We start from the raw sequence: 63,950 nt of genomic DNA, 5'->3' as shown, positions 1-63,950 counted from the left end.
TCGCGGTGATCCTGGACATCGGTGAGCAGCGGTGATCCATGACATCGGCGATGGTGACGAGGAATCCGTCGACGAAACTTGAAAATAAAAGAGAATTAATAGCGTTTTACTTATATTAATGTTGGGACTTAGCCGATCAAGCGGTTGTCCGGCCATCATGGTTCCACGGATGAGGTAGATGAATGATAGATAGTGGAGGCGATTGGCAGAGCATCCCAGAAGAGGCAGCTATGGCGGGAATCTGAAAAGTGAAAGGGTTAAGGAGATATACGTATAAATAGACCTGATCAAGCAGCTGTCCGGACGACAGGCATCCCTGGCTGGCCGATCGAGGTCATACCTAGCGGTATCCAGAGCACAGGCGATGCTTACTAGGCAGTTGTGGCGGGATTGAAAATTAAAATTGTTTAAACAAATTGTTCACCTTGTGGTCTGTTTTCATTACGAATACCTACCTTCTCGGTACTCAAAGGTTAAACCGAGTGGCGACCGACGACTTATAGGACAAAATAGCGTACCCAGTGGCCCGATTATGTATCGTTCGATCACAACCTAACCGTATGGTATATATTGCATATATCATCTCACTTTTTGCAACCTTGTCATTAGTAGAGATTATCAGTAGAGAAACTGTACGTCTCACTTTCATTATAACCTCTGGTCTGTATTAAAAGGCCCGGGCACATAGAAAATCTTAAGCAATAAAGACGTAAGCAATAATAAGGAAATCAATTACAGTTTGGATACCGCTTAGTGATTGCGTGACTCTGATTAGAGGCTCAGTAGTTCCAATTCCTAAAAGTGGATGTATGACGCTGTAAAACACTGCGAAAAAGTGTCCCACGAAAATTGTCGGCATTGCGCCTCTTATGTTCTAATAGCGAATTCAGGCGCTTGCACTAGTGCACACTGAGTGCGCACTAAGACTTGTTTATAATTTATTCTTATATTTAAAGTCGCTTAAATACACATTTAAAAACTTTTTAGTCAATAAAACAATCTGTAATATCTATATGGATGCTGTACAAATTATTTTATAGACTAAGAAGTATTTAAGGTGATCTGTAAATATAACAATTGATTAAGCACAAGCCTTAGTGCGCACTCATTGTGTAGGTACTAGTGTAAGCGCCCGAATTCGCTATAAGATTTGGTTGCTTGCTCAGTCGGTAATAATAGTATAAGGTAATATATATAGACTATTGGACTCCAGTCTCAAACTAAAGAGAAAATGCCGTTCAAAAAGTGACATTTTGTAAGATATTAAGACCACGAGGGCGGCCTTCGGCCGCCCCCCTAAATTAGCCGCCCACGTGCGGGGCACGCGTTTGCCCTCCGCCAGGATCGGGCCTGCCTTAATTTCTTGACTGTGTTTGGCTGATATTTCCTTACTGGTTACGTTTTAACTGTTTAAGTTTTCCTATGTGCCCATCAGGCCTTAACACGGTTATGTAAAACAATCTAAAAATATTACTAATAATTTCCTTCTTATTCCCAAGCTATTGAAAGGTAAATTTTTATACACACACACACACACACACACACACACACACACACACGTACACATTTAAGCACACATAACTTATATTTTAATTAATAATTATTTCTAATAGACATAGTTAACTTTATATACATGATTATATTGGTTATGAAACAAAGACAATATGACAATATCTTTAGTTTTCAAATACTAAACTTTTAAAAGTTAGGAAGAAAGCTTGAATCAACTTTTTCAAAGATATTCCAAAGAAACATTTATTTCCTGTCATGCTTTTATTAAATCATGTTTAGCAATTATTGTTACCTGTAGTGTATCTACTTATTTGCTTCTTGTTAAAAATTCATATTTTATTTTTAGGTATCTGATGACATGGAACGAATCCGCTCTAAGAGTGGAAAGCCACTGGGGAAACTCAGCGGATATTTAAAGATTGGCCTATCAAACCTGTCCGAAATTATTGCCATTATGGGAGAGAGATTAGACGCTGCTGGTGGCACATCGTCATTAGTCCAGGCAGAAAACATCAAACTGCAGAAGGAAATTAAGACTCTCCGTGAAGGAAAGAAAACGGAAGGTAACTTTGGAGAAAAGTCGCAATCAGATCATATGGACCAAAGTGAGGGCGACAAGTATATGGAAACACGCACAAACAAATACAGGACACAATCAAAGAGGAACGGAGAGACCTCCATGGAAGTGGATCCACTGCCACAGAAGAAACCTAAGATACTGAATCAGTTATCTCTCTCAAAGAAGATGAAAATTATTAAACCCGTAATGGGAAGAGATGAGTTCAGATCGGAAAATGACAACGCTGAGAGACCCGATACTCCGATCAAGGTCAGAGAAATAAGGAAAACTTCTCAAAGTGTCGGGAATCGCGCCGGTGCATCGACATCGGACTATCCTGACTCAGAGGACGATGTACACAATAAGGAAATGGAATGGATCAATTCCGAGATGACTAAACTGGCTAAACGGAGACGACAATTACGAACGATGAAACAGCCATGCGAGCTGTCAGGGACCCCCAATAACAGAAGTACTAACACACCCAGGAACATAGGTGGGGACTCACGAAGGAGGAGAACCCCTACTTCGATGAGAGAAACCCGGCAATTTTACCGCGGCGCACAGTGGGGCGAACGCCTCATTTTTCGGTCATTTGCTTATAACTTCTACATTTTTCAATGAAATAACTTGAAATTTGACATAAATAATGTACGATTATTATACATTTAGTGTATAAAATCAAAATTATTTAATTAATAATTTTTCATAAAGCGCATAAATATTTTTTTTTATTTTTTAAATACTTTTTAGTTTTTTTTTAAGTCGGTTTTATTTAAAAATTTTTTTTTTATTTTATACTTTTTTAGTGCTTTATTAAATTAATATAAATAATGATTATCGCATATTTCCTTACTGCTCCGTACCCTGATGTTCTAGCGCGATATTTTATGTACTAAACCCTTCCTAGAGAATTGCTCTATAGAACAGTAAAAACTGCATTTAAATCCGTTCAGTAGTTTTAAAGAAAATCGTAGACATACATACATACACGCCTAATATAGAACCTCCATTTTTTGAAGTCGGTTAAAAAATAAAGTTAATTTGATATTCAATGATAGTCTTAAATCTCGGGATGTTTAATTTTTGTGAGTTTTATAATAGAAAACTGTTTTTCTTGCTCCTCACATGTATTTCTTGAACTTAACCATCAGAATCTACATCATTATCGCTGAAATATAATAGACATTTTGCATCTTTAGTTAATTCTTTCTTTTTATGTCCCATAATTTTTCACAAATTAGATATTATTGGATCTGAAGCAATTATCAAATTATTAAAAATATCTTCATTATTTTGTATTCGCAACATTTTTCGCGAATGATTTTCTCTATATTTTCTAAAATAATTATGGTTTGCTTCCTGAGCATCTTCAGATAATTGTCCTATTGGTACGATAGCATTTTTTATAATATCACTGCCATGAATCAATAATTTGTGGACTGAGACTGGCATGTAGTACCATGGGTATAATGATATAAATAATTCGGCAGTTCTAAATGCATAGGATTCGAATTCCAACACGTTAATCCTATTATCGCTAGCGATTACTTGCAACAAAACTCCAAATCGAGTTATTAAATTTTTATCTAAACCTGTAATGACAACTGATAATTCTGGATTAGCAAAAAATTTTTTGGCCGTGTTGCCATCATTAGATGTACCTTTTCCTTGTTTCACGAAGTCTATTAAGAGACCTGCTTTTGTTCTGAAGGCAGTCTGTATCTCTCTTTTTCTTTGCTCGACTTCTCGTTTATGACTCTCATTCCTCACTGACCAACATTTGATATTAATTTTATACGAAATATGTAATAAGCATTCGAAACAGCGAATCCAGAAATGTAATGAAGAAAGTCCGAACAAAAAGTATTCATCTTTTACAATTTTTTGTTTCGTTAAATTCAAATCGTTCATTTCACTTGGAGAAGCGCCACAAATATAACATTTCATCGATAATTTAGTATTTGTCATTATGTTACAGATTTTATTGTCGATCATAGTAAATAAAAGCGTATGCTGTATCGAAATATCTTCTTCGGAAACAGTTGATATCAAAGAAGATATTTTTTCCTTAATTCTCTAAGTAATAGCTTTAACTTCAGTTTCTTCTTCCTTCACGAATTTGAATTCGATCGGTCTACAGAAAATTACTAGAATCATCGTATAAGAAATGATCAAAATTCAACTTGTAACACGATTGATCGGAAGCACCATCGCATCCCCATTTAGATATCATCGTTTGCAGATGCACTTAAATGAGGACGTAGCAGTTTAAGGGGTTACACCACTGTAACTGTCCATTTTCTTTGGTATTTTTTTTTTAGAAAGGAATGAAATATATGGTCAAAAAAACTTTTAGGCTTTATTAGACATATATTAAAGTATGTAAAAAATTTTTTTATTTGTTAAAAAAATACAAAATGACGGGGCACGAGTCGCTATAGCATTACTCCGCGGCACGCAGTATAAGTCCAACAATTTTTATTCTATTCACTCCAAATTTTGACCATATCTTTAAAATAACATTCCGAAGAGAAATACGTACGGGATTTTCAATAAGTTAATTCTAACATTATTTATTAACAAATGATTGCCCCTTTTTTTGGTCAAAAATTGAACTGTTTCTTCAAATGCTCGCCAATTACACAAAAATTAATATTTTCAAAATCCCCTACGTATTTCTCTAGCTATACTCATGTAGATTAAGAGACAATTTTTTGTTTTTTTCTAGATTCAAATTTGCGTGAGTTATACTGCGTGCCGCAGAGCGCGCATGTCTCGCGAGAATGGCTGCAGCGTCGTCATTTTGTACTATTATTGAATAATGAATTTTTTTTGTACACTTAAAAACATGATTAATTACATCCTTGAATAATATTATCCTCTTATTTTTCCTTCCATCCAAAAAAAAATCGCAAAAAAAACGCTTTACTTTAGACTTCTACAGTGGTGTAACCCTTTAATGACCCGGGACACTTTAAAAAGTGAAGGGCAGTTTTCCCATGCTACCGGGCGCGTCCACAGGTTGCGGATAGTGGAACGTCCAGGGAGGTCTCTCTGGACAGTCGTGAATAACAATCAGAGACTTGTCTCTGAGCGGAATAAGCGATCGCGGACAAGGGAATCAAAAAACCCGAAACCACAATGGAAGAGAGTGATATAAATAGATATACCCCAGGAGGTAACCCAGAAATGGGGAATCCTTCCACTTCCTTGGAAGTGGCTGAGCTCCGATCGGATTCTGGGGGGGGCTCAATATTACTCGATTCGGAGCCGACGGTGGAACACTTGGCTGTCGGAACCACTCTACAAGCATCAAGTGGAAAAATGGAGATTGCTACTCCTGCGGGCGGGGCGAGTCCGAGGAGCATCTCTTCCCGGCTGGAGAAAGTACAGATCGACAGGGCGACCGATGACGAGCAATCGCTTAAGGGTGGCAGTGTTGACTGTATGGACTCCGACGTCGAGAGGGATCTTCTTGACTCAGAGGCCGACATAGCTTGCCAGGAGGAAGCAAGATCCAAAAAGAAAGAGATGACGGCAGCTCAAAAGGCTAGGAAAGCCTACAGAAATGCCCTGTCATTTCTAAAAAAAATGGATAACAAGAAGGATGAGGAACTGACCACCAGGGACAGGGACCTCATCAAACTAAACAAGAAAAAGGTCTCCAAATTTGAAGCCGAACAACAGCAACAAAAACTGGAGACAATCACCGAAGAAAGAGAGGTAGCAAGGACTAAGCCGGCAAAAAAGCTACAGAGGGCCAACGCTACGGTGGAATCTCCAAAGCCGGACAAACCCAATTTGCCACCTTCCGAAAGGAAAACGGTAAAGAGGGTACGATCGGGCGACGGAGAGGAAAGCGAAGCAAAAAGGGTCAAGCCCTCGATAAGCTTCAATTCGCCCGAGGATTGTCGGATTGCCATCATAGATCGTTCTGATCCGGATGGCAGGATGACGGCCGAAAGGTGGATGGAGGTGGAAACGAGGGTTCTGCTGGCCATAGCCGAGCTGGATGGAGATAGTTGCGGGGAGGTTGACTTCGACGGGGCCGGTTGGCAGAAGGGCGTCAAAGTTGTTGGATGCAGCAACAGAAAGTCACGCGACTTTCTAACGCAAGTCATCGGCAGCTGCGGCGAGCTCTGGCAGGGGGCCCAACTCGAGGTCATCCAGATGTCACAACTACCGCTGAGGAAAAAAATCTCACTATGGATCCCACCTCCGGTTCCGGAAGGAGACGATACCGTGGTGAAGATTTTGGGCAAACAAAATAAAGGCCTGAAGACTCAAAGCTGGAGGATTATCTCATCGGCTAAGAGTCAAAATGGCAAAGGAAAGGACTTCGTCTTCACGATTGATGACGAGTCTATGGACACTCTTAGGAAGTCAAAAGGAAGCATCAAATTCGGCTTGGGTACGCTGAAAGCGAGGCTTTCAAATGACAAGAGCAGCGCAACGGCCAGGGCTTCGGGTGGTTCAGATTAATCTGAATCACTGCGAGGCGGCCACGGAGGACTTGATGCTGTTCATGACTGAAAAGAATGTGGATGTGGCCCTGGTCCAAGAGCCCTGGCTTGCAAAGGACAGGGTTCGAGGACTAAGGACCAAGGAGTATACCCTGCTACATTCTCAGACTGCAGGTAAGAAAAGAGCGTGTATAGTGGCAAAGAGATCCCTAAAACTCACACTACTAACACAATATAGCACAAATGACCTGACCGTGGCAACCTGCGAGAGCCAGGGGAACATGAAGCTTCTTCTGGCTTCTGCATACATGCCATATGATGAGGCTGAACCACCACCAGAGGCCGTCCAAAACCTGGTATTGGGAGCCAGGAAGCAGGGCAGACAACTGGTGATAGGATGCGATGCCAATGGACATCACATCCAATGGGGAAGCAAGGATATAAATGAGAGAGGTGAGTCAATAATGGATTTTATTCTTACAAATAACCTGACTGTTTGCAATAGAGGCAATATGCCGACGTTTGTGAACAAGGTTAGGGAAGAGGTGATAGATCTGACCTTGACCACAGGCGAGGAGGGGTTGATAGTTGAGGACTGGAGGGTCTCCTTAAAACGATCCTTCTCGGATCATAGGAGAATTTTATTTAGAATAAACCGCGCGGCCCCAACTAGCAAGCCCTTTAGGAACCCCAAAAGAACGAACTGGGAAATGTTTAGCGAACTCGTGGAGGAGTACGGGAATGGGGGACCAGAGTTCCAAATGTCAAAGTACCCATCTATCGAGGGAATAGAAGCTTTAGTTAATGAACTAGAAGTTGCACTAATAAGGGCTTTCAAAAAATCCTGCCCTGTTAGCCGCTCACGCAAAGCCACCAAACCCTGGTGGAATGGCGAGCTTAGGCAACTAAGGACGGAAACAAGGAAGCTCTACAACAATGCAAAAAGGGATAAAACAAAAGAGAGCTGGGATATATATAAGACCAGCTTTAATGAGTTTAAGTATAAGATAAGAGAAGCAAAGTGGGAATCGTTTAAGAAGTTCAGCGAATCCCTTATGGATACTAGCGAGGCCGCAAGGTTCAGAAAGGTGTTATCAAAGGATCCAGCGATCCCAAGTAACATCATGAAACCGGATGGCTCGTGGACTGAGTCCAACAACGAGACCCTGGAACTTCTTATGAACACCCACTTTCCTGGGTGCGGGAACATTGATTACAATGACGTAAGAAAGGATGATTTCCACAGACGGGGGAATTTGATGACCCCTGCGGAGAGAGAAACGAGGGCGAAAATGATCGTCACAGAGGAGAGAGTATTATGGGCGGTGCATTCCTTTGACCCATACAAATCTGCGGGCCCGGATGGGATACTACCCATTATGCTACAAAAATCTCTGAACAGCATTATTGGGATGCTAAAGAGAATCTTCGTGGAATGTCTTACATTAGGCTACATACCGAGAAGATGGAGAGAGGTAAGGGTGGCGTTTATAACTAAGGCTGGTAAACCGAGTCACACTACGCCAAAAGATTTTAGGCCTATTAGTTTATCATCGTTTCTGTTGAAGACACTAGAGAGACTGATAGACATGCATATAAAAGAGACCACAAACATAGAAAATCTGTGCAAAATGCAACATGCCTATCTAAGAGGCAAATCGGTCGAAAGCGCACTACACGTAGTTGTCGGAACAATTGAAAAATCCCTCAAAGACAAGGAATACACTTTGGCTGCATTCCTGGACATAGAGGGGGCTTTCAACAACGTCAAAACTGAATCTATAAAAGAGGCTTTAGAAACATTAGGTGTAGAGCATATGGTCACGGAGTGGGTGATAAGGATGCTGGAAAGCAGAGTTATTACCTCGGAAATAGGCAACAGCTCCACTAGCAAGAAGGCAACAAGAGGCACACCGCAAGGAGGAGTGATATCACCGCTATTGTGGTTGATCGTGATAAACAAGATCCTAACAATCTTTAAAGAGAAAGGGATCAAAATGATAGCATATGCAGATGACGTAGTCATACTGATCACAGGCAAATACTTGTCTACAATCAGTGAGATTATGGAATCTGCGCTAAAAGAACTATCAAAGTGGGCAGGAGAGAATGGTCTAGGGGTAAACCCGAGCAAGACCGAGCTCATCCTATTCACAAGAAAGTATAAAATACCCAATTTTACACCACCAAAGCTGGAGGGGAGGGCACTTACACTTTCAAAGGAAATTAAATACCTCGGAATTATCCTAGACTCCAAACTCTCATGGAAAAGGAACGTGGAGGAAAGGATGAGGAAAGGAATGATTGCCTACTATGCGTGTAGGAAAATGTTTGGAAGGAAATGGGGCCTGATGCCGCAAATCATACATTGGATGTACACTGCGGTAATAAGACCGATCATTACATACGGAGCATTAGTCTGGTGGGAAGCCATGAACAAGGAGGTAAACAAAAAGAGCCTCACCAAGGTACAAAGGCTTGCAGCCCTGGGTATCACAGGAGTGAGGAATAATACAGCACAAGCTGCATTGGAGGCAATCTTGAACCTACAACCACTTGAGCTGTACGTTAAAGGCCAAGCAGCAAAAGGAGCCGTAAGGCTCAGGGAGTCAAATCTCTGGAAGCCGATCAACTACGGACATTCAAGAATACTGGAGGAGATCGGAAAACTGAACAGTAACAAAGGACTAAACCTGAATAGTCCAACGGACTACTTAGTTGCCAGGCATAACTTCGAGGGGTGTGTTAACATACGCATCCCCTCTAAGGAGGAATGGGAGGATAACTCGGTGATAAACGAACATGAGACATCAGTCTACACCGATGCCTCCATAACCAAAACGGGTGCAGGCATTGGAATCTACTCTGAGGCGCTCAACATCCAGAAGTCATACAGACTAAAGAACGGTTGCCACGCCATACAGGCAGAAATCTGTGCAATAAGGGAGGCAGCCAGGCTAATCTGGGTGAGTGGCAAACCATTAAGGGATGTCACAATCTACTCTGACAGTCAGGCTGCGCTCAGAAGTATTGCATCAAAAACAGTGAGATCAAAGGTAGTGATGAGTTGCCAAGAAGCGCTGTCCTGGCTCCGCGGCGACAGGGTCGGTCTGCGCTGGGTTCCCGGTCACAAAAATGTGTAGGGAACATAGGTGCGGACAGACTGGCAAGCTGGGGGCGGGAGGGAACGGCGCGGAGGTAATAGACTCCCCACTACCACCGATCAGTTCACTAAAAGATGCCATAGAGGAAATTATACTGGGGAAACACAGAGAGATTTGGCAAAACCGGAATGATTGCGGGATAGCCCGAAATCTCTGGCCCAAGATAGATAACAATAGGACTAGGCAACTATTGAAACACAAGAAGAACCTGGTTCGCATAGCAGCAGGAGTCGTCACAGGAAACTGTGCGGTCGGAGTGAACCTCCAGAAATGGAAAATCACAGATGACAGCAACTGCAGAGAATGCAACGAGGAAGAAGAAACAATTGAGCATCTGATGTGCTGGTGTCCAGCCCTAGAAAACCGACGCCTCCAGACAATGGGACAAGAATTTCTGGATGGACTGGAAGACGCAGCGGAGATGGGCATTGACAATATAATGAGCTTCGCACGGAACTGGAAGTGTTTCAACGCGAGGTGGTAAAGACGGGTCAAGGGTTAAAAATAGGGTATCACAATGGACCTCAGGTCTCCGAGTGAATGGTCACTAGATGACCACACCCTTTCACCTAACCTAACCTAACCTAACCCCTTAATGAATCTAAAAGCAGTATGATCCAAAAGACTTTGTAGAGACTCTTTAACACCTATTTCAGAAATTTCTATCGTTTCTCGTTGTGGAAAACAATCTTTTTTCGATAAAATTGAATTTGATAATAACTAAGTAGTGTTCTAAATCTAAATTTGGTGACGTCACGAATAATATTATATTTATAGCGTGTTAATTTTGCAAAAATATAAGTACTTAATGCAGTATCTCTATCAATCAAATCTATTCCATTTTCAATTTCTTCACAAAATTGTCTAATCTTTTTGACATGTTCGGGATGTCTCTGGATAACATTATCTATCTATATAAGTACCGGACGTCTGTCTGTCTGTCTGTCTGTCTGTCTGTCTGACCGCGAACTACTCATTCGTTAGTGGACCGAATTTTTATTAAGGATACATGAAATAGGGGTAGAATTTCCCGGGGAGTGCCATAAAGTGTATAGTTTTTCGTTACCGATTTTCTGGAAACCAATTTTTCTAATTTTTCTAATTTTTCGGGAAATAATCGACCGAATTTAAAAGAATTATATATGAAACAGAGGTAGAATTTTCCGGGGAGTGCTATAAAGTGTATAATTTTTCGTTACCGATTTTTTTGGAAACCGGTTACAAAATTTTTCCAATTTTTCGGAAATTAATTGACCGAATCTTAAAAAATTATATGAAGTAGGGGTAGAATTTCCCGGAGATTGCCATAAAATATATAATTTTTCGTTACCGATCTTTGGGGAAATCGGTATCAGAAAATTTTCCAATTTTTCGGAAATTAATTGACCGAATTTCAAACAATTGTATATGAAGTAGAGGTAGAATTTTCTGGGGAGTGCTATAAAGTGTATTATTTTTTGTTACCGATCTTTTTGGAAACCGGTTACAAAATTTTTCCAATTTCTCGGGAAATAATTGAATCTTAAAGAATTACATATGAAATAAAGGTAGAATTTCTCCGGGATTGCTATAAAGTGTACAATTTTTTGTTACCGATTTTTTTGGGAACCGGTTACACATTTTTTCCAATTTTTCGGGAATTAATTGACCAAATCTTAAAAAATTATATATGAAATAGGAGTCGTGTCAAAATTTTTTTAATTTTTGGAGGATAAGTTTAATTTTTTATTAATGGATAATTTTTCATTAATGAATTTATTTTCTTGATCTATATATATAAGTACCGGACGTCTGTCTGTCTGATATATGAAACAGAGGTAGAATTTATGAAACAGAGGTAGAATTTTTCGGGGAGTGCTAGAAAGTGTATTATTTTTCGTTACCGATCTTTTTGGAAACCGGTTACAAAATTTTTCCAATTTCTTGGGAAATAATTGAATTTTAAAGAATTACATATGAAATAAAGGTAGAATTTCCCCGGGATTGCTATAAAGTGTACAATTTTTTGTTACCAATTTTTTTGGAAACCGGTTACAAAATTTTTCCAATTTCTTGGGAAATAATTGAATTTTAAAGAATTACATATGAAATAAAGGTAGAATTTCCCCGGGATTGCTATAAAGTGTACAATTTTTTGTTACCGATTTTTTTGGGAACCGGTTACACATTTTTTCCAATTTTTAGGGAATTAATTGACCAAATCTTAAAAAAAAATTTTGAGATATCAAGCTGAATTTTTTTTTATGGATAATTTTTATAGATAATTTTTTGTTGCCGATTTTTGTGGAAACCGGTTACAAAATTTTTCAAATTTCTCGGGAGTTAATTGATCGGATTTTAAAGAATTGTATATGAAATAAAGGTAGAATTTCCTGGGGTTTGCTATAAAGTGTATAATTTTTTGTTACCGATCTTTTGGGAAAACGGTTACAAAATTTTTTCAATTTTTAATTTTAAATTTTAATTTTTAATTTTTTTTCAATATTATTCTTTATCTATATGTATTTTATGTGTATAATCTTTCGATTACGAAATTCATAAATAAAAATCGTGTAACTGCTCGATTTGCTCAAGTGACGTCATTAATCGCTCGCGGTCAATCAGTTTTAAATGAAATATGTTATATCATAGATAATGTAGGATAAGTTGCTACCTTCACATATTATATGTCATCGATCAAAGACAAATCGCAAGGAAAAAACGAAGAAAAGAAGGAAACGCAAGGAAAGAGGAGAGAAAAGAAAAAGAATATTCATAGAAGATATAAGAAAGAGAAAGAGAGAAAGAGAGAGAGAGAGGGAGAGAGAGAGAAGGAGAGAGAGAAAGAGATTGAGAGAAAGAGAGAGAGAAAGACAAAGAAAAAAGGTATGTATTTTAAATATCAAATTTATACGTTGATGTCTTTTCATCTCTCCATATGTCTTTGTTTAATTTCCTTTTTAGTTTAATATCTTATTGACTTTCTGTCTTTTTTACAGATATTTAATTTACACAAAAAAATTTTAAAACCTGTTTTCTGTTCCCGTTATAAAAATTTTTTCATGTTCCCTGTTTCTATTTTTATATTTCTTTGGATTTAAAGGTAATGAATCTACTTTTTATAATGATGATTATTTTGATTATTATCTCTCTGAATTGCAAAAATTTATTATTGTTACATTTTTTAAATTTTATGGAAAAAATAATTTTAACTGAAATTATATATTGTTACAAATCTGCTTTTCATAATAATAATTTGGTACTTATATATATAGACTAAAATTATATTGTTACAAATTTGAACTTGATTTATCCTGTTCCCGTTATAAAGATTTTTTCCTGTTTCCTGTTTCTATTTTCCCATTCCTTTGGATTTAAAGGTAAATAATAATTTTAACTGAAATTAAATTGTTACAATTCTGCTTTTTTTAATGATGATTTTATAGATCTATATATAGCCCAGTCAAATTAAAATTTTTGGATGAAAAAATTGCCGGCAAGCTGGAAATTGGTATACAGGTTCATTTTAGTGTTCTTTTAAACATACTAAAAGTCCCCATACATAGAGCGTGAGCCGGCTGCGCCATCTTGAAAAAAAGAGTACAAAAATGAGCTTTTTGCGAATAACTCGGAAATTATTAGTTTCACGGGAAAGAACATTCAGAGCGAAAATGTAGCTGATAAAATTCCTCGCAAATTGGTTTTTTGTAGAATTTCGTACGACCATTAGTTCCCAAAATAAATTTTTTTGAAGCATCGGACAAATGAGGAAAGAGCTGTTTCTTTGAGCGTTTTTTCAAAATATCTCAGTTCTGGCTGTCCGAAAGTAAAAAATGCATACAATAAAAGTGAAAGAGAATTAAATTACCTACAAAATGCATTATTTATGTTATACCGCGCGACTAATATTTCTGGAAATATTACGGTTTAAATGAAATTTTGACTTTTGGAAATTATGAGAATAAATATTTCCTCGCAATATAAGTCGGAAATGGGTAATCCTACGTAAAAAATTGTTAAAATCAAATAGAAAGGTTATTAAATTTTCATTATTTTGGTTTTTGACCAATTTGCACACGACTAATAGTATTTTTGATATCCGTAAAAGAAACGGTTTTTAGGTACACTTCTCAAAATGGCGGACTTCCGAGTTATCTTTTTTAAAAAATACACATGTTTCTTGAAGTTTATTAATTATCTTTAAAATGATTTTTTATTTGACCTTCTGTGATGAATACTTCCAGAGATATAGCCTTTTAAATATTTGTTTATGTTAAAAATTTCTTAATAATTTATAGTTTTTTTACAAAACATGACATAAAATAACTTTAGAAAAAATAATATCGACATTTTTTCAAAAGTTTATATGCATATGTATGTGATCCTGCAGTGGAACCGGTTTTGAAATAAAAGTTTTTAAAAAAATTGTCATTTCAATTATGCCTTTCTTATAGAGTTTTCGTAAAAAATGGGGTTTGCCACACTTTTTTGTAATTTTCTCAGTTTCTATGAGAGATACGTACAAAATGCTTCAGACCAAATTTGAAGCTTATAAAATTTCCTGAAAAACAGTATATTCGGCATTAATATGTGACCAACAATTATACCAACAACAGATGCTAGAATAATGTTGCTCTTTTTTCCTCAGTTTACCGTAATTTTAATGATTGAAATATTGTCGAAAAAATTTATTTGGAAATTTTTGCGATCGGCGTAAGTTTCAAATCTCATTATACATGATGTAAGCTTCCCGTTGGTCTTTGGGTCAAATTTTTAAGACGGGTAGTATTCGAGATATAGGGCGTCAAAAGTGGCCGCAACAAATTTCTGTTTCATATGCAGAGGCGAGCACACAGTGCAAGTAAGGGATGCATATTTATTGTTGATATACTAATAAATTAAACCAATAAAAACATAAAAAACTGCGTACATAACCTAAAGTAAAATTCATAAACAAATATTAATGTCAAAACGTAAATATAATAAAATACAATAATAATAATAATAATAATAATAATAATAATAATCAATAATAATAATAATAATAATAATAAATAATAATAATAAAAATAATGGGAAATTGAACTGTAACGAACATTTATAATAATATTTATGAACTTTCTCAGGTGAAGGCATAGCGAAACATGGCTCATGAATTAAAGTGTTTCATCTGCAATGAGAGAGATTCTACACAAACACTCTTCGAAGTTAAGGGAAAAGGATTGCAGACGATCCTCGAATGTAGCAAACTGCGAGAAGATGGGAAGAGTCCCTTGATAATGCAATTAACTTCTGTGCGCGTGCATCAAAAATGTCGGAAAACTTATACGAGAAGGAACAGTATCACAGCTGATTTAAAAAGAAAAGAAAGAGATGAAGCATCTACTTCTACTGATGAATCTACATGGAAGAAAATGTTGAGAAGTGAAAAAGAATTATTCGATTTTCGGAACACGTGTTTTTTTGCAAAGGTGTTATCGACAATGACTTTTATAAAACTAAAAAAAAAACGTGGCTACTTCACAATGAAGCGTACTAAGAAATTCTGGACGGGTACATGGTCAGATCAGACAATTGAACAAACACTCAACAGAGAATTTAAAATCAAAGGAGGTCCGGTCATGAGAGGTATAACGGACGAAACCCTCATGTCCTTCGTTATTACAATGCCAATTCTTCACGATATCTGTGCAAGTTTCGAGGAGTATTGTAAAGTCCAATTTACGTCTGGAGAGCAGCATGTAGAGGCCCGAGAAACAAGAATGCAACGAGATGATGAAGACGTGAAAAAACTTGGTGAATGGCTAGAAACTCACAACCCTTTTGAAATATCAAACGAAATTATGTCTTTAAGCAGCGGAGTCATCGGGGATCAAGAAATTATAAATTGCTTTCTTGCGCGAGAGAATGGAGAGTCTAGTATGGATGACTCTATAATCGACAAGAGTTTCAAGGATGTACATATGAAACGCAGTAATAGAGTGCAATCACTGGCTGCTGTAAACTCTTCAATCAAGGTCCATGACAAACGAGCAGTAATAGATCCTTTAATGATATTCCAGAGAATTATCATTGCGAAAAAGAAGGATGAGGATCTTCCTGAATTCTTGCAATATGAACTTGCTCCGTTTCCTCTATCCTTGTTTTGCGAGGCAGGAATGAGAAAAACGAATAAATCGGCGATGTATAAAATTTTTCAAAAATGTACGGAAACTGTTATTCCAGAAGTAGACACCACGTATGTTATAGATGGAGGCTTCTTATTACACCGTGTCCTTTGGAGCTGCAACAAATCATACAGAGACATTTGTTCTGCGTACGTGAATTACGTTCAAAAACATTATGGAGATCATTGCGTCATCGTCTTTGACGGCTACGACAATGCTGGCAACAGTACAAAACGATGCGAACAACACCGGCGTAGCGCGAAAAAATCATGCTCCGATATTATTTTTCAGGAACACATGGTTGCCACCGTGACCCAAGAACAATTCTTACGCAATGACAAAAATAAAATGAGGCTTATTTCCATGCTAAAAGATAAATTCGAAGATAAAGAATTTGCAGTCAGGCAGGCGGAAAGCGATGCTGACGTACTCATCGTGTCAACAGCAGTTGAAATTTCTGCGACTAGGCAATGTGCTATAGTAGGAGAGGATGTAGATCTTCTTGTTTTGACTATTGCTCTAGCACCTGTGAATAATAACATCTTCTTTTTGAAGGAAAAGGGAAAACCGAAAGACAAATATATTCTTCCCAAAAACTTCAAGAAGATGAATACTTAAAAGAAACTATTTTGCTGGCCCATGCGTTCAGCGGCTGTGACACGACTTCGGCAATATTTCAAAAGGGAAAAAACAAAATTGTTAATCTGCTGCAGCGAGTAGAAGAACTTAGACACGTTAATAATATTTTCGTCAATAGCAATTCGACTGCCCAAGAAATTCAACGAGCTGGAGAAATTCTGTTTTTATATATTTATGGAGCAAAACATCCAGAAAAAATCAATTTAAATGTTCATCGTTACAACGAGTTTAAAAGATTTGCACAAAAAAGTACATCCCGTATGCCATCATTGCCACCAACAGAGGGGGCAGCTGCCCAACACTCATTCCGAGCCTACCACCAAGTACAAACGTGGTTGGGTAATTATAAGGACCCCGAAATGTGGGGCTGGCACAAAGTAAATAACTATCTGCAGCCTCTCCAAACGTTGGAATCCCCAGCACCGGATGAAATTTTACGACTTGTCTCATGCAACTGTAAAAAACATTGCACAATGTCCTGTGGGTGCAAAAAAGCAGGTCTTAAGTGCTCCGATCTTTGCGGTAACTGCCAGGAAACAGGGTGCCTAAACATATACGAGCTGGACGAAGAAGTTGAAGAAGATATTGATACGTTCTAGATATTAATACGCATTATATATAAGTTTACAATAAATTATTATTATCAAAAGGTATTATTTAGTAATTTCCAAAAGTCAAAATTTCATTTAAATCGTAATATTTCCAGAAATATTAGTCGCGCGGTATAACATAAATAATGCATTTTGTAGATAATTTAATTCTCTTTCACTTTCATTGTATGCATTTTTTACTTTCGGACAGCCAGAACTGAGGTATTTTGAAAAAACGCTCGAAGAAACAGCTCTTTCCTCATTTGCCCGATGCTTCAAAAAAATCTATCTCGGGAACTAATGGTCGTACGAAGTTCTACAAAAAACCAAATTGCGAGGAATTTTATCAGCTACATTTTCGCTCTGATTGTTCTTTCCCGTGAAACTAATAATTTCCGAGTTATTCGCAAAAAACCCATTTTTGTACTCTTTCTTTCAAGATGGTGCAGCCGGCTCACGCTCTATGTATGGGGCTCTATGTATGGGGCTCACGCTTTTAGTATGTTTAAAAGAACACTAAAATGAACCTGTATACCAGTTTCCAGCTTGCCGGCAATTTTTTCATTCAAACGCTCAAAAATAATCTAATTTGACTGGGCTAATATATAAGTATAATCTATATTATCTGCTTTTTATTGAATTTATCTATATAGATTCTGATCTAACAATAATAAAACTTTGATCTAACAATAATAAAATTTTGCAATTCTCTCTGAATATTTTTATATATTTATAATATTTTTAAATTTTATGAGGTAGGAGTAGAATTTTACATAGAATAATATAAAATATAATTTTTCGATTACGAATATAAGGTAGGAGTAGAATTTTACATGGAATAATATAAAATATATAATTTTTCGATTACGAAATTTGTTTTATCTAAAATTTATATTGTTGCAAACCTGCTTTTTGAAATGATTATAGATAATCTTTGCAAAATTTTATGGGAAAAATAATTTTAATAATAAAATTTTACAATTCTCTCTGAATTGCAAAATTTTATTATTGTTACATTTTTTAAATTTTTCGGAAAATAATCGACCGAATTTTAAACAATTGTATATGAAACAATTTTCAGGAATTTATGATCGAATATATGATATGATTAAAGAAAATATCAAAGAAATATATAATTTTTCGATTACGGAATTTGGAGATAAAATTTGGAGATAATAAAGTGATTCATAAAGAAGAATCGTGTTATTGCTCAATTTGTTTATACATTTGATCAAATCTCAAAGAATTGTAATGCAGTAAGAGTAGAATTTTGTGGGGAGTGCTATAAAATCTCTCTAAATTGAAAAAATTTTGTTATTGTTACAAATCTGCTTTTTATACTTTAATAATTTTATTTGAAATTTATAATGTTGCAAACCTGCTTTTTGAAATGATTATAGATAATCTATATTATCTATATACATTGATAGAATTTATATGAAATCTTGCAACGTATACATCGGTAACATGTGAAAAATTTGAGAAAGAGTTAAAGTTGTTTTAGAGATTAGAAATATGAATTAACCTAAGGAGTGCAAATATATATGTAAAACATGTCATTAATAAATTGAATGCTCAATTTGCATTAATTACGCATTTGAATGAGCGCATTTTGAACACGCAATTAATGTAATTTGGAAGATAACTGTACGCGTATTACAAGTACGTTATATACGCATTGGCACTCCTTAGGAAGTTTATCCTGATGATGATAGAATTTTAAATCATATTTTTTTTAGTTTCACAAATATTTTATTTAACAAAAAAAATTGTTTTATTGTGTTTCTGTTATAAAGATTTTTTCCTGTTTCCTGTGGCTGTTTTTCCGTTCGTTTTTAATAAAAGGTAAATAAAAAGACATTAAAATAGTCATACTGCTATATTTTTAATTATAGGTATATATTTTTAATTATAGTATACAGTAAATTTTTCGAATTTAGAGAAAAAGTGAATTTTAAGAGTATAAAATGCCTAGAAAGAAAAAAGGCGAAAATTTGAGTAGAGTGAGTCGTGAAAGGAGCTGTTTAAGGCAGAGACGAAAAAATGAGAATAAGAAGGAAAGGACTGAAAGACTTAAAGCTGATGCTCAGAGACATGCCCAGCAGAGGGCAGAGGAAAATGATGAGACAAGATCTCAACGACTTGAAAATGATGCCCAGAGACATGCTCAGCAGAGGGCAGAGGAAAATGATGAGACAAGATCTCAACGACTTAAAAATGATGCCCAGAGACATGCTCAGCAAAGGGCTGACGAAAGTGATGAGGCAAAATATCAAAGAATTGAAGCTGATGCTCAGAGACATGTTTAACAAAGGGCCGACGAAAATGATGAAACAAAGTCTAAACGACTTGAAAATGATGCCAAGAGACATGCTCAGCAGAGGGCAGAGGAAAATGACGAGACAAGATCTCAACGACTTGAAACTGATGCCCAGAGACATGCTCAGCAAAGGGCTGACGAAAATGATGAGGCAAAATCTCAAAGACTTGAAGCTGATGCCCAGAGACATGCTCAGCAAAGGGCTGACGAAAATGATGAGGCAAAATCTCAAAGACTTGAAGCTGATGCTGAGAGACATGCTCAGCAGAGGGCCGACGAAAATGATGAAACAAGGTATCAACGACTTGAAAATGATGCCCAGAGACATGCTCAGCAGAGGGCAGAGGAGAATGATGAGACAAGATCTCAATGGAAGCTGATGCTCGAAGACATATTCAGAGAAGGTGCAAAGCCAAACAAATAAATCACAAAATTGCGCTAATTGCCAAAGGTCAAGAAATAAATGTGCCTGTTCACACACTGGGCCAAATGAATGTCGAATGCCAATTTTGCAAATCATTAAACTTTATATGTGAAAAGCCCAAAGATGGAAAATTGACATATTGTTGCCAAAAGGGCAAGCTTCAATTAAAACACATAAATTTTCCTGAATTTCTTAAAAAATTATTTATGGGAAATGATGCTAAATCTAAGAATTTTAGGAATAATATTCGTTCATATAACAGTGCTTTAGCTATGGCTTCCATGGGTGCCCCGGGCAATAAGAATCCCTTGGATGTAATAAACGTTACTCCTTATTGCTTAAAGATTCATGGGCAATATCATCATTTGACCACGACGGCAATGCGCCCAGGAGATGGGCAAGCTCCGCGTTATGCACAGCTTTACTTTTTGGATACGGAAGAAGCTGTTTACCATAGAATGAAAAACAAAGCCAACCAAGGATGTGATTCAGCTCTAATGAGAGATCTGTCATGCTTCATGGTTCAATGCAATGAATTTGCTAAGACTTTTAAAATGATGAGTCAAGTTGAACAAGATCTCAATCCGAAAGGCACTAAAGCCCCAAATTTGATGTTATCCTTTAGAAATAATCCTCAACACGATCAAAGAAGATACAATGCTCCACGAGCTAATGAAATAGCCGTAGTTTTTCAAAATATTGATGGTGAGCCTCCATTTGAAAGAGACATTCGAATTTATAACAAAAATTCAAATGATGTACAACAAATTTCAATTCTGGACAAAAGGTGTGACCCAATGTGTTACCCTTTGTTATATCTATACGGTAATGATGGATGGTATTCAGAATTGAAATCTCATAATCCTAAATATCCAGGATTCAAAATAACTCAAATGGATTATTATGCTCACTTGCTGGTACCAAGAGCAGAATTTAGTCAATTTCAAAAAGCAGGCAAGTTGAGATGTCAATTCATACTCGATGCATATATGAAAACAGAGGCCAATAGGCTTAATTACATTAAAATGAATCAGCCCCAATTAAGAGCTGAATTTTATTCAGGATTAATGGATCACCTTGATAATCGATTACAAAATGAAGGAATTACAGCTGGTGTACCTGTAATATTACCATCCTCATTTATGGGCAGTCCAAGGAACATGCAAGAAAGATACCAAGATGCCATGTCTTTAGTCAGAAAGTTTGGTAAACCAGACATATTTATTACAATGACTTGCAATCCTCAATGCCCTGAAATTAAAGAAAATCTTGATGGATGCCCAGTAGAGTATCGACCTGACCTGGTCGCAAAAACATTTAGCTTAGATGTCAAAGAAGTTTTGAAGGATATCGTTCAAAATAGAATTTTGGGAAATGTCATAGCTTATGCAGGCGTGATTGAGTTCCAAAAAAGAGGGCTACCACATTTACATTTACTTGCAATGTTAAGTGATGAAGATAAGCCCCGATTACAAGAAGTCATTGACATGATGGTATGGGCTGAAATTCCTGACGAGGAAAAATATCCAGAACTTAATGCAAAAGTTCTGAAGCACATGATTCATGGTCCTTGTGGTGACTTCTCTCGAAAATATCCTTGCACTGGAGATGATGGAAAATGTTCAAAAGGTTTTCCAAAAGAATTTCGAGACGAAACTAATGCTAATGTAAATGGATATCCGATGTATCAACGAAGAAATACTGGAAAAAAATACATTGTAAGAGGCAAAGAAATTGATAATAGATGGGTTTCCAAAAGGTTTTCCAAAAGAATTTCGAGACGAAACTAATGCTAATGTAAATGGATATCCGATGTATCAACGAAGAAATACTGGAAAAAAATACATTGTAAGAGGCAAAGAAATTGATAATAGATGGGTGGTGCCATATTCGCCATATTTAATCATGAAATATGATCGACACATCAATTTGGAAATATGTTCATCAGTTAAGAGCGTAAAATACTTATATAAGTACATTCATAAAGGATTTGATTGTGCTGCTATTGAAGTACAAACACGAGATGGCAAAAGGCTCATTACAGTAGATGAAGTTAACACATTTCTAGATGCAAGATATGTTAGTGCTCCAGAAGCAATGTGGAGACTAAATGGATATGATCTGTTTATGAGGTCTCACACAGTAATAAGACTTGCAGTTCATTTGCCTAATCGCCAAATGGTTTATTTCCGGGCGGGAAATAAAGAACAAGCTGTACAAAGAGAGCTCACCCGAAATACTACATTAACTGCATGGTTCAAATTAAATCAATCTGATGAAAATGCGGTACATTTTCTTTACACAGATATTCCTTCTCACTATATTTATGAAAAGAAAGAAACTAAGTGGAAGCGACGCAAAAGAGGTATTGCCAAAATAATTGCAAGGCTTTACACAGTAAGCATTAAAGATAATGAAAGATTTTATCTCCGTCTTCTTCTCCTACATGTGACTGGAGCTAAATGTTTTGAGGATCTGAGAACTTTCAACGGCATTCTTTATGAGACGTTTAAAGATGCAGCAATTGCAATGAATTTGGTAGAAGCAGATGATCTGTGGGAAAAAACAATGGAGGAAGCGACAAGTATTCATATGCCTGCACAACTTAGAGAGCTATTTTCATACATTTGCATCTTTGGAAATCCAACAAATGTACCAACGATGGAATAGATACAAAGAATCAATGATTGAGGACTTTGTACACAGCAATATTGTCAATCCTGAAAATATGGCTTTAAATCATATAGAAGAAATTTTGAAGAATAATGGAAGTAGTTGTGAAAATTTAGAATTACCAAGTCCAAATCCAGTGATTATTCACGTAACAGAGTATAACGTAGATGAGGAAAGGAGACGTGGTGATTATTTGATATCGACACTAAATGTTGAACAAAAACACGTGTATGATTTGGTCATGCGAGCAATTGATAATGAGAATGAACCACAGCGGCTATTTTGTATAGATGGGTTTGCAGGTAGTGGGAAAACCTATTTGTTTAACACATTTTGGAGTGTTATCCGAGGAAGAAACGAGGAAGTTCTACCATGTGCATCAACTGGTATTGCTGCCACACTTCTAAAAGGAGGAAGAACATATCACTCCCTGTTCAAACTTTCAATTCCAATTGATGATAGTGCTAAATCTAATATCAGAAGAAACTCGAAAGCTGCACGAGAACTGATCTCTGCTAAATTAATTATATGGGATGAGGTGAGCATGACTATAGGACATGCCTTAACAGCAGTGGATAAACTCCTCAAGGATTTGATGAAAAATTCACAACCATTTGGAGGAAAAGTTATTTTATTTGCAGGAGATTTTAGGCAAAATCTACCAATAGTGCCACATGCACATAAAACAGCAATAATTGAGTCGACTGTTAAATATAACCCGATATGGAGGAATGTAAATCAAGTTAAACTCCAGCAAAATATGAGAACTGGAGAGGAAAAAAAATTTGCAAGTTGGCTGTTGGAACTCGGAGAAGGTAAATTGTCTAATACGGATGCACATAAAACAGCAATAATTGAGTCGACTGTTAAATATAACCCGATATGGAGGAATGTAAATCAAGTTAAACTCCAGCAAAATATGAGAACTGGAGAGGAAAAAAAATTTGCAAGTTGGCTGTTGGAACTCGGAGAAGGTAAATTGTCTAATACGGATGGATTACATCCTGAGACAATTGAAATTCCTCAGGATTTTATATCAAAAGGATCTCTTATAACTGAGATTTTTGGTGATAAAATTAACATGGAACAAATCAAAGTTAACTATGATCGAGTAATCCTTTGTCCTAAGAATGAGGACACATTCAAAATTAATGACGAAATCCTTTGTCTAATGGAAGGAGAAACAAAGGAATATCTCTCAATTGACTCTATTGTGAGTGATGATCCACAGGAGCAATTAAATTTCCCGACTGAATTTTTGAACTCTTTGACACCCTCTGGAATGCCAGTTCATCGATTAAAAATAAAAATCGGTGCTACAATTATCCTATTAAGGAATTTGAATACCAAGAAAGGGCTATGCAATGGAACAAGATTTATTGTTACTGATTTGAAACCTAATCTTATTTATGCGGAGGTTCTAACTGGCCCAGCTCGAGGTCAAATTGTCTTCTTACCAAGGATAGATTTCCTTCCAAATGACTCGGAACTCCCGTTTAAGCTCAAACGAAGACAGTTTCCTATTAGAATGGCATTTGCTATGACAATCAATAAATCACAAGGACAAACTTTAGAAAAAGTTGGGATTTATCTGCCACAACCTGTATTTGCTCATGGACAACTCTATGTAGCATTCTCAAGAGCAACTAAAAGAGATAATGTCAAAATTAAGATCGATGAAAACAGCAATCAAGGACAACTTATTGAGGGAAATTCGAAATCTTTTACAAAAAATGTTGTATATCGAGAAATTTTGTAACAAAGCTGTCGAGGGTGGGGGCCGGGGGAGGTTTTTAGCCGGTGCAAGTCCGGCATAACCCTAGGGACCGGCCCTAGGGTATGCATTAGGCATTTTCCTCCTCCAACGAAAAAAAAAAAAAAAGGCCCAATATCTCAAAATTTACGGATATTAAAAAATTTACGATGAAAAATTGAAACTTTTTAAAAATAAAAAAAAATGTATTTAAATTAAAAATTAGTATTAAACTGAGAGTAAAATAAAAGTTGAATCTAAAAAAAACGAAGATGTAGATTACAGTTTAAGAAGAAAAAATAACAAATTTAATGTTTCAAATTAATGGGTGAATTTAAAGCATATATAATTAATATACAGATAGATTTATACCCGCGCGAAGCGCGGGCCGAAAAGCTAGTATATAAATAGCGCGTCATCGGATTTTAACTTTTTCCGAACAATAAAATCAATCATTTCCGGATTATTCCGTACTTCCTCAGTTCTCTCTTTTTTTATGTCGTTTGGAACATTCTACGAAACTTTTTGATCTATTAAGAGGCATACGCGTACGTGAAGAAGTAGGAATTAAATTCAGTACTTTGTTCGGAAAAGAAAATTTACAATTTAACCAACTTTCATACTTTGTAATAAATTTATTGTAATCGTAATGGCTAGCTATCCATTTCGACTTCAAATTCGTGAAAATCATAATTTTTCGTTTCAATGCTTCCAACGCTACTTTGGGTAATTTATTATTAATACATGATGTTATGTGGCTTATTAAAGTCTCATAATTTGATAAATCAAGATTATTTGCACGCATACAATTAAAAAGTTGACGATTCGTTCGGAAATTTTCCATTTTGCGAGCGTGTTAAAGTATAATCTTCTATATACTTTATATATTCTATATATTTTTCACTGTATCCTGAAAAGGACGCAAAGTGAATTGTATAAAGCAACGACAAAAATCAAAACTTTCAAAATCAAAAAGTCTTTAATCGACTACTGATCGAGAAAAACTAACAAAAAGTTCTTATCTCCGCTGTTTTTATTTCCTCCTCCTCCCCTCTCCTTCCCTCCCCCTTCCCTCTCCCCTCGAGGAGAACGAATAATTTAACGTAGAGCAATCTTATTGGCCCATGGATTTACAGAATGCGCAGTACTCCAAATACATTTATCCAATAATATTTATCATATTGCTATTATATTAATTAATGTAATTAATTGTTATAAAATATGGATGTAATTAATTGTTATAAAGTAGCAATATTTAAACAAATTATATATCCTTTTCGTCTTTCTTTTATGAGAAAATAGACATCCATATTCACTCGACATGATTGAACGTCGTCCATTGAGCTATTCATGGACGACGTTCGACTATGTCGAGTGAACTTTGAGATCAATTATCTCAAAAATGGGGACGAAAGGGGATGAATGATCATATATGGCCAAAAACTAGACACTTTGCCCTATTAAATGGCGCAGAGTAAACCTTAATCCATTCAAATCCACAAACTTTCTTCCTGTTTGAATATTGAAGTAAGAAATTTTTAATAGTCGAATATGTCGTGTATATTTATTAATATATAATAATACTCAAATGACATAAAACTAAAATAAATATGTTTTTTGAACCCTATTAAATAAGTTCTGATAGGCATTTAACTCATATTCGCAGTTATACTTTCGGCGGAGACTTTAGAAAGTAACCTATCAAATTACTAGAATTTCAGTATTCACGAAAATGTCATACTTTATCAGATCATTTTGAGGAAATAACAAAGGATAAAATCAATTATAAGCACATTTATTTATAGTTTATGATATATATTAACATAAAATCTCATCAAAATTTGAATTATACGTTTTTCATTTTTTCGTCCAATATCCGGTTTTTGATAGATTCGCCCCACTGTGCGGCGCCGCGAGAGGGCCCCCTTCCCCTGCTGGAGCGGGGGGAATACATCGTGGAGTAAGTCGCCGTAGACCACCGAGGACGGCGGCGGTCACGATTACGAGTCTGGATGACAAAATTACGTACGCAGACATATTAAAAAAAGCGCGTGATAAGATCTGTCTCGATCAGTTAGGTATCGAGAATTCTAGAATTCGGAAAAACATCAACGGAGAATGGATCATTGAGATACCTGGTGAGGATGGAACCTCCAAGGCGGATACCTTGGTCAAAAAACTGCGAGAGGTGCTGGATCCCGCTGCTATACGTGTAAACAGACCGACGACTATGGGAGAGATGAGACTATGGAACCTCGATGACTCTATTACTCCAGGAGAAATCACCAACGTGATATCCGTCATGGGTGATTGCCATGAGTCTGAAATAAAGTTAGGGACTATCCGCCGTATGACAAACGGCTTACACTCTGTGTGGGCTAAATGCCCTCTAATAGCTGCCACCAAAGTCGCGTCGTCCGGCCGACTGAAGATAGGTTGGACTGTTGCTCGCATCGAAATACTAGATGCGAGACCCATTCAATGCTACAAGTGTTGGAGGTACGGACACGTACGCAACACTTGCCAGTTTCCCGAAAATCGTGGGGGCAACTGTTTCAGATGTGGATCCAGCGATCATCAGATTAGACAATGTCAAGCAGACCCTTGCTGCGTCTTATGCAAGGACGCCGGTAGGTCGTACGAACACAGACTGGGCACCTCCAGTAGATGCTCAGAGAGGGACCCGATTGTTGGAAGTGGGACTGTAGATGGGAAACGAAACTAAAAATGACGCCCACGACAGTTATACAGATAAATCTGAACAGAAGTAGGGAGGCGCAAGGTTTTCTTGCTAAATACGCAGAAGAACTGGGAGCTGCGGTGTGCGTGGTTTCGGAGCCTGCCCGCACACCCGACTCCCAGCAATGGTTTTACAGCAGGAACGGCCTGGCTGCTGTATATGTGAATCCCCAAATAGCGGATTATCCTGCGTCTCTGGTCGCGAAGGGCCAGAATTCCGTGGTCGTTAGGTATGGGAGCGCACATATATATTCATGCTATATATCTCCGAATGTAAATCGGGCCGGATACGAAAATTTCGTCGACGAACTGACGAATTTATGCGCATGCATACATAACAATAAAACCCTTGTTTGTGGCGATTTCAATGCGCATGCCCGTTTATGGGGTTCTCCCAATACTGATTTTAAGGGCGACCTACTAGAGGAATGGTCCGCGAGCGTGGATATGCGTTTGATAAATGAAGGAAATACACCAACTTTCATAGGTCATCGGGGATCTTCGATAATCGACTTAACGTGGGTCTCACCCGAACTCCGCCACCATGTGCGTGATTGGACAGTCCGTGGGGACGTTGCGTCGTTGTCCGACCACTCATATATAACCTTCTCAATATCGGAATCTTTTGTTAGACCTTACATACGGCCGTCTCCCGCTCGATGGGACTACAAGAGGATGGACGTCGTCGACGTCGACCTCTATAAGGCCTCGATAGATTGGACGTGCGCCGTCACTCCCATGGATGAGGCACACATGGTTAACGTGTCTCCAGACGGATGGATACACAAATGCATAGTAAATGCATGCAAGGCTGCTGTCCCCCGTATTCGTACGAGTGGACACAGATCTTCCGTGTATTGGTGGAACGCGGAAATCGCTTCACTACGCGTCGCGTTAAACAGAGCCAGGCGCGTGTGGATTTGCGGCCGTCCACGCGATTCGCCTGAGACTTCTTAACGCAAACGAGCCGAGTATATTCTAGCAGGTCAAGAGTTGAAACGTGAGATACGTAAAGCCAAAAGCTCGGCTTGGCAAGAACTGATAGCCACACTTGATGAGGACCCCTGGGGACTACCTTACAGGATAGTCCTCAGCAGACTGAGAAAATCGACTCCGGGATTATCCGCCTCACTGAAACCTAGAATTCTGGACGAGCTTTTAAACAAGTTATTTCCACCGGGTAACCCACTCGTCGCTGTCGAACTCGGGGACTGCGAAGAAGATTGCATCCCGATCACCAGTGAGGAGGTTGCCGCAGCAATTGCTGCGAAAAAGAATTGCAATACGGCTCCTGGCCCTGACGGCCTTAAGGCCACAGTGTTGAAGAAGCTCCCGCCTGCAATGATCGACAGATTGGCTCAATGTTACAATATCTGTATGAAGTATGGAAATTTTCCTGCGTCCTGGAAGACCTCCGACCTTGTACTTCTCCCGAAGGGCGAGACGAACCCTAGCGAATTACCGAAGGCGCGGCCCATCTACTTTTTGATCGAGATAGGCAAAACGTTCGAACGGATCATTGCGAACCGCATGTTAAAATACATGGACAATAATCCAAACGCCAACCTATCTGACAACCAGTTTGGGTTCCGGAGAATGAGGTCGACGACAGACGCTCTCTACCTTGTAAAGTCCATCATTTCTCAGGCTCGTGCGGAGGGTAAGGTTGCGCTAGCGTTCTCATTAGATATTGAGAACGCATTTAACTCCATAATACTACCCGCGTTAAGGAGGGCACTTCGTACCTTTTCCTCGTTATCTGCGTCGCATCCTGGAGGCCTTTCTCACAGGAAGAAAGGTCAGATACATGACTTCTGACAGAACAAGGCGCACAAGACGAGTAAACAGAGGGGTTCCACAGGGATCGATCCTGGGTCCACTCCTTTGGAACCTCGGTTTCGACTCGATATTGAGAACAATGCTTTATAGAGACTGTCACGTAATTTGTTATGCGGACGACACCCTCCTGCTGGTCGTAGGTGACGACTATGACGAGGTGTGCTCCACTGCGTTGGATTGTCTCGAACGAATTTTAATAAACATCCGTGCGCTCGGCCTTAAAGTATCGTGGAGCAAGTCTGAGGCCGTCTTTTTCGGTTCCTGTCCACGCGACGCCTCTATCGTGGAGGAGGACACGAGGATCCAATTCTCCAATTGTATGAAATATTTGGGCGTATACATAGATAAACGTCTTAACTTTATTAATCATTTTTCGCACGTGGCTACAAAGGCTACGAGGGTTAGTCGAGCGCTATGTGGACTGCTTATGAACCTGCGCGGTCCGATAGAGAGTAAGAGAAGGTTATATTTTTCAATGATTACCTCTATTATCTTATATGCGGCTCCAATTTGGAGTGTGGAGTTTTCATCATTCGGCAATCAACAGAGGAAGATGCGTCGCGCTCTTCGCCTTACTGCACAACGCACTGTTATGGCGTATCGCACATTTGCGTACGAGGCAGCCACGCTCTTAGCGCGTGTCCCACCCATATACCTGTACGCGGACTATCTTAGGCGCGTCTACCTAAGATTACGAGAGATGAAGGAATTGGGGAATTTTTACCCCGATGCTCCCAAAGAGATACGCGCCGAAGAGTGGCTGGAGCTCAGACGGCAATGGGCGGTTTACATAAGGGACGGAAACCTCCCTGGGAGGAGGACTAGAGAGGCGATCTCTCCAAATTTCGAGAACTGGCTCGACCGACGCAGCGGCTTCCTGAGTTTCAGAACGACCCAAATCTTAACGGGTCACGGTTGTTTTGGATCCTTTTTATTTAGGATACAGAAGGAGGATTCACCAATATGCCGATATTGTCACCTGGCGATCGATACATCTGAACACACTCTCATGGTGTGTAATTATTGGGGACTCGAGCGTGCTGAGCTCACGGTCGTGGTTGGCCCTGATTTAACTCTACCGACATTGATTGGTAAGATGTGTGAGTCCAGAGAGGCTTGGAACGCCTTTGCTATTTTCGCCGAAAGGGTCCTCCGACGGAAAGAGGACGACGAAAGGAGGCGCCAACAGGGTCTCGTTGACCCTGATATTGTTGAGATCGCTCCGGAGAACGACTCTTAGCGTGCGGCTATCCCGTTTATTTATGGAATAGATTGGGTTAGTTCGGATACTGGGTACTGCGGTGCGTGGTCGCTGGTCCCCCTCTCGGCGTCCCGGGGCCGCTGGGCGCCGGCCGCCCGTGGGCTGCCCTCCCCCCGTGGGGTCCGGCGCGTCGACGGATGCGACGTTCTGCCGGATCCTTGCGGGGACCGGTGGCCTGTGGCGGCCGGCGTCCTGCGGCCTGGTCGGGGCGTGGGGCCCTGCGTGGTTTTGCGTTTTAGTTGCGTATAATTATTCTGGGGTCTACTGCGGGGTCCTCCGGGGGTGGATCGGCCGGGGCTGGCCGCTCGTCGCTGTTTTGGGGCTCGGGTGCCGCTGCGGGCAGCGGCGGCTACCTGGAGCTCTTTGAGGCTGTTGGCCGCGGTGGGTCGTCCCCCGGGGGATCCCCCCGTGGAGTCATGACTCCTTTTAAGCGTGTGTATCTCCGCTCATCTCTCTTCTGTCTACTATTATACTTCGTTGTACTTGCGTATCGAGACTGGAGATCGAGGTTGGTCGTCCATGCCACGAGGGAGAAGCGGATGAGAGTCCGCCACCGCTTCGAATCGATCTCCGGTTATTCGAAGAATATTGCGTGCGTAATTGGGGAGTGCGTAGCGAGGGGTAAGGGAGGGAGATGAGGTGTACGAGAGTTTTAAGGACGCGTTGACCGAAAATCGGTCACTTATTATCGTGGTGGTGGGTATATGTATAACCCTCTGCGTTGAAGGGCGTGCGGATGCACGCTCTTGCTTTGTGCTTTGTGGAACCCCTCTCCGGATAGAGGGTGTTTCCTGTTTGTCTAGCTCGTGCGCGTCCTGTGACAGTTCGTGTACGTGTTGCTTGGGGGTGAGGACTTCCCCGAGTGAAGTATCCCGTTCTGCCAATGAAGAGACCCTGTATGGTATGGCCGCGCGTCTCGAAGGCGTGTGGGGGAGGGCTTCGGCCTCACGTCACTTCCCCCGTAAGTGGCGTCGCGGTCATTATCATGGGGGTTCTCTGAGGCGGAGGCTGAATGACCGGCGCATGTGGCTGTGCGCAAGCACCACTATGCGTCCGGGAATTCGACTACAGACGTTTTTTTTTCTTTCTGTGTCTGTCGTGTGTCTGTCGTGTTCGGTTTACGTTTTTCTGTCGCCTCGAGCGTGAGGACTGTTGTGGCATGTGATGTAATACCTCTGGTCTCCCGCGTGTCATAATCGTGTCCAGCGTGCTGTGTTTAGGGGGAGAGTTTTTTTAGTGGGTGCAAGCCCCACACTCCCCGGGGGCCGAGCCCGGGGGCTAGTGCGCGAGGCATTTTTCTCTCCTCCACGGAAACAAAAAAAAAGGTATCTGATGACATAGAGTTAAATATTAATACTTTACAGTTTAAAAAAGAGGAAGAAGAAAAAGAAGTGCATGGAGGAGTAGTAAAGTATAACGAATTCTTCTGTGTAAATCGACAACTGCAGTGCAGTAATGGATGAATACTATAATAATCCGCTTTAGTTGCTTCTAAACAAGAATAATTTTCTGAAACTGATTAATCTATAAGCAAGAAAGAAATAAAATTCTTATCAGCGTCTGCAGCACTAAAAAATTAAATGTAAGTGATGACAAAAACAATTATTCGTTCTGCAGTTCTATGTATACTGCTTATATTTTATCCAATGCAAATATTACAAAGAAAACGGATACCGTAACTGTTATAAAAGGTGTAACATGTAGATGCTAAATTTTCAAAAGATATTTCTATCAAAAAGAAGTCATATATTCAACGGTGAGAAAGAGAGAGAGATTGAACGTATGAGATCTAAGGAAAGAGTCGTGGTACAATATGATATACAATGTGTGACAATAATAACGTTAATCTTCCAGATACTGAGTTGTATCTAATAGTAACAGATTATACATATACAGTATTGCAAATATATGATCCAGTGGACGTAAGCACATTAGTATCTGCTGACTATAATCTGCTGAGTATAATCAATATACATTTGCACAGTTTATTTTGCAAGGAAACAAAGAAAATAAATTCAGGAATATCTTTTGAAAAAAAGTTACAAAAGCGATATGTTTAGCTTATGCATAAAATAATATTGTACTATATTCTACAAAAGTATTCTCTTTTTAATAATTTTGCTGAATTAACGAGAGACATCAATTAAAGATAGATATTAATCATTACACAAGCATATCAATATATTTGCAAAATGTATTGAATTTATTTAAATATTTCTTTTTTTTTATAATAATCGATACTCATTATTCTATGTAAACAAGTATTAAGGTAAAGTTATGAAAAAGTGAATACCCTGACAAGATATTTCATATTTTATATTGAAAAATACAAGTATATAATATCACAGAAAATATTATTGGATCTCATAAGTGTTCGGCATTCGACAAAAGTATGATCCATTCTCGACGTTTATATGTACAACCTTTTTCTTGCTATCTTGAAAAGCAAATAAATGGAGATCATGAGATTTAGATATTATCTTAAAAAATGAATTAATTATCACGTTCTCTATACACAAAAACTGTACGTTATGTTTATATCCTAAAATATAAGATTCATTTTTATATAAAACAATTTTGAATATTTCAATTATATCACTAGTTAAACTTTCAAAAAATTTGTCATCAGTTTTTGTTTCTCTTTTATAACAAGTAGTAGTGTATATGACATTTTTATAAACTGCTTTATTAAAAGCTTTTACATCTTCTAATCTGATATTAGCAAAATTATTATTTAAAACTTGTTTAATATTTGTATTTAGATTATTATCTTCCGCTAAAAGAATTACACCTGAATTGGTTTTCAACTCTGTTTCTTTCAATATAAAATTATTACGCAAAATATTTTTACAGTAACGGGAAGGTTTATTATCAGATGTACTTAACAACTCGGTTTCTAAAATAGTTTTCTGGATTAGACGTTTAGACATTTGTATTAAAGCTCCTTTTGGACCAGTTAATTTCTGCTTTAGCACAAAAATTCCATTTTTATATAAAAAAGCAGAAGTCGAAGAAAGTGGGCCACTTTTATATACGTTATCAACAACATGAAGTAATGCATAAGTATTGAAATTTATACTACTGTTTCCATAAAATTCTTTACATTGCGCAGTAAAATACATAAGATCAATCTTGCATTGTCTTAAATCTTCTATTGTTATACTTTCAGATAAAAGCTTATGCAACGAACTAAAAGCGCAAAAGAACTTAAATATTTTGTTTTCATTATTCCTAAAAGACATGGAATGCTAAGATATAATAGCAAGATCTCCATTCACTTGCTTTCCATTTTCCACTATTAAATAATCGTGGTGATCTGTGAATTTCACTAGGCAGTTTAATACTTAACAATCGTTTCTCAATGTTTCTTATATCACTTTTGGATAAATTATATTCTTCTTTTTTGTTATTTGCCCAAAACTTTGGGCACTTTGTCCATAAAGTATTAACAGCACCAAGCAAAATACCATGCATATAATCAAACGGCAATCCCCAAACACAATCAAAATTTTCCAATTGAGTAATTTCTGCGAAACCTTTAACACCTTTAAATGATCTGCCTATTTCTTCAACGTACTTCATGTCTTTAATATATGACATGATCTCTTAAAGGCGAATCATCATCTATAAAAGGGTATCGCATAGCACCGTTGAAATACTCCCCATACTGATAGCACCAACTACAGCCGAAATAACCGTTAAATTGGAAGCGATTTTGTATTATAAGCCGGGCAACAGAGTCAACCGATGAACAAAGGGGTTGTAATATAAAATTACATTTTTGACCACTTTCTATGTCTATGATAATACCATTTGTCATCAAATCACGAATCTGATTAATAAAAACATTTATATATAAATTCATAAATTGTGAGCTAGGTTCAGAGTTTGTAATTCATGTTCCTGCAAGTAGTATATTTCTAAACCGTATTTTCAGCGGCAATTCATTAATTACACAGGACCACAAAAAAATTTTTTCGGAGAGCAACTGGGACCGCAGTAGACGATTTTTATAGATTTTGGGTAGCTAAAATCGAAACAAGGCCCCATTTTGCTCTAACACGTCAGGATTTTCAAGAAAGTAAGGTTATGTAGGTGAAAAACGGCGATTTTTTGCAGTGTAACAGTGTAATCGACAGTCCGTTACAAAAAAGGTGTGCTAAACAATTTCAACGCGCAAACATGACCTAAAAAAGAAGTTTGCGTGCATGCGCGTGTGCCGCATTGATTACCGCCGGCGTTAGCGTAACCCAAGGTGTACCGCGAGGAGGTCGCACGGTCGGGTTTACATCTCATTGGGGTGCTTGATTAAAGTGAGTCCCTTGCCTCTCACTTCTGTATGTGCTTTTGTGTGTGTGTGTGTGTGTGTGTGTGTGTATGTCACTTGCAGAGATAAGGACCCCGTAACTCGTCATTTTTACGGTATTTACCGACTCCAAACCCTCTCTGCTCAGAATGCGTGCGTGCGTGTGTGTGTGTGTGTGTGTGTGTGTGTGTGGTGTGTGTGTGTGTGTGTGTGTGTGTGTGTGTGTGTGGTGTGTGTGTGTGTGTGTGTGTGTGTGTGTGTGTGTGTGTGTGTGTGTGTGTGTGTGTGTGTGTGTGTGTGTGTGTGTGTGTGTGTGTGTGTGTGTGTGGAGGGGGCGGTGATTATGAGTTTGCGATTTTATACGCACGGATTCTTTTTTCCTCAAAAGATCTTCGACTGTCTACAGACAGCACAAAAGAAAAGCCGTCTTGAGGGTAACCACCCTGGTGAGTCCATCCTTGTCGGGGTGCAAAGCTGTTACTCTGGCGAGTGGCCACTTGCACGGTGGAGAGCGTTCGTCGGTGAGCAGCACGATGGAGCCCACCTCGATGTTGTTGTTAGGATGATGCCACTTGGATCTTGCCTGCTGGCGTTGTAGATAATGAGCCGACCATTGTGCCCAAAAATGTTGAACACGCTGCTGGATGAGCTGCCACCGAGATAATCGTGAGGTTGCCAGGTCAATCAGAGATGGCTGGGTATGGTAGTGAGTGGACCTCCAATGAGAAAATGACCTGGTGTGAGCGCTGAGACGTCTTCAGGGTCGTCACTCAACGGTTCTAAAGGGCGCGAGTTGAGAATGGCCTCGATTTGCGTAAGCAACGTTGTGAGTTCTTCCGTCGTGAGTAGAGTCTCCCCGATAGTCTGTCTCAGATAAAACTTCACGGATTTTACCACCGCCTCCCACTTGCCCCCCATGTGTAAAGCGCCTGGTGGGTTGAACTGCCATCTGGTGCCATCAAGTTGCAAAACTTGGGCAATCCGTTGATGTTCGTGAGAGCCTTGTACGAACATTTTCTTGAGCGCAACGTCTGCTCCAATGAAAGTTGTTCCGCGGTCCGAATACATAGTCTGAGCAATTCCCCTTCTCGCTGAAAATCTTCGGAAAGCTGCTATGAATCCTTCTGATGAGTAGTCACTGACTACTTCGAGGTGAATTGCGGAGGTGGAGAAGCAGACGAACACGCAGATCCATCCCTTGTATGTTTTCGCACCTCGTCCCTTCCATGTCTTGATGGTGAGCGGTCCGGCATAGTCGACTCCTGTTTAAGCAAACGGACGTAACGGCGTAACCCGAGAGAGAGGTAGTTGGCCCATCAGTTGATGAGCACGGATCCCCCTCTGCCGAGCACACACGACACACCGTAAGATATGAGACTTCACCGGAGCCCGTCCGCCGATGATCCAGTATTGTTGCCTGACATGAGCCAATGTCAGCTGTGTTCCTCCATGCAGGGTACGCAAATGGGCGTGGGCGATGATCAAGGTTGGGAGCCGTGAGTGGCGAGGTGAGATCGCCTGATGTTTGTCTTGAGCTAGTGCTGATTAGTTGAGGCGGCCGCCAACTCGGATAATCTCTTGAGCGTCGATGTACGCAGTCAATCGACTGAATGCGTGAGCAGTTGGTAGTCTCGAGTTGGCCGTGAGCATTTTGATCTCGTGCGTGAAGTATGCCGCTTGAGTAGCCTTGATCCAGAATATTCTGGCCTCCTCCAAAGCTGAGTGCAAGTCCAGTGGCTTGTATCGGCGCTTTCTCAGAAGCGATATGAACCTGAAACAAAGAACTGTTATTTTCAATAATTTATTGAGAGTTGAGTATCGATATATGAGGTCCCAGTGGTAGTCCGACTGAGATGCGGCAGCATATAGCGCAATGCCAGAACGAGCCTCATGAGTGCTCAACTCGTCCGAAAGAGCGGGTTGGGATGACCATGCTTCAGGTGTAAGCATCCACGGTGGTCCCGTCCACCATAATGAGTGGCTTTGAAGTTGAGCAGTAGTTAGGTTTCGGGATGCGCAATCGGCTGGATTGGATGTACCAGGTACGTATTTCCAGTATGCTTTTGCAGTGAGATCTTGAATCTGAGAAACTCGGTTTCTCACAAAGTCCTTCCAGCGCGATGCATGAGATTTAATCCACGTGAGTGTCACAACAGAGTCCGTCCACACGTGAGTTGCTGTAACGTTCAACTTTAAGGTGGCTTGAACGTATTGCATGAGTCTTGAGAGCAGCAGTGCTGCGGTGAGTTCAAGTCTCGGGATGGTGAGTCGTTTGAGTGGTGCTACCTTAGTTTTGGAGCACACCAATGAAACCGTGGCGCCATTAGAGCCGTGGACGGTGATAAATACGACTGCAGCCATTGCCAGTTGAGAAGCATCAGAAAAGCCGTAAAATTCCACTGACGAGGTACTCCAGGGGTTGTACCACCGAAGCATTGAGAGCTTGCAAGCTTGTGAGTTCTTTTCTGATGATGAGCCACCGTGATGAGCGCTGGGATGGCAGTGGTTCATCCCATTGGAGTTTTATGTAGCCAAAGCTCCTGCAAGAGCATCTTCGCCTTGATCACCCCTGCAGTGATGCAAAGCCCAGTGGATCGAATATCTGAGCCACTTCAGACAAAACGAGGCGTTTGGTGAGATGATCGGTGTGCGACGAGATTCTTGTTGAGAATGTGAATGAATCTTCTTGAGGAAGCCATCGTAATCCGAGTATTTTGTTTGCGCAATCGTCAAATGCAATTTGTGAGCCCTGGTCTTTTTCTGCTTGAACCGCAGTGAGCACATCTTGATGAGTCGCGTGCCACCTTGCTTATGGGAAGCCGCCCGCCATGCACAAGTCCGTTGAGCAATATTGAAGTTTCTATTACCTGCTGAACGGTGTCGGCGCCTCCAAAATGTCGTCAACAAATGATTGGTAGCACTGCGAGGATAAAACTGTGACCTTCATCCTCCACCAGTTGCAGCAGTCTTCGTACTGATAAGAACGGGGCAGCCTTGGTCCCATAGGTAACCGTTGTGAGATAATGTGGCACTTCATTGAGCTGGTCGTCTATCCAGAGAATCCGTTGTATGTTCCCAATCATCTTCATGCACGTTGATTTGCCTGTACATTTTGGTGATGTCAGTGGCAACTAAGTGCTGAACTTGTCAAATCCAGAGCAAAACATCGGTGATGTCAAAATGCAGTTTGGCTCCTGTGTGCATGAGATCATTAAGTGAGCGGCCGGATGTAGATGCACGAGCCATTAAATACCACACGTAATTTAGTGGTTGCACTGTCTGGTGTGAGCACTCCATGATGTGGCAAGTAATATTGTGTGTGCTGACTGGAAGCGGGTGAAGCCTTCTTCATGTGATTGAGCTCTCGATATTCTGTCATAAACTGATGATACAAACGTCGATAGTTGTCATCTCGGGAGAGTCTTCTTAGTAAACTTTGCAAACATCGATGCGCAGTGAGATAAGAATTGCCAAGAGTATCAGATGATGATTTTAATAGAATTCGAACCGTGTATCGCCCTGTTGAATCCCGCGAAGCAGTGGACTTTGAAGTATTCCTCACACCTTTTTTCGTCAGGAGTGAGATCATGATTGGTACTCGCAGGCACTTCTTCTTGTGTCCAAAATTTCGACAATAACTCGTCGAGAGCATCTTCTCTCTCCTGAATTGATGCATGATGCACTGCAGCAGATGCCGGTGATGATATATCGACAGGTCCGAAAACGAGCCATCCGAAAATTGAGAGCTGCGCGATTGGCATCAATGGATCTTGTTTGATGATGGTGGGCTTGATGATCTGCCCATATGAGTCAGCTCCAATGATGATGTCCACTGGCTGTGGTGTGAGGAAATCTGGATCAGCCAAGGTTAACTTGGTGAGATGCGGCCATTCCTGTGGTGCAGCGTTGAAGGATGGCAGGATGTTCGCTAACGCCTGCAGAACGTGAGCTTGAATAATGACGTCTGATCTTGAGTGAAGTGAGCGGAGCTTAAGCAATGCAACTCCTCGAGTTTGCGTCGCCTTTCCGCCACCAATTCCAGTGATGAGAATGACGGAATGATTACGAGTAATGTTGAGCTGGCGAACGAGAGATTCTGAAACAAAGGTAAGTTCTAAACCTGAATCAATGAGAAGCCGTACGCGCTGAGTATTAACAGATGAGCTGATCTGAGCCAGGGCAGTAGCTAGTAATATTGAGTGTGATGAGCGGGCCAAATATGAGTGAGCGACGATTGCACCATCTTCCTATTGAGCTGACGCAGCTGAGCTGGTGATCGGCTTCGCTGATGAGTTCGACTGATGAGCCTCATGCAGCATCGTGTGATGTCGGTTGGTGCACTTCTTGCACCCCCCCCCCCTGAGCTTTTACATGAGCGGACGTTGTGGCGGCCGAGACAGTTGAAACAGAGCCTCCGTGGTATGACTAATTTTTGTCGATCGCCCGTTGAAAGATCCCTAAATTTCGTGCACATCACAATGAAGTGAGTGCCGTTGCAACAATCGCACGGGTAAACTGTGGAGCTGTCAGATGCTGCCGTGCGGGCCGGTTGAGCTGCCGCATGCTGAGCTGTCAACGTGCGCTTTGCTGTTGAATGAGCGCCGACGGCCATGAGGCTTCAAGATATGCATGCTCCTTTAGAGAAATGCCTTGTGCGCCTCTTCGAGATGCATTGAGATTTGGATGACTTCCTCTAACGGCGTGTCCTCTGCACAAGCTGGCAGCGTCTCGCCAATATTCCGCACCGTCGCCAGGCGGTTCATTTGAGTGTGAACCTTGAAGGTGAGCTCCGTGGACAAGCGCACGGGTGAGGCTTGGCGTTCCGATGTGCGAGCCGGTGGTACCTCAAGCAGCGGCGTCGTGGTGTCCGTACCGCCCGTACCCGCCTTTGCGGGTTCCGTCATGTTGAGCCGTCCCTGAGCTGCGCACGATGAAACACCTGAGAAACGTCGAGACACGTGTAAAAACTACTGCACGAGATGAGAACGTTCGAGAAACGCGTGAGAAAAACATTACGCGAAGCGAGAGTTGTTGAAGTCATGTATTGAGCACGTGATAATGTCTATATTACACTCGGGAGAGCGCGTGAACATGTTTGTGTAACACTCGCGAGCGCGCGTGAGAATGTCTGTACTTCACTCGCGAAAGCGCGCGATAATGTCTACGTGGCATGTCTTGAAGGGCATGCCCTGTTCACACGATCTGAGTCTGAGCTTTGTATAAATTCCACGCATCCGGCTCGAAGGACCAAATTTTCGCGAAATCGCTGATTAATCCCGGCGATGGAAGCGGGATGAGAAGGACACGCGTGGAAAGTGTTAACAAATTCATTCCTTATTTTTTGTGTAACTCAGAGCACAGTCTGAGCCGTCTTTAATGCGTTAAAAATGTACAATCTGATCTGAGAAACGATGAGCGGTGAATAAATGAGAAGTCTTTAGATTGTCCGTGAGTACGAGAGACAATTATATTAATTGCCCTCCTCGTAGTGATTAGCCCGTGAGCCGGTGAGACACGTGGCGGTCGGCACTCGCGCACGTGTGAGCCTGATTCGTCGTGTCGATGTACCAGAGCTGGATGAGCGGTCTCTTTACACGTTAGTAAAGTATCTCGGCAGCTTCAATCACTGCGGTGGGCACTTCAATTCGCTGTAACACTCAAATGAAGCACAGAGCACACTTCGTACGTCTGGTCACTGCGCGGCCATTTTTACGACTCTGTGTGTCGCGAGGAAGAAGTTGGCGATGAGCGCGCCCGTGCTTGCGCAAGTTGCCGCGTCAATCCGGCCCGTCGATATCCGATTGATGCTGCCATCTGATCGGATGGCGCAGTGTGATAACGGAATCTCGAACAGTTATTCTATCATCAAACTTTGATTATATGTTATTCTACCTTATTCTTTTAAAACAATGACTAATTAGTACCGATATATATTGTACTGATCAGTCATTGTTTTATAGATTAAGGTAGAATAACATATAATTAAAGTTTTTGATAGAATAACATACATATCATAGTTTTGTAAAGAATAAGATAGAATAACATACATAAGTTTTTAGAAATTTTTCTGTACTTATGATACAAAAATATTAATTAACATACAGATAATAGTAAGAGTTACATTAAATAACATAAGTATCAATATACATTCTAATTATTTGTATAGAATAAAATAGAATAACATACATAAGTTTTTAGATTTTTTCTGTACTTATGATACAAAAATATTAATTAATATACAAATAATACTTAAAGTTACATTAAATAACACAAGTATCAAAGCATTTTAATTATTCGTAAAAAATAACATTGATAAGGATTTGATTGTTTCTATATAAATTATGATAAGAAATATTGATTGACATAGAAATACCAACTCTGATATGAATTTCTATAAAAATTTACATAGAACAACAATTTCTATTTTTATATAAAATGAAAAAGATAGAAAAACAAAGAAAATTATAAAATATTTACAAAGGATATGATAATGTACAAAACAATCTAACTATATGAAATTTCTTAAGTATGTTCTGAAAAAGAGGATTCAAAATCTTCCATGACAATGTCAGCCACTGTTGGAGACAAAGGGGAGCCCATTGGAGAGCCGAAGGTCTGTTTGTAAATGACACCGTTGTAACGGCCCAACTTTATCATCGAACGCGGACTAATTCGCCGGATCAGGAGTTCGACTGAAAGGCCCAGAGACAATAATCAATCGTAAGGTACAATAAAAAGCTTTATTCAATTCGATAATATAATTACAGACCATGCGGAACGCGGGTTGATAGCTGGACGCGGTATTTACATAGATCGGTAGTGCATGTGCACTCGGCGCGGTGTACGAGGTAGCAACGGACGCGGCTTTACAGCAGGACGCGGGAGTTACATAAATCGGTAGTGCCTGTGCACTCGGCGCAGTATACGAGATAACGAAGGGACGCGGTTTTACAGCTGGACGCGGTATTTACATAGATCGGTAGTGCATGTGCACTCGGCGCGGTATACGAGATAATAATGGACGCGGCTTTACAGCAGGACACAGGAATTACATAAATCGGTAGTGCATGTGCACTCGGCGCGGTATACGAGATAATAACGGAACGCGACTTTACAGAGAATAGTGAAACGCGGTATATTACAATGCTCGGTGTTGCCCGTACATTCGGACGGTAAAATGAAGGCGGGCTTACACTACTCGAGGGACGCGGTGTTTTACCGGGATGTGTATGCACCTGGTGCTGTATACCGGCAAGGCTGAGACCGTGGGCGGGAACGCGCTATATGCAACGGAGGATTGCGGGATCCCGGGGTTACGGTCGCGAGAACCCTCGCTACGAGGCCGAGCACGCTCGACCTCGTTGTGCCGTGGCCGTCGGGAGTAAGTGCGATGGAGTTCGAAAACACCTGAGAACGCTCAGTCGAGGTTCATACTCTGGACCTCGTTTTGTGTGTCGCCTTGGGATCTGGAGGGTAGGCTTCGTCAGGAGCAGCGGAATGCCGTGGTAGAGACGAAGTGCCGTTTCGCCGAGCGCGCCGGCTCACAGTGGGACGGTTTGGGAAAATAGGCGGACATTTTACAAAAAAAAGTTTGTTTAGATTAATAAAATAATGATAAATTATTGCTTATATATAAATGAACTATCAAGTGATGTATTAAGAAATCGTAATTTAGATAAAAATAAGCATTTATGAAACGAGTAAATTATTAAACTCGAGGGATGGATTAATGTGAGTAATTTGCACCAGTGCAATAATACCATTATTTTTAAATGTATAAATGTATTATAATATGTTACGAATATAAATACCATTATATACCCTAAAAGTGATACAAATACACATTGTAAAGCATTAATATACTCGGTGTACTCAAACTAAAAGTTGTCTGGAACTTTTGTATTAACTTGTATTAAAAAAAACGAAGTGTCGAAATAAAGCTTATCTATAATACTATTCGAAACACATAGATTCTTATCCCCGTTCGTCCCCGTTCTGCTGTAATTTCAATTTAATCTATTAAGTCCGGGACGGACGATTTTTCAGGACAGTTTTCATCAGCTGTTATATACGTTATACCGACTTTAAAAAAAATCTATACCAACCATTTCTGACGTAAAATTTATCGAACATTTCGAATCTGCCATGTTTTTAACCTGATCCCAAAAAGTTACGATCGATTATTTAAAAAAAAATCTGATTTCTTTACGAAAAATGTTTCTTCTGTCAACATTTTTGCATCAAAATCGGACAGAGAGAACTGTATAGAGTGAAAATTTCGCGTCCATGAACCTTAAACTTGAATGTGCATGAACTTAAAGAGGAAATGTCAAGCATTACAGTCACTTGTGAATCCCGCAAATAAAATACAGTATCGGAACACTTATAAAGCGTGAGAAATTTAAAAGCTCATTTCTTATTTTGCAGTGTCTTTTTGTTTGTCTTTATTTTGGTCGGTTTGCATTTGCTCTATCGTTATACGTTTCGTTGGTTTTTCATATATTCGTAATTGTTTTCGATAGTTCAATTCATCTTTATTTTCGTTATGGACAGTATAAAAACGAATGGTCAGCTGTTCATGATACTGCGTAGTGCTAAAAGTTTTGATGAACATGTTTTATTAACAAAAATATTAGAAATATTAGATAAAGAGATTTCAGATGATGCCCAAAAAGAATTACATACAACTTGCAAAGATTTTTGTTCAAATTTAAAAGTAAAATGGAGACAAACAAATTATACAAAAAAAATTTTTGCAATAAATATAGTAATTGGTTAAAAAATATATTTATTTATCCTTCAATATTTTTGCGTGAAATATCAACTGTAGAATCTTTATTTAAAAAAAAAGAAAACCGGTCATAACTCAGACTTGAGTGGATCTACAAAAAAGATGGGAAATTAAAAAAATATGGACAAATTTGAGTCATATTCTGAAAGACATAAACATCGAGTAACATTACCTTTGCTAAAAAACAAATCAAGTTATGTGCTTTTACATGCAGCGAAATTGAAGTTAAAAACAGAGGGAAAAAATGACATGTACAGCATTTTAAATTATTTAATTAAAAATCCTTCAGAAGCCAAACGTATTAGAGATGCATGTTACACTAAAAAACCTAAACCTGCGAAATTATTTTCTAGTGAAAAAGCATTGGGATTAATGATTTCGGCAAAATGGTCCGGCAGATTTGAGTACAATACTCTAAAACAAGCTTGCGCTGAAGAAAATATTAAAATACCTTCCTATTACGCGATAACATCAAAGCGTACCGAGTGTCATCCAGATAAAAATGAAATCTCAATTACAGATAGGGGAGCTTCGATTAAGTTGCAAGCATTATTAAACCATACTGCGAGTCGAATATTAAAAATTGTAGAAGAAGAGAAAATTAAAATTAGCGGTACTGTGACTCTGATTAGTAAATGGGGATGCGATGGGGCTTCTGGGCAAGAGGTCTATAAACAAAAATTCAGTTCTTATGGGAGTGATGATTCGAATGTTTTTATTTCTACATTGGTTCCATTACAACTTATTAATGATGAAACTAATATGGTTATTTGGAAAAATAAATTTCCATCTTCGACAATGTTTTGTCGTCTACTTAGTTTCGAATTTGTTCATGAAACTTCGGAAATTGCACAACAATTAATAGAAAATATTGAAACACAGATCGAAACATTGCAACCCACGACTCATGCACAAATTAAAATAAAGCACGACTTATTATTGACAATGATTGATGGAAAAATTTGCACCGCATTGAGTGATGCAACATCATCAATGCGCTGTTATATTTGTAACGCCAAACCAACCGAAATGAATGACTTAGAACGAATCAAAAAGAAAACTCCTAATCCAAAATTTTATAAATTTATAAATTATTAAATAATTATTAAATAATTATTAAATAATTTATAAAATTTTATAAATTTGGAATAAGCTCTCTACATGCTTGGATTTGCAGCATGGAATGCCTTATACATATAGCTTATAACCAAGATTTCAAAAAATGATCTGCTCTTTCACCGGAACATAAAGCATTAAAGGCAAATAGAAAAAAACAAATTCAAAATGATTTTATGCAAGAAATGGGTTTAAAAATAGATTTTATTAAACAAGGAGTAGGAACAAGTAACGATGGAAACACTGCAAGAAGATTTTTTTCAGACCCTACAAAAACCTCCAAAATTACGGGCTTAAATGAAAATTTAATATACAGATTTTCTGTGTTGTTGCAAGCAGTCGCTTCTGGATATCCGATAATTGCCAATAAGTTTGAGAAATTTTCTATGGAAACAGCTGAACAGTACGTAACTCATTACAATTGGTACTATATGCCTGCTACAGTTCATAAGTTACTGTTACATGGTGCAGAAGTGATACAGCAGTTTATAGTACCAATTGGGTCATTATCTGAAGAAGCGCAAGAATCAAGGCATAAGGAATTTAGAAAAATCAGAGAAGAACATACAAAAAAAATGCAGTAGAATTGCAACGAATGAAGATATCATGTACAATCTTCTCGTTTCATCTGATCCTTATTTGTCAAGTAAAAGACCAAAATTACTAACAAAAAATAAAAAAGAATTATTTGAAGAAACAATGGATTTGTTGGACGTAAATTCTGAAAACTGAACGAATTATATTTTTTACTAATCTTTATATATAAATAAATACTACACTATACCTACATTAAGTTTGTTTTTTGAGCGTATACAGTCACGAATATTTTTGTTTCATGTTTTTTACGCATTTTTTATTTTCTTCCTATTCTTTATAAACAATTAATTTTATCACTAATCTTCTAATAATAATAATAAATGTTATCATTAAAATTAATTTTCGTTAAACTTAAAACTGCAAAAAAAATTAAAACTAAAATGCAAAAAAAATATATAAATCTAAAAAAAAAACAAAAAAAAGGAATGTATAACCTTTGCAGCCTCCACGCGGCACATTCTGGGGTCATGAATTTTTTCATCAGCTAATGCAAGGGATAAATGATTTAATTTTTGTAACTTTTTAATCATTTTGAATCATTTTGAAAAAGCCCGGAGAAAAATGGAAAACGCATTTACTTAAAAATTGCAGGAATTCGTCATATTTAGTCCATATTGAATCAGCTATTTTGAATTTTGAAACTCTAACATCAGATTCATGATTAGCAACCTTAAAAAGCTCGGAGAAAAAAATTTAAAACGCATTTACTAAAAAATTGCAGGATTTTGTCATTTTTAGTCACCATATTAAATCCGCCATTTTGAATTTTATTTGTCCAATAATAAATTCAAAATCAGCATATAAAAAAACCATTATAAACTTAATTTCAGATAAATCGTTAATGAATTCCGAACTTTATTCAAGAATGTCCTCTTTTCTGGCGTTTTGCACCACTGTGCGGCTTATATATCGCTCGGCGCGGCGAGTTCAGCAGGAGGGAGGCCGATCGTCAGGCGGCTCGCGCGGCGGCGCGATCCCGCGCGCTCGTCTTCGGCGGGGATCGGCTCTCGTCGGCGCTCGTCGGCGTCGTGCGGGAAGGCACCGGTGCGGCGGGTTCCCCGCGCACACGGTGCGTTTCGAACGTTTAAAAAGATGTGGGCGCACCGCGCCCTTTCCTCGCCCGACGGATGATCGGTCGGGCGGCATCCGGCGGGTGGTGGCCGGGAACGATGCCTTAGCGTGAGGGGCGCATCGTTACACCGTTAAATGTGAAAAAAGTGGAAGCCAACACAAATTTAACCGCATTCATAAACTCACTGCGTGATAATCTCGTTTTTGTTTTAATAAACTTCCACCTCTTCTTTATGCCCTCCATAACTAATTTTGATGGTACATTAGTAAATAACGATACGGCGTCCAATGAGATCAAAATCTCGGAATCTTGCATCCTAATTTCAGATAGGTCAGCGCACAATTCGAAGCTGTTATTAACGTGACTCTTTGGTTTAGGCAAGCTGTCAGCCAAAATTTTTTGTAAAAAGGATGCTAAATTGTACAACGCCGTGTTAACCGAAGAAACAATTATTCTATACGGAACGTTCTTTTTATGTATCTTTGGAAGACCGTAGGCTTTAGGAAGTATGGAATCACTAGAATGTAAGTAAAAATGCTGCCCCTTCGTGATGTACTCCCTCTCCAGCCACTTCTTTATCAGAGCATTTAATTCCCTTTCTATTCTGGCAGAAGGATTTCTTTTAACTATTTCATAAGTGTCTTTATCATTGAGCAACAACTCCATTTTTCGTATATATTCGTTTTTGTCTAATGCCACCGTCACATTACCTTTATCCGCTGTTGTAAAAATTACGTCCGGATTAGTTCTTTGAAATTGAATGGCAGAGTTATATCTATAGATGAGACTGTGTTCAATGGGAGTGGTGGGTGGTCTTTTTTGTAAAAATTTATGGAATTGAGGAATCGCCACATTCTGTATTCTAATTTGATTGTCAATAGTGTATTTACTACCATTACTTTCGAGATCTTTAATAAATTCATGTACAGCTTTTTTCTGATTGATAGAAAACGGTAAACTAAAATCTCCAAGCTGTAATAAAGAAGAAACTTCCGAAGGAATATCGACATTGGATAAATTCAAGAACCATTTATTATTCGTGACTTCGAGCGGATTCGTATTCGTAGTGTTAAAGAAATGGAATGGCTCAATAGAAATATTTATGTCAGAAAAAGAGTCAGAGTGTTTAAGTAGCCTAGTCGACAGGGCTATGTTATTGTCACACCCGAGGTTCTTTAATAAGAATTTAATTTTTATCATCAATGTTTTACTAAGCAATAGATATCCCATTGATCTAATATTCTCTCGAATTAACATGAGACTGAGGAAATTACAATTAACAAAAAATACTAAAAGAGATAATAATGCAGTAAGTTTACAAAAAGAAAAAAGTTTTATCGCTATTCCATATTTAAATTCTATTTCAAAAATCATAGCCTCAGCAGTGGATAGATCAGAAAATTTAGTGGGATATCGCATTTTAAATAAACTTAACAACATTATTAAGGTTCATAAAGATAAGAACGCCCTTCTCACAAATACTGATGTAATTTATAAGATTGATTGCAAAAATTGTAATGCTTCTTATGTCGACCAGACAAAGAGGCAACTCCAAACAAGATTAAAAGAGCATAAAAGCAACATTAGATTAGATAAAACAAAGCATACGGTTGTCTCTGAGCATAGCGTGAAATTCGGTCATGCATTTGATTGGGACAATGCTCGCATTTTGGAAATCGAACATAATTATAAAAAAAGATTAACGGCTGAGATGATACATATAAAGGAACAGGCAACCGGTATAAACTTAAACAAGGACACGGAGTTATTGAACGATGCCTATTTTGATATTCTGAACGTATTATCTCATATGAAATTTTAACAACAATCCGTGCCCTTCCGAAGCGAGCATTGCCACAGTCGCTTGTAATCTCTCGCGATGATCACACATACTATTGAGACGATGAAGGAAGTCTCCGTATCTTTTGCTGCACTGACTTTTTATGTGAGTGTCCCGCTTAACAAATTTTTACTTAATTATTCGCGTTTCTTATAATTTTATACTGTGTTCAGTTGCCATTAAGACGGTCGGGTGACATAAAGATTCGCGAATGCAGGAACATCACGGATGTTCACCTTGTTCTTGCGGCGGAGGAGACGACCGACAATATACATTTGACGAATACCTGAGGTGTTTGACCTTTTATTTGTTGCGACGGTTACGAATTTTCAGTCCTTTTTATTGTGATTTGATGCGTTAAAGTTTAAGAAGCGATTAAAAAGCAATATAAAATATTGCGAACACATTTGTTGTTAAATTGATTTATTAAATATACATCTATCAATAGCTCGTAATTTGGCCGTTTCTATTATTTAACTATGTCAAGGAGGATCTTATATTACCGCACCATTATACGTTTTACGATTTTATTGTAACTAAGGTAAATGTACTAAATGATAAAACTTATGAAGCAATATCACAATGTTGGCATGTTATTTTATTGTATGTAATATTGCGATTAGGCACGAGGAAAGAGCGGGCCTCTGTTCACATTTGACGTTCACAATGATATTTGTGTTATGCATGATGCTTCTGTCGAAACCGAGGAATCACATGCCGGAAAAGTTTTACTTAGTCTCATTAGATCATGGTACGAGAGGAACAAACACATTTTTCCAGCGAGTAGATGGGAACCTTTTGATCCAACAAAAATTTACGACAAGTATACAGTGTCGGATAAAAATAGAAAGAAAGATAAAATTTGATAAACTTAGATTCAACAAATTGTCCAATTTCGTTTAAAGGATTCAGATTCAAAGGACTGTAAATATTATAACCAGATAAATAACTTTGTTTCATCATACAATTGATTCATTATAAAACAGATTGTAATATATATTTTAATCTGATTTTTTAAAATATAATTATACAAAATAAAAACTAAACAATTTTAAATTAAATTTTTTTGAAATTATAATTATGAAAAGTAAATAATTGAATATGATTATTTTGTAAATAATTTAAAATAAGTACAACAATTTATAAAATTAGATGAAATTTATAAATGATAATTACCAAAGGTAGCCAGGAACATAGTTTGGCAAACTTTGATTTTTCTTGTTTGCACAGTCGGTGAATATTGAGCTATGCTCCTTTTTCTTCGTTTTCCATCATTTGATTGGTCTCTGTGTTGAATGGTTGTGATAGATTTGTAATCCTATTGACGATTATGGTCACACATTTGCCAAAATTCATTAAAAAATTTTTGCCTTTTCATAAGTGTAATACGTTCCGAACATTTGTAGTGACACGAAAAGCATCCTACACCCATTTTTCTTTTCGATACTGATTGACCACTTTGAGTTGTACACGCCGTACCATTATCTTGGGCCTTTTTCAAAATATTGACAGCCCACTCATCAGGGTTCCTTTTACGTTTTCTACTCGGACCTTTTCTTAATTGACAATGCTTTTGTATGTCACTCGTAGAATCGTAGAATAAATAAAACTCGTAGAATAAATAAAATGCCATAATTTTTTTAGTTTTGCAATATGATAATTTATTATTTAAATGAATTTTTTTAGTTGCTTAAATATTGATGATTTGGTTTAAAAAAATTTTATTAGTCTAAAAAATACAATAAGTATTTATAAAAAGATATTTGTCGGTTCATATGTAGAATGTAATAATTTCATAGAACTAATACAAAGTAAATAAGATAACAAGCTTTACAGCATTGATGAGTTTGATTTCCAATTATTTTTTAAATGTTGTGACGTGACAATTCGCGTCTACTTCCCGGACGGGCTCGGCCGAGGGGAGTTCGGGGATGCTTCCTCCTCGGAGCGAGGGGAGGGCGGTTGCGTAATATCGGTTGGTCTAATTCGGATTTAAGTTTTAAGGGATCGCCGGTGGTGACCGGAATCAGGCTGTAACGGCCGCGAGCCGCAACGTTGGAGAGCTGTCAGGACTAAGGAAGCGGCCGGGGGACATGGTCGCCAGCCGGGTCGCCCGGACCTCCCCGCAAGCGCATTGGAGTACCGCCGGCCGGAAGCCACTCCGCACTCGGTTACAACAGCGGCAGGAGAGGAATCGAGAGGACCCCGGGGCACACCCGAGCGAATTGCTACTCAGGCCAGGGTGCCCAGGAGCGGCCCAGAGAAGTGCGCAGCCCTGTGACCGCCACCGCGAGGGGCTGCCGGCGGACGGGGCCGAGGCCCGGCCAGCCTGACCCCGAACGCCGGCTTAATCATCGCGGCCCGGACAGCCGGTTGATTTTAAAAGCCCGCGCCGAGTCGGAGGTAGCTGGAGTGGCGCCGCCGGAAGAAGAGGCGCGCGAGAAGCTGAGGCGCCGATGAGAGCGCCTAAAGTTGGAGTGGCGCCCCCGGAAGGAACGGCGCACGGGCAGCCTTGGCGCCGGAAGCGCTAGGATCGGCAATCCGGTCGAGCGACACGCTGCAGCGCAGGCGCGGGGAACCGGCGCGATCCCGGCGGACCATCGTTTCGTCACTGTCGTGCCGGCTGGAAGCGAGGAGACATCGCCCGAAAACGAGCTGCCCGGACTGAAGGAAGCACCGACGTTAACTGTAAGGTCACCACCCTGGCGTCCCCGCGTTAGGAAAAGAGGGTTCACTCGAGGCGCTGGCCCACCACGCGTATCGGTTACCTGCAGGAGTTACCTGTGGACGGCGGTATGAGCGCGTGCGTTACCTTACGCTCGCAGTCCAGAGAATCATATCGAAAATCGTGCAAGGGCCCCGCCGAGAGTGAACTCTCATGTGCGTAGAGACCAATCGTGCCCTTTCCGGGAGCACCGTCACGGCCGACAGTCGCGTGGCGTTGAATATTGTGAGTCGAACCGACCGTGTCCTCTCGGGTGAGTCGAAATAATTGTGTCGCGTTTCTTCGTGTTAATCGAAATAATTGTGTCGCGTTTCTTCGTGTTAATCGGAATACTTGTGTCGCGTTGCATCGTGTTAAACGGAATAATTGTGTCGCGTTTCATCGTGTAAATCGGAGAAATTGTGTTGCGTTTCATTGCGTGAATCGGGATGATCGTGGCGTGTTGTGCGTGGAGATAATGGGAGCGAATGGCGAGGAAAAACGGCGAGCCGCGAGTGGTCACGTAGTTTAAAGGGCACTCGCCCTCGTTAAATAGCGTATCCGGGCCCTCGAGAACGGCGAAAATTGCGTTCGGCGAGACGGGAAAATCGTCGGGATCGACGCGGGGCCGCGGAATTTCCGGACTTGCGAGAGAATTCGGGATTCGCGTGGTCAACCGCGGGATCGTTCGCGATACGAGTCCTTGGTTTTGTGTTCGGGGGCGATCGCCGGCCAGCGTGGCCTACACGGCGAGACCGCCCATAATTTTTGCGTCGTGCGGAATCGAGGCGGCCCGGGTACGCGTCGAAGTTGCAAACGGAGGTGCGGCGACTCGGTTCGTCGGCCTCGTGGCCTAAGTATTCTTTGCGTGTTCGCAGTAAGATACCGCGTTGCCTTAATTATCTCTAGCGTTAATATTTCGTGTGTTCGTCTGTGTTGACTATTGTTTTGCGTTCCTCTGTGCGTTAATCTTGTATGAGTTCATCTATCGTGTTTAACAGTCGGCATTATCGCGTTCATATATTTTGAGATTCTGGCGTTACTCTATCCGACCTTCTTGCGTCCGTCTACGGCGTTGGTTATCCGGCATTCTTGCGTCAGCATACCTGACCTTTCCGTGGTAATCTATTCAACATCCTCGCGTTAATTCGTTGCATCGGCGTCGATCCGCCGTCGCTAGAGTCTCTCTACCGCATGATCTAATTTCGAATCTGATAGGCTCGGATCGATTATACCAACATCTACACTGACCGATATTATATTGCAAATACATTATATTTACACCTACTCTGCCTGATTAAATATATTACTTGTTATTCTTTTATTATAACTTTGTGTGATTAATTGCGTTACGCCTTCTCTCCGAATTCCCTGAAAGGAAGCTACGCCCTGAGGCGTCGCCGGGGATATTGCGCTGTTTAGAATAAAGTACGGTGGTGCGATCAGTCGCACCTGGCGCCCAATCATTTTGTGTCGGAATTAGTTGCGCGTGCTGCCAATCCACGATAGCCCTCCGCCGGATTGCGAGACCGGGGGAAAAGCGTCGCAATGTAATTGCGTAGTAATAATTAGTTTTGATCGATAGAGTAAGATAACCAAAAGTCATATCGATGCGAGCGGAGATGTTAATCTGATTATGTCCGCAAACTACATAAAATCAATTTTAGCTGTTGACGATTATGAAAAGTTAAGTATATGTAAGTGAAGAAATTATTAAGTGTTAAACCCACTTTGCTCATCGTTGTCTCCAATAGGGACACTTTGTGAAGTATGTATTGTTTCATCCTCTGGCAAACGGGCTGTATTGGACAATGTTGAAGAGCTCGTCGAAGAATCCTTAAATGGGAATCTAAAATGGTTTAATACACGTTACTTATACATATGTTATATAATGTAGTAGTAGTAGTAGTAGTGGAAGTAGTGGGAGGTACCACCAGGGTCCCTGTCGGCCACCAGATCTAGCTGATCCTTTGTGCCTTCCCACTTGTTTTTTGCTAGGTCTCGAGATACAGTCCTGAGCCTTGTACCAGGTTTATCAGATCTGTAACCCTAGCATTTTCTAAATCCTGGGGGGTTAAAAACATACTCCCCCAGGTTTTGTATCTTTTGCATATAAATGCCGGGCATTGGCATATTATATGTACGTTGTCTTCTTTCTCGTCTCCGCAAAGGCGACATGCCTTTTGCTCTGCGAGCCCGAGATTAAAAAGGTGTGCTCTGAGTATGGTGGAGTGACCAGTAAGCAATCCCAACGCCATTCTCAGTTTCTGTTTACTCAGCGCCAGTAGTTCTTTAGCCCTACCTGGTCTGCTGTCTTTCATCAAAGTCCTGGCCTGGCGGCAGGTTTTTAACTTCTCCCACCTGGTCAGGTGTTCCCTTTTTAGGCGACCTTTGATGATTTCTTTGCCTACTGCAAAGGGTATTCCCGTCACCTGGCCAATTGGTGCTTCATTAGCCCCCTTCTTGGCCAGCATGTCTGCGGTTTCGTTCCCTGGTATTCCTTGATGCCCAGGCACCCATACTAGCGTGACCTTATTAAGTCCGCCTAGTTTTTCTAATGCTAGCATGCAATCCCAAACCAATGCTGATTCGGTAGTTGTTTTTGCCAGCGCTTGTATGGCTGCCGAGCAGATGTTTATCTTCTTTTCCTTCGTATCTTTGTTTAGCAGGTATTCCGCGCACTTTAGGATAGCCAGTATCTCAGCTGTAAAAACAGTTGAGTGGCTTCCCACAGGAATACTCTCCCTGTGGTTCTCCTTCGGCCCGTAAAGTCCTGCCCCAAAGCAGTCATTAATGCCTGACCCATCAGTGAACCATAGATCCACATTGTGATCCCTGACTCCCCCCGGGTCAGACCATTCTTTCCTAGTTGGTATTTGTATCTTAAAATGTTTTACCAACTGGTATTTTTTAGGAACTCTATCTTGTTTTAAAGTGAAAGGGTGTTTCTGGAACAGGTCGAGCCTTGTATGTCCCGTTCCTGTATTTCTCCATTCTCCCTGACACCTTAGTCTATAAGCTGTGTTCCTCGCTGCGTTTACTACGGCCAGGTCTAGTGGAGGCACACAGAGTGCAATTTCTAGCGCCTCTGTGGGGGTAGTCCTCGTAGCCCCTACTGCAGCCCTTAAGTAGCTCCCTTGTAGGCTTTTCGGAAGGTTCTTCGCTTCCCCTTTCTCTGTCCTGGGCCACCAGATCACAGATGCATAAAGTAGTCTCGGTAACAATACCGCTTTGTATAACCATAGTGCTATAGGAGCTTTGGTGCCCCAAGACTTTCCCATGGCTCTTCTACACATCCACATGCATGAGTAGAATTTTTTCCTGCTCTCTGCAAGATGTACTTTCCAGTTAAGTTTGGTATCTATATATAGTCCCAAGTATTTAACTGAGGTTGTAAAGGGGATATCTTTCCCCCAGAGCTTAAGAGGCTCAATGGGTTCTGGTTTGTATTTCCTGGTGAAGATCATTATGTTGGTCTTTGATGGGTTAACCATCAATTCTTTGGCCTCACACCATTTTTGGACGATTTTTAGGGCAACGTTCATGCGGTCCCTTAGGGTATCTAAGAAGGATCACTATGGCTATATCGTCCGCATAGCCATAGGTCAGGAACCCCTTCTTTTGTAGTTTCACCAGTAGGTCATTGACTACGAGGCACCACAACAGAGGGAACAGGACCCCATCCTGCGGGCACCCATTGCCCGGCTTACCAGTGATGTTGATATTACTGTGCGTGACTGTTAGGTTCCTCCCCGCCAGCATGTCCTCCACTCAGTCTACTAGCGGTTCCGGGACCCCATGTGCAATCAATGCTTCTTTAATGATCTTTTTCGAGGTGCTATCAAACGCCCCTTCGATGTCCAAGAAGGTTCCAATAGCGTATCCTTTCGCCTCCAGCTGCCTCTCTATCCTGCCCATCAGGTGGTGTAGGGCAGTTTCCGTAGACCTGCCCTCCCTGTAGGCATACTGAGCTCCAGCTAGAGGGTGGTCTACTAATGGTCCGTTCTTGAGAAACCTATCTATTAGCCTCTCCAGGGTCTTCAACAGGAAAGAAGTCAAACTGATGGGTCTATAATCTTTGGCTTTAATGTGTCCATTTCTGCCAGGCTTAGGTATGAAGACCACTCTAGTGACTGTCCATGTTTGCGGAACATGTCTTAGGGCTATGCTTGGCCCAAAGATTTTAGTCAATGGGCCTATTAGCTCCTCGAGTCCCTCTTGTAAAAGCAGAGGGAGTATGCCGTCTGGTCCCGAAGCCTTATAGGGCTCAAAGGAGCGAACCGCCCACTCCACCGCTTGTGGATAAACCACCTTTGCCGCCAACGCCCAAGCCCTGGGCTTATGAACAGCCCTAGGTTGTCGTTGGTTCTCTGTGTCTGAAGAGGATTTCTGAAATCCCGGGAAGTGGGTCTCCATGAGATGATTCAAATTCTCCTCAGTTGTTTCTGTGAATTCTCCATTAAGGAGCTTGAGACAGTTCCACTGTGGGTCACTCTCTTTGCAGAGGATTTTGCATAGTCTCGATGCTTCCGGAGCACTCTCAATTCTCTCGCAATAGTTCCTCCACCCCGCTCTTTTGGAGTTAACTATCGCCTTTTTGTAGTCTCGCTGAGCAGCCTTGTGCTTTTCCCAGGCTTCCAACGTATTTATATTTTTAGCCCTATTGAAAAGCTTTCTTACCCCGGTCCTAAGCCTCGATAGCTCTTCGTTCCACTATGAAGCCCCGGCCGAGGCATTTCTCGGTCTCAATGGACAATTCAGTTCAAAGGATTCCCTGATAGCATTGCTTACGAAACTTGCTGCGATCTCCAAGTCCTCCTTTGTGTAGAATCTGATCGGTGTATTTTTCAGCCGACTGACTAAGTCGGCTTTAAAGTCCTCCCAGTTTGTTTTCCTGGGATTTCTCCCCCATTGTTCATCTTTTTGTAAGTTCACAAGATCGAAGCGGATCTGTCTGTGGTCGGACCCTGAAGGTTCATTTGAGACCCTCCATCCCGCCAGATCCACCACACCCCTCGTGCACAACGTGATGTCTATCACTTCTTGTCTTCTAGAGTCCAGGAAAGTGGGTTCTGTTCCTCTATTTAGGATTTGCAAGTTAGTGCTCATGATGAAGTCAAGTAGGCTTTCCCCTCTCGGGTTTATATCGGAGCTTCCCCACACCAAATGATGTGAGTTCGCATCGCAGTCCAAGAGAAGTTCTAGTCTCCTTTCCTTCGCATATGCTACTAGCTCTATCATGTTTCTTTAGGGGGGTAGTTCCTCTGAATCGTAGGGCATGTAAACAGACCCCACTATCAGGTCCCTGATCCCTCCATCGCCTGTTTTAAGTTTCAGCCTTACAGCCACTAGGTCGCCGTCGCTGAATTGTGGTAATAGACAGGCATCTAAACCTTTCGCCACAATACAGACTCTTGGTCTTTTTGCGTTGTCTGCTTTGAACAATTTACCACAACCTCTAAGGCCCTTAATGTGTCCCTTGACGAGCCACGGCTCTTGGATGAGGAATAAGTGCTTTGTGTGCATCACAGCTGCGCACCTGGCTAGAACCGCCGAGGCGCATTTGCTGTGATGCAAGTTGACTTGAGTGAAGTGGATGTTGGAGCCCGCCATTGATTAGGCAGTCCCCGGCCCATCTTCCTTCCTTTCTAACTCCCCCCTGCGGTCCCCTCCAGGCAATCTAACTGTCGCCTGGCTGAGACCACAGAAGGGTTTGAAGTTGAGTGCTTTAAGAGCATTCAACGTTCCCTCCCCAATAAGGGCAGCGAAATGGGTGCTCGTAGCATCCCTACTTTCGCTGCACCTTGCGACCACCCAGTCCGCGGCTTGGAGACCCTCATTCTGCCTGTCAAGTAGCTCTATCGCTTCCTTGACAGGCATTCTAGGGTCCTCCACGTGCACTACAACCCGATGACGCCTAGGCAGTTCATCGAGCTGCACCGCACGCACCCTAACCCCATTTATCTCTAAAACCGAAGTTAGGCTTCGCAGCCACCCTTCAATTTCTGCATCGGTGCAGTTAAAAATAACTGCACCGTCCCTATCTGCTGTGCCCTTGAAGGTGAGAGCTTTGGTACCCTTCGCAATGCCAAGGATACCCTCTTTCACCTTATCCCTCAAAAGCACAGCTTCTTTTTGGTCCAGCTTTCGCTCGGGATACTCCATGGGAACCATGGCCACCCTTGCTAAGCCGGATGTTGCTTGGGCAAAAGTCCTCTGATCTGCAGCGATCTTAGGCCTTTTGCCCAATTGTGTAGTGCTGGGACTGGGTGTGGTCTGTTCTGATCTGGTTTGCTTGCACGTCCCAGCGGAAGCTCGCTCCCCCGTCCCTGGCATTGTCGCAGAAGCAGAGTTTGGTTCAGGAGCAGGCTTTTCAGCGCTGCTCTTCCCCTCCATCTGCTTTTGCTTTTTATAACGACGACGTGCCGCCCCGCTATACTTTATCCGGTTTTTACCAGCTTGTGGCTGGGCCTTGTCCGGCTCCTTCTCTAAGCTGTCCGGTCTAACTTCCTCAGGTCGTTCGTCACCTAAGGTGGCTACGCCCTGGAGAACCTCCTCATACTCCGTGTTTTTTTCTTTTATATTATTTTTTTGCATTTTTGTCCCACGAGTACCACGGTCGCGCGATCTCACCCGGGCAGAGCCGCGAATGCCCGGGGCTTGGCTAAATACTCCCGGAGGTCGCCCGGTTTCCGGGAGGCACCGTTTGTGACGCAGCACCCCCTGCGCCACGCAGCCCTCAGCACGGTCGCGCACACCTTGGCTTGGGGGGTTCCTTTTGGTCGGGCGCGCCCGGCTACACCCCTGAGCGGGTGATCCCCGTGCGCGCCCTTAAGCCCCCCCACCCGCCTAAGGGCGGCCACCCGCAGCCCCCGAGAACACTGGGTCCGCCGAGCGGTCCCGTCGTCCCCCGCGTCCCGCGAACCACGCACGCCCGCCCCGAGGCTTCGGCAAAGTAGGAACCCGTCGGGGGAGTTATATAATGTAACCCAAAGGAAATGTTTGGGTGGACTCTTAAGTCAACCAGGCTGACTCAAAAGATCTTGTATCTGACGTACCAGGTTCACTTTCATTAAAAAAGGATAAATTGGAATTGTTGTTGTCAATCATTTCTCGGTACTTCGACTACCAGTTTGAACCTGTAAAATTATGTAAAAAAATAGTTTATACACTATGTATCAACCAAAAATATTATTTATAAATATATTTATTTCAAGCAAAAATTATTTTTATTATAACGAATGCTGATGTGTGTATCTATTTTATAAATGTAACACTGTGACATAAATAAAAATTATTTTCTGAAAGTTTTTAAAGTACTTAAAAAAATTAATTGATTCTAAAATACATATTAAATGACTAATTATTTTCATTTAAATATCATTTTTTACAACTTACCATTTTTTTGCATTTTTAAAGCTACTTCTGTTTTATTAGACATATCCATATCAGTATATTTTTTGTCACTAGATAAATAATCTTCTAAAAAAATTTAAATATTAAATATAGAAATTTATTTAGAGATATATAGAAAAAGCGAGCCATGAACAGAGCAAGAGTTGATTTCTAATTGAATATAAAACTTTCGTCGGATATATTTATTCTATCTTTGTATCTTATAGACACGCACGCACGCACGCACGCACGCACGCACGCACGCACGCACGCACGCACGCACGCACGCACGCATGCACGCACGCACGCACGCACGCACGCACTCGCTCGTTCGCTTGCTTACTCGCTCCCTTACACGCTCAATCACTTGTCGCTCGTACCTTTTAAAAATATTGCTTATAAAATTAAAATTTTAGATATCAATTCTAAACGCTATGTCAGGCACCACGCCAGACACCATACCAGCTGAGGACATACACGGTATATTAAACAGTTTGGAATTACAGGAATAGATTTCAGTATTTCAAAGTAAGTCCAATATTTTTTTCTTAATATATATGAATACTGTAGTATTTTGATTTTATACATATGTTTATATATATATATATATATATATATATATATATATATATATATATATAAAATTAAAATCAAATAATATAATATTATATTGTTGTGCCGTAACCGGGAGTGTTTCGGCACAGGGTTCAGAGATTTCGGGTCAGAGAAGAAAACTCGTCGCAATGTATTAAATCACTAATTCAAATATATTTATCTTGCTCAAATTTACAACTGTCTTATTTATTTGAATTTGATAATCGCGTTACACTCGGAAAACGCTGAAAGATTTTAACGAGTTATAATATGGTGACGCACGTACTTGTTTCGATTCTGAATTCCGACTGCCCGCCCGATCGTATAATTCGGCGGTATTTATCATGTCCGAGTCGCGTGCCGTTGCTAACCGAGGTGGCGCTAACCTTACGCAGTCAGCGCCTTGCGCTGACCTTCGCATCAGCGTTTTCGGTTGTCCCGGAGTTTAATGGAGGATTCACACTGCGTCCGATGTTCGACGTACGACGATCCGACATTCAATAAGAAATTTTTGTCTCTAATAATAAATTCTGTTATTGGATGTCGGATTGTCGTACGTCGAACATCGGACGCAATGTGAATCCTCCATAACGCTCCTGGTTCCCGTGTCGGATTGCATCGGATGATCGGTCGTCCGATGCAATCGTCAGATTTTTCGGCGGATGTTAGATTCGACTCTTGTCGCTAAAGTCGGATTACCAAGTAATCCGGCCCTCGGTGTTGCCAAGTACAATAAATCCTTAATACGTTGTGCGCTCACAACATCCCTTCTTCCGCGGAAAAAGAAAAACTGAGGTATACGAAGTTTTTCGTTATTTATTTATGTGTTTTTCTTTTTCTTGAGAGGTTACAATCTCATTTTCTTATATGCTAATATGTACGTTATTGTTTTCACCTTTTAAATTCTTATATATAGTGGTTTTTTTTCTTTATTATATGTGGCGGTCCGCGCCACCAATGATACATCCCTGCGCGATGCCTGTAATACCGGCAGTTCGCAGCAACGCCGCTAGGCGTCGCATCGCCGGGGCAGCTTTGCGAGTTCAAAATTTTGCACCGACTAGTATAAAGGGAGACCCCCTACAGGCTCGAGCAGATCTTTCCGGCGCCAGTCGCCGGAGGCATAAAGCGCCTAGACGCTGAAGTCTACCTACGAGCGCTAGTCGCTTATTCGGCGCGAAACGCCTACACACGGCGCCAGTCGCCTGCACAGCGCGAGTCGCTTCCTCGGTGCCGGTCGTCTACACAGCGCGAGTCGCTTCCTCGGCGCCGGTCGCCTATACAGCGCGAACCGCTTCCACGGCGCAAGTTCGCCTACGACGGCGCGAGTCGCCCGGCCGGTAGAGGCGCTCGGTCGCCCGGCCAACCACGGCGCTCGGTCGCCTACAACGGCGCAAGTCCGCCTACAGCGCTAGCCGCTTACTCGGCGCGAGTCGCCAACCAATCGCGGCGCTCGGTCGCTTTCCTTAAGGCGCAAGACGCCGAACTAACACGCGGCGCACAGATGCCATTACACCGTTTCAGAGCTGCGAGCGACGAGCATAGCGAACGATCTACGCGTGGGCGCCCCATCCTGGCGTCTCACGCTAACGTCACGAAGTCAACGGAAGGCACCACGCCGCGCCTATTTCAGGAGAGGTTCGCCCCCGGGAAGAAGGATGAAAATCCCACTAGACGACGGCGGACCCAGCCGCTACCTCTCCACACGATTACAGTAGTGAAGAGACGAGAGCCGGTTCTAACCTCCGCGACGTCTCAAGTAAGTCTCCCCGGCCAACACCGGGGTCCCGACTCGCACTGACTAAACAAAGCGATTCAAGCCGAATCCGGTCAAGAGTGGCAAACAAACACGGGAGGTTGGAACGCAAACCGACGCAGAGGCACCGATCCGGGACGCCACCGTGTCCTCCTCATCGACAGGGACTCAAACGGACCCCCCGAGGCGGACGGCAGATGCAGCCGTACAGACGAAGAAAAGGGGAGGCGCGAAAGTAAAAACGGCTCGTACACTGACACACTAAACCCTTGTACATAATGGGTGCGTTCGGGGAGACGATATTAGCGCTACCTAGCGCTACTGGCTGTTCGCGGAGCTCTATGATAGCGCTACCAAACGCTGTCGTGACGTCATTACTGGTAGTATTATACGTCATAACTGCTCGCTACCAACGCTCTTCCTTCCGAGGTAGTGCATTAATAGCGTTAGCGTTTACAGGCTCTATGAACAGCGCAATAGTGAATGGTAGTGAATTGTTGTGATTGTTTATTTAAAGAAAGAGCTTTGCGTGTGCACACGTATTGTGAATATCGCATTAATTACGAAGTTACAAATATGGATTATATAAAAACAAATATATATTGTTACGCCCGTGCTGTCCTCGTGTCGCGCGTATATGCGAGTCGCCCGTTATTTAATGTCGCGTCGCGAACCGTCCTTAGCGACGGATGCTTGTTTACTAATATTGATTGCATGATGCTCAATTAACTATTGATTTTCCTGTTATACCTGATGTTCAGATTTACTCTGGGACGCGTCTCGTTCGGACGTGTCGTCCCGAGCTCCTCTATTATACCGAGAGTCGTAATAAAGAGCTACTGATTTTCTAAACGAGTCATCTTATTTGTGCGAGAGTGTCGTGACACGCGGCGCGAGTGTGAAAGTGAGTAATTGTGTGGCGAACGCTCGTCGGCGCGTAACAATATATATATATATATATATATATATATATATATATATATAGCGACGTTTTTTCCCTCGGTCTCGCAATCCGGGGGAAGGCAATCGTGGATTGACGCGAGGTTGCTAAAACACAAAATGCTTGGGCGCCAGGTGCGACTGATCGCACCACCGTACTCTATTCTATACAGCGCGATATCCCCGACGATACCCCAGGGCGTAGCTTTCTTTCAGAGAATTCGGAGAGGAGGCGTAACGCAATTAACCACACAAAATGTAATAACAGACTCGCGTAATATATTTAATTAGTTAGTGTAAGAGTAGGTATAAAGAGTGGGCAATATGGTATCAATAGTATACAGGTCGGTATAACGTGCGCGAGCGTATCATACTCGGGACCCTCTCAGGCGGACTGAGAAGATGTTAACCCCCGAGAAAACGGATTAGTAGATTGCCGCAGAAATGACGGATACGCTGACGCGAGATGCCGGAAAATTAACGCCGTAAGCGACCGCGAGAACGTCGAATCGAATGGCATCCGAATATCAGAATCTAGGAACGCGATAATCTCGAATGTTTTACACGATACATGAACGCAGGAACGAATGGCGCAACAGACGAACACAAAACGAACGCACGAACGAGTGACGCAAGAACGCGATAAATGAACGCAAGATCACTCGATAACCGAACACATACGCACGATAAATTCAAGGTAACGCGGTACCTTATTTCAAACACATCACGAATAGTTACGCCGCGATGCCGACTAATCGACTCGCAACACCTCCACTTACGTCTTCGACGCGTACCCGGGCCACCTCGATTCCGCACGACGCAAAACTTATGGGCGATCTCGCCGCAACGGCCACGTTGGCCGGCGATTGCCCCCGAACACAAAATAAGGACTCGTATTGCGGACGATCGCGCGGCCTGCCACGTGAATCCCGAATTCCTTCCGCTCGGAGATTCCCGATTAACACGACGAGACGTAACACAAACACGATGAAACGCGACACAATTATTCCGATTCGCACGAGGAGACGCGACACGATTATTCGACAAGTTAACGCCACGCGACTGTCGGCCGTGACGGTATTTCCGGAGAAAGCACAATTGGTCTCTACTTACGTGAGAGTTCACTCTCGGCCCCTGCACGAATTCCAAGACAATTCTCCCGAATGCGAGCGCCAAGTAACGTACGCGCTCATACCGCCGTCCGCAGGTAATCCCTGCCTCGCCGAGGTACCCGATACGTGCCTGAGGGCCAGCGCCTCGAGCGAACCCTCCTTTCTTAACGCGGGGACGCCAGGGTGGTGACCTTACAATGTCGACGTGGATTCTCCTTTTGTCCGGGCAGCTCGTAGTTCGGGCGATCCTTCCGCGATCCTCGCCGGCACGACAGTGACGAAACGATGGTCCGCCGGGATCGCGCCGGTTCCCCGCGCCTGCGCTGTAGCGTGTCGCTCGACCGGATTGCCGATCCTAGCGCTTCCGGCGCCTAGGCTGCCCGTGCGCCGCTCCTTCCGGGGGCGCCACTCCAACTCTAGGGCGCTCTTATCGGCGCCTCAGCTTTTCGCGCCTCTTCTTCCGGCGGCGCCACTCCAGCTACCTCCGACTCGGCGCGGGCTTTTAAAATCAACCGGCTGTCCGGGCCGCGATGATTAAGCCGGCGTTCGGGGTCAGGCTGGCCGGGCCTCGGCCCCGTCCGCCGTCAGCTCCTCGGGGTAGCGATCACAGGGCTGCGCACTTCCCTGGGCCGCTCCTGGGCACCCTGGCCTGAGTGGCAATTCGCTCGGGTGTGCCCCGGGGTCCTCTCGATTCCTCTCCTGCCGCTGTTGTAACCGAGTGCGGAGTGGCTTCCGGCCGGCGGTACTCCAATGCGCTTGCGGGGAGGTCCGGGCGACCCGGCTGGCGACCATGTCCCCCGGCCGCTTCCTTAGTCTTGACAGCTCTTCCACGTTGCGGTTCGCGGCGCGAGCCAATTATACCAATTGATTCGTCTCATTATTCTGTGCATAAAAGTATTAAGGTAACATTACCGAAAACTTGTTGTTTTACAAGATATTTTGTATTTTATGTCAAAATACTAGAACTTTCAAGCCTTATAATTCCAAAAGTTCTTAATAAAAAAATACTTTCTTATAGTGTTTTGGAAAGCCCTCAAGATAAGCTACAAGAATATGTAATAAAAAGTAGGTGGTTCTATTTAAAAAATTAAAGGTGACCTTTACGTGACCTTCAAGCAACTATTTAAGGTAAAACTAATGACACCATCTTATGTACCCCTTGAAACCATACAACTTTGGTCTGGAACATTTTTCTCTAAAATGTTGCGTTTACGAATAAATCGGGTGATACGGGTGGTCTGAGACACCCGGTATATATATATATATATATAATATATATATATTATATATATATATATATATATGTATATGGATTGAACCTTTCCAGGACTGTCCTGGAAAAACAACTTGGTATCTATTACGTACTTTTACATAAGTAATATATATTGTATATACATTATACATATATATATATATGTAGGTCCGGAAGTATGTTCCGGGACTTTTATTTTTTTACATCGGTATATTCCAGGACATTTGGCAGTTTCCAGGACTGTCCTGGAAAAAATTCATGTCCTACGGCACGTTTCGGAACAATTTTTTGAATCTGATTACATATATATGCGTTATATTCCAGGACTGTACATTTCAAAAAACGTAAACAGTCCCGGAACATACCTCTAGACCTACATATATATATATAT

The 63,950-nt window shown here is 41.0% G+C and overlaps 5 protein-coding genes across 5 annotated transcripts; 1 reads left to right on the top strand and 4 right to left on the bottom strand.

Annotated features, from left to right (window-relative positions):
- The first annotated feature begins 20,092 nt into the window (after nucleotides 1-20,092).
- LOC139823281 (uncharacterized) lies at nucleotides 20,093-26,954 on the top strand. Its single transcript, XM_071795658.1, has 5 exons — nucleotides 20,093-20,525; nucleotides 20,667-20,774; nucleotides 20,883-21,487; nucleotides 26,321-26,681; nucleotides 26,806-26,954. Exons 1-5 carry the CDS (start codon nucleotides 20,093-20,095, stop codon nucleotides 26,952-26,954), a joined length of 1,656 nt encoding a protein of 551 aa, XP_071651759.1.
- Nucleotides 26,955-35,075: 8,121 nt separating this feature from the next.
- On the bottom strand, nucleotides 35,076-35,459 carry LOC139823279 (uncharacterized). Its single transcript, XM_071795657.1, has one exon. It carries the CDS (start codon nucleotides 35,457-35,459, stop codon nucleotides 35,076-35,078), a length of 384 nt encoding a protein of 127 aa, XP_071651758.1.
- Nucleotides 35,460-37,291: 1,832 nt separating this feature from the next.
- On the bottom strand, nucleotides 37,292-38,954 carry LOC139823278 (uncharacterized). The gene is made up of 3 exons (XM_071795656.1): nucleotides 38,900-38,954; nucleotides 37,900-38,487; nucleotides 37,292-37,494 (listed from the first exon to the last, which is right to left on the bottom strand). The coding sequence occupies exons 1-3, from the start codon at nucleotides 38,952-38,954 to the stop codon at nucleotides 37,292-37,294; spliced, it is 846 nt and encodes a 281-aa protein (XP_071651757.1).
- Nucleotides 38,955-52,505: 13,551 nt separating this feature from the next.
- Nucleotides 52,506-53,792, bottom strand: LOC139823276 (uncharacterized). The gene has a single exon (XM_071795654.1). It carries the CDS (start codon nucleotides 53,790-53,792, stop codon nucleotides 52,506-52,508), a length of 1,287 nt encoding a protein of 428 aa, XP_071651755.1.
- Nucleotides 53,793-56,127: 2,335 nt separating this feature from the next.
- On the bottom strand, nucleotides 56,128-57,108 carry LOC139823274 (uncharacterized). Its single transcript, XM_071795652.1, has one exon. The coding sequence runs from the start codon at nucleotides 57,106-57,108 to the stop codon at nucleotides 56,128-56,130; it is 981 nt and encodes a 326-aa protein (XP_071651753.1).
- Between the last annotated feature and the right edge of the window lie 6,842 nt (nucleotides 57,109-63,950).

The sequence above is a fragment of the Temnothorax longispinosus genome, chromosome 12 (genome assembly GCF_030848805.1).
Source record: "Temnothorax longispinosus isolate EJ_2023e chromosome 12, Tlon_JGU_v1, whole genome shotgun sequence".
Lineage (NCBI taxonomy): Eukaryota > Metazoa > Arthropoda > Insecta > Hymenoptera > Formicidae > Temnothorax > Temnothorax longispinosus.
Note: the sequence above shows the minus strand (reverse complement) of the source record. Positions and strands in the feature narration are given on the sequence as shown.

Excerpts from the sequence above, each read along its gene's own strand:
- LOC139823279 (XM_071795657.1), bottom strand. The coding sequence starts at position 35,459 with ATGTATTCGGACCGCGGAACAACTTTCATTGGAGCAGACGTTGCGCTC.
- LOC139823274 (XM_071795652.1), bottom strand. The coding sequence starts at position 57,108 with ATGCAAAAAAATAATATAAAAGAAAAAAACACGGAGTATGAGGAGGTT.
- LOC139823281 (XM_071795658.1), top strand. The coding sequence starts at position 20,093 with ATGGCTTCCATGGGTGCCCCGGGCAATAAGAATCCCTTGGATGTAATA. Across the intron at positions 20,775-20,882 it reads TAGTCAATTTCAAAAAGCAG|GATTAATGGATCACCTTGAT; the intron begins GCAAGTTGAGAT and ends AATTTTATTCAG. Across the intron at positions 21,488-26,320 it reads GAGACGAAACTAATGCTAAT|TTAGGTATCGAGAATTCTAG; the intron begins GTAAATGGATAT and ends TGTCTCGATCAG.
- LOC139823276 (XM_071795654.1), bottom strand. The coding sequence starts at position 53,792 with ATGGGAAAGTCTTGGGGCACCAAAGCTCCTATAGCACTATGGTTATAC.
- LOC139823278 (XM_071795656.1), bottom strand. The coding sequence starts at position 38,954 with ATGCGGCAGCTCAACCGGCCCGCACGGCAGCATCTGACAGCTCCACAG. Across the intron at positions 38,488-38,899 it reads GACAGCTCCACAGTTTACCC|AATCTCTCGTTCGCCAGCTC; the intron begins GTGCGATTGTTG and ends CCTTTGTTTCAG. Across the intron at positions 37,495-37,899 it reads ATTCAACAGGGCGATACACG|GCAAATCAACGTGCATGAAG; the intron begins GTTCGAATTCTA and ends CAAAATGTACAG.